General features: G+C 42.7%; 1 protein-coding gene across 1 annotated transcript; it reads left to right on the top strand.

The window, feature by feature from the left end:
• Window positions 1-8,927: 8,927 nt before the first annotated feature.
• Window positions 8,928-51,112, top strand: TRPM8 (transient receptor potential cation channel subfamily M member 8). Its single transcript, XM_008495010.2, has 25 exons — window positions 8,928-9,017; window positions 10,540-10,613; window positions 12,188-12,344; window positions 17,677-17,854; window positions 18,201-18,373; window positions 19,518-19,692; window positions 20,696-20,763; window positions 23,627-23,824; window positions 26,145-26,247; window positions 27,159-27,277; window positions 27,622-27,912; window positions 29,012-29,107; window positions 29,970-30,099; window positions 32,529-32,674; window positions 33,667-33,779; window positions 34,237-34,453; window positions 37,457-37,548; window positions 38,545-38,686; window positions 40,220-40,391; window positions 40,631-40,808; window positions 43,360-43,550; window positions 45,874-45,973; window positions 47,008-47,041; window positions 48,936-49,022; window positions 51,030-51,112. The coding sequence occupies exons 1-24, from the start codon at window positions 8,928-8,930 to the stop codon at window positions 48,984-48,986; spliced, it is 3,288 nt and encodes a 1,095-aa protein (XP_008493232.2). The 3' UTR covers window positions 48,987-49,022; window positions 51,030-51,112.
• Window positions 51,113-60,948: the final 9,836 nt, after the last annotated feature.

The following is a 60,948-nucleotide window of genomic DNA, read 5'->3' as shown; positions in this document are numbered from 1 at the left end:
TTAATAATCCCTTTTTGAATAGTTCAAATATCTGTAATTGCCAAAATATTGCCATTTTACACGGCTATCTTCTCTTCAGTGTGACATCTTTTGTGTCATTATAGTCTTTTAGAATATTCTGTTACATACTTGGCAAGGCAAATGGCTGAAATTAACAAAATTGCTTTCAGTAATTAATATTAAAACCTTGTTACTTGAGCAGCCACCTGGAAAAGTGCCATTCTACGGGGTTTTCCATTCAAAATTAGTAAGAATCACTGGATCTGGCTGTCATTTACAAAACTTTTACCTCCAGCAGTACACCTGCCTTTTTGAATACAGGAAGAAATGAGCAACCAGAAAAATGTTGCTTGTTCATCTGAACCATGACTCTTGAACAATTAACTCCACAGAGACATTTATGCTTTTTCAAGATGCATAAAGACCCACACTCTAAAGAAGCTCTGCTATTTGTGGTTTTGCTGCCAAAGCTGTAATGGGACTTATCAAACCTGTGCTTCAGGCAGGACATTGGTATAGGTTGAATGTTTTATTGACCTTTTTTGGAATGAAGAATACTTTCCACAGATGTTACTAATCCAAGCACCAGTGCAGGTTTGGAGCAGTGAAGGGAGAGGGACCTGGGGGTGCTGGTGGATGGGAGGATGCCCATGAGCCAGCAATGGGTCCTTGTGGCTGAGAAGGCCAATGGCATCCTGGGGTGCATTAGGAGGGAGGTGGCTTGTAGGTCAAGAGAGGTTCTGCTCCACCTCTACTCTGCCCTGGTGAGGCTGCATCTGGAATATTGTGTCCAGTTGTGGGGCCTTCAGTTCCAGATGGACAGGGAACTGCTTGAGAGAGTCCAGCGCAGAACCACAAAGATGATGGAGTGGAACATCTCCCTTATGAGGAAAGGCTGAGAGAATTGGGGCTCTTTAGCTTGGAGAAGGGGAGACTGAGGGGTGACCTCATTCATGTTTATAAATATGTAAAGGGAGAGAGCCAGGAGGACGGAGCCAGGCACTTCTCAGTTATGACCAACGATAGGACAAGAGGCAATGGATATAAACTTGAGCATAGGCAGTTCTGTGTAAATAAAAGGCAAAGTTTTTCACTGTGAGGGTGGCAGAGCACTGGCACAGGCTGCCCAGGGAGGCTGTGGAGTCTCCTTCTCTGGAGACATTCAAAACTTGTCTGGATGTGTTCCTGTGTGACCTCCTATAGGTGACCCTGCTCTGGCAGGGGGGTTGGACTCGATCTTTTGAGGTCCCTTCCAACCCCTAATTTTCTGTGAGCTTTAATACCATTCAGAAGGGAAGCCAACAAGCTGCCTGAAAGGGAAGAGACCACAGTGCCTGGTAGGTGCATCCCAATGGTCCACACACAGAAATAAGAGTCAGAGCTCTCTTTGCTAAAAAAGTGGGAGGAAAAAAAATCTGTGCTTGTCCTTTTGGTTGATTTGAAGAGGTTCCTCTGCTTTATCCCAACACTTCTGAGGCATGGGTTTTTGCTAGAGTATTGACCTTCTCACATTTGCTGAGAACAGCTGGGCATTTTAGGAGCCAGCTGAGGCAGAGAGGCATGGAGATGAAATGGTATATAATTATCTTTATTTCTCCCCAGGTTTGTCATGCTCATGCTAATTACATTCAAGGTGCTTAAGAGGGTAAGAAGTGTTGTATTATCTCACAGTTCACATTTCATAATTTGCATTGCTTTCTACCCCTCTTAACACTGTTGAGAAATGCAGTATCTGAGCTGAAAAGAGGATGAAACAGTTTTGTTCTTCCTAGTGGCTGTGAACCCAAAATCACAACATAAAATGGGTAAGGAGCCCCACTTGCTGTTAAACGTGCTCAGGGTGAGTTTCTGAAGTATGAATAAAAAGGGGAAAGAAAAGTAGGTTGTTATAGCAAGCAATAAAGAGGTCCAGAAGGCAGGTGATACACAATAAACAAGCTTCTGTGTGCAACTGCATCAGCTTCAGTTTCCTACTTGGAAAGAGGAACAGTGTTAAGAGCCTGTAGCCAAAGCAAAACAAATCCAGAAGGTTTTCTGTGATAGAAATGTTCTTTGTCAGTCTCTGTGTAACACTTTGTTTTGGCCTCTGTAATTAGTAAGTGCCCTGGCTGTTCCACAGTAATATTTGGCATTGTGTTCCATGGGGAGAATGTAGGCTATGGAAGGATGATGATTAGCACTCAACAGAGTAAGGGTTTCACCTTTTTGCCTGTTTGGTTCATCATGCTTTGATAGAGCTGCAAAACCCATCTGTATTTTTGCTCAGGCTCTTCTCTGAGTTTCAGGTGGGAAGAGCTGACCCAGGAATACCTTCAGCCACTGAATTCTGTGGCTGTTGTGATGTCCCAGATACAAACCTCCAGTAAGATGTCTGTAAACAGCATGCTAATAATGTGTTGTTCAAAGCTTAGCCAAAACATCCTTGCACCTAAAAATGATGTAATAAGCAGCAGTTGGTGATTTTAATGCTGTCAGCCTGTGATAGTCAAAGTGGCATTAAAAATTTCACTCGAGGTGGTGAGTGAGACTTAGTTGGAATAACAAAGAAAAATTTGACACAGGAGAATTAGTATATTGGTTCACTTAACTTCTGCCTTCATCAATAAAAAGCCCCTCTTGAGCTCTCCTAAGGCCTGGGTTAGAAAGTGATTTACTGCCAGCCACTGAGATGAACCCTGTAGGAACTGACCTTCTGCATAGTGGAGGCTGCAGGGTTGAGAAATCCCACTAACTCCTTAGAAGTACTTTTGCTGAGATTTTTTGGTGATTAACTTACATGCCCTAGCCCACTGAATGCATGCTGAGAACAAATTCCTGGGTGCATTGCTCAATCTGGTTTCCAAGAGAAGAAAAAGCCTGGAGCAAGGTGGGTGGAGAGAGTCCAGTGCATGGCAGCAGGTCCTTTGGTCTGGATGTTCTGGGGTCATGGTTTCAAAATGTACTTTTGCACAGTTTGGAGACACCTCTGATTACCAGGAAGCAGCACTTTGAGCTTCTGATCATCAACACAAACCCAAAACATTTCAGTTGTTTTTAATATATGTGTTCTCAACAGCTCTGGGGTTGCTTATGAATTAGAAACTTCAGCCTTCAAGAGCTGGGTATGTTTTCTCCTTCCATGATCATTCACTGCAGTGCAAAGTAAAATAGGATTGAGGGGGGACAGTGCTTGAGCTAGTGGGGTGGTGACATCTGTCCAAAGTGGGTGATTAAAAGGATGTAGAGGGACACTGGGTATTCACTGCCTGGAGAGGGGATTCCAGTCCAAGGAGTCACTGTGAGTATCACAGCACTAGAAATGCTTCCCAAAGTAAACAGCTTGCAGCTAATGGCAGAAGGAAGCCAGATTACTTTAGACCAATAAGTGTCAGATGAAAGAATTTAAGGAACTGAGAGCAAATTTCTTGTTAGGTGAAAATATCAGTTGTTTTGAAATGCTCTGTTGTACTCACTAGTGTTTCAACAACCTTGTAGTAAATTAGATTAATAGGTGTTGATTTTAGCATGGTTTCATTATCTTCTGATCCAATTATTTATTCCAACAAACATTTTATTGTACTTCTGTTTTTAAAAGTGCTATCAAGTGCATAAATTTTGGTGCAGTGTTGTTCTCAGTGTCTGCAGTCAGGTAGAACAGGAGCATCACTGTTCTCCTGCAAATAACCTGCAACTTTTATTCCCTGCCCCCTGCTGCAATTATGCCTGCTTTCATTATTAATTGGGAAATTATCCTGCCATCACTTGCTCCTGTGCATTATCTCTTCTTCTGTGCCCTCCCTTAAAAGGAAAGCATGACATGGATTAAAAAAGGTGGGGCTTTGCAAGCTGAAGTATATCAAAACCTTCCTCTTTGTGTAATGATTTCAGTAGGACTGCTGAGGCATATTCTGGAGACTTTGGTAAGTGCTCCACACTGATATGTGATTAGGAAGTGTTTTTTCTCTACTGAAAATTATGTAGTTTTAATAGGCTGAAATTTAGGTAGCTTGTGCATCTGAAGTTTGGCAACATCTTTTTTTTGGGGGGGGAGTTTTCACGTAAAGTGAGTTGGTAAAATTATGTTAATGCAAAAAGTGGTTAGATTTATCTGAAACCTTTCTGAGAATAGAATTAATAATAATTTTTTATTAGTCACTTCTAGGCTGAAGATTTCCTTGGAATATGCTCCTTCAAATGCTATGGAAGTCATAGTAGTAGTCTTATGTTTACAAGATTGTTCTGGTGTTTATCTAATGGTTATTACTCCCAATGTTTAAAAAGGTTATGATTTAATGTGCTAATTGGTGCTTTAAAAATGTCCTCCTATACAGTGGATGGGCTGGAGATGTGATGGGAAATGAACTGCATTTGCCTGTTACATTGACTGCAGCTGTGTCACCTCTTTTAAAGCATGTGTGATTGCTGTGTTAGTTATAGCAATTATGGATTTTATAAGCTTTGCTCACAAATATCTGCTAAACACTGTGGTATCAATGCACCTTTTCAAAACTGAAATTTATAAATAAGTCCAAGGTTTTCAGGGTTCTTTTGATAACTTTTTTCAGCTTGCAGCTTGTTTATTCTTATTAATTATTTATAAATGCAGTGAGACAAACCTGAAATCCTGTAGTGTTTTGAATGAATAATTTAATGCCCTTGTTTCCTTTTATCTTCTCTCTGTACAGTTATGCTTGTAATCACTTTTCTGATGTTAACTTATTAAACAAATCAACAAGTAAAGTAAAACTCTGCCAATTAGCATGTTGCATTGATACAGACCAAAATGTATTTCTCCCTGTGGAACTTTTATCTTGAATTACAGCTTTAAAAACACCTTTACACCAAACATCAATCACATGATGCAGTAAGAACTGCATACCTACAATGCCTGCAATGGCAGGGTCTTTGTAGAAGAGAAACTCTTAGAGCTTTGATAGTTGCTTCTCTAGCTCATGACTGGAAAGTATCCATGCACTAGGGGAGATGTGCAAAGCTCATGTGCTGCTCAGGGAGGGAAATGTTTGGAGTGCTGAGGGAAACCTGTCAAAACCCCAACACCAAAGTCTTGTTGCTTGCTCTGTTTGGAAACAGAATGTGAGAACTATCAATCTTTTGTTGGTGGTCTTCATGGGTTGTTCAGCCTGGAGAGCAGAAGGCTCTGGGGAGACCTTAAAATGGCCTTCCAGTATCTTGTGGATACTGGAAGGCCTTTTCACAAGGGGATGTAGTGATAGGACAAGGGGTAATGGTTTTAAACTGGAAGAGGGGAGATGTAGGTTATACATTAGGAAGCAATTCTTCACTGTGATGGTGGTGAGACACTGGCTCAGGTTGCCCAGAGCAGCTGTGGCCCAGTGTTCAAAGCCAGGTCGGATGGGGTTTGGAACAAACTGGTCTAGTGGGAAGTGTCCCTGCTATGGCAGGGGACTTGGAACTAAATGATCTTTAAGGTCCCTTCCTACCCAAACCAGCCAGGGATTACATGGTTCTGATTCTTGTTTACCAGGCCCTTCTTGATCTAATCATGTAGATCTAAGATCTCAGTTAGGGCCATGGTCATCCTTGGAAGGGGATGTTGCCTGCAGGACCCTGGACTTGCCTGGTGTTTGGAGAAAAGCCAGGCAGTCCTATAGACGAACAATTGTCCCATATTTCTGGAAGGTAAAGCTAGACTTTATTTTACCAGACTGTATAGCCAGACAATAAATTCAGAACCACTGTGTTTAGGCTTGCATCTGTCAATGGAGTCATGCAAACCAAGTCCCTGAGTGATTCTCAAGTGGCTTCTTCATGGGTGCCCAGCAAGAGGCTCCAGTGGCCTTGAAATGGCAGCTGAAATGGTCTTGGGAAAGTAATGGTAGTTTGACTGCTCTTGGCAAGCTTCTAGTGCTTCATCTGCATTTAATGGGGTTCTGGGTCAGGGTAATCTGGTGATTCTTCACCAGCCCTTTCCTCTGAGCCAGCAGAGACAGGAGGTCACTGGTACAGGCACAAACTCAACACTATGGGCTCACAAGGACACACACATTTGCAGATCACTTGAGCACAAGTACAACCCCTCTGTCTGCCCAGCACCCCTTCCCAGATCATTAAGTTATTAAGAAGATACGAGAGACAGCAGTGATAACATGCAGGGTGCAGCAAGATGGGTATCTGACTGACCCCATTTCACATGCAAAGGGCCTGCTATATACCCCGTTCTGCCTGTTCCTCCTCTGTTCCTTTTCCTCCTCAGTTGGCAGAGTCCCACAAGCCCCTCTCCAACATCCCCCAAACTCAGGTTTCACCCTTGTCACCTGCGCAGTCCCAGTTCCCAAGCAGGTTCTTGATAACCCATTGATTAGTGTGGCTGGCAAAGTGGTTTTTTTTAATCATCTTTGTTTCCACAATATTTGCTACATGGTTTAAACCTCTATATATTTTTTGTATGGCTTCCTCTTTCCTTGGTATCCCATTGAACAAGGCTACCCCATCAGAAAGCCTCCATGGGATCAGACAAACACTCCCACATTCCACATATCCTTATCAATAAGTGTGACTGACCACATTTGAGTGGTTTCTCTAATTGTCTTTTGATCAGGTTTTCTTCTCTGTATGTTCTTATGGTTTCACTATTTTTTATTTTTTTTTTAATGGAAAAGGCCCTTGAGCAAATACCTTTAAAAGAAGAGATGCTCTGACCTTCCATGGATCCTTGCTGTTCTTGGGCAAACCAAGCCATGCTCCTTGCTGAAGATCTGAACAGGGCATGACCAGACTGCTGGCCTCTTTGGAGGTTATTTTGTTCTAGTGATATGTTTTAGTATGCAACAAAGTCTTTTTCTGAATCTGGCACAAAGCTTGACACACTTCTGTTCTTAATCTGAAGGCTGACGAAGGTGGTGTAGTGCTCAAGTGCCTGTGGAGTTGGTGTGAAACTTAGCCAAACATCCCAACCACGTCCCAGGCTTTCACATCTGTCCCTGAATTGCAGTATTATATGAATCTCATGTGGCATCCAACCTACCCCAGTGTTGCCTTGAGAGGCCTTAGATGGAATTTTTAGCATTTTATTCTGTTTTTATGCTTTGCAGAGTCTATATAGCCTTCTGTTATTCTTTTTTCTGCAGAGAGCCATGCCTTTGGAGTGGGCTCTTCTCTCTGTAGAACAATAATGCCAGCCTGGTTTGACATACTCTGCTGTTGGCCATTCCTGAGAGACAGCATTGCTGTTCCCATGTAACACCCATTTGTCCTTCCAGCTTTTGGTGAACACTGGCTTTCCATAAGTGATGGTTACAGGTGGCCAACTTTTGAGTGCAGGTGCCTTTTTAAGCATTCATGTGACACTAAATCAGTGCAGAATAAATGGGATTTATTTCTAAAAGTTAGGGACAGCTCTACCATGCCAATAACTCAGGTTGCACCATGATGAAATGCTCTTTCCAACAAAACTCTTCTGTTCCATGCAGAAGGTAGGAAGGAGGTAGAGGACTTTTTTGTGTTCTTCCCTTACCTAAAAGTGATAAAAGAGCAACTAAGATTCCAGGCTTGCCCAAGAAGTTGGAGGGAGTCACTGTGGACTGACTTCTACCTTGCACAGTAAATAATGCTGAATGAATCAATTGTGCTCCCCCTCATATTTTTGAATTTTCAAAATTTCTTTTTAATAACTGGCAATATAAATACATAGGGGGAGGTTGTGCAAATTCACTTTCTCTTTTTGCTTTGGGTGTTACTTGCCATCACACTCTATCATTCTCTTTATGACTACTGCTTCCTGCTACTGGTACCATTTCTGTTTTCTCTGGAACACCCTAAATAAATTGTCTTTTCCATTTGCTACTTCTTGGACTCCAGAATTTATATATTCTTACACAGGAATGCTTCAATCCTGTGTCTGGGAGGGATGCTTTTCAGTAGCAGTATCACCAGACAGGCAAGCTCAGCGCACACAGTTGAGAGCAGATCTGAAATGTGAGCTCACCAGGCTGCTAACCTTGCTTTCAGGAAAATATACTATTATTTTGCAAAGTAATGTAAAGGGAATTGAAGTATTTGCTGTTAGAATAAATAAAATTTTGTTCTGTGCTTTGGTGCAAACTAAGCAATGTTCTGTCACAGACAGGGAGATCTGTCACAGACAGGGCTGCTGTAGAGGGCAGCTGAAGGGCATTACCTTCCAAGGGTGACTTATTTACTTTTGGATCTAACAAACTTTAAATCCATTTATTGTCTGGATTGCATATATAGACTGTCCTTGTCACAGGACAGTGGACAGAAACCTGAGGGATTGGTGCTCAGGTGCTGCATCTACTCAAAGCTTCTGGCATACTGCTGGATTGAGTTCTTTTTACACCCCAGTTAGTGTTCTCTGGGATTGAAATGTTTCTTTTTAATGTCCTGCTGAATTTGTAAATTCACTGATTAGACTCTCTTCATTGTACATAAACACTGAATAGCACAAGTTCCTCAGCACACCCATCAGAGATGGGAAGGGAAAGAGTTAAAACAAGGCAATGAATTGCATGGGAAAGAGTTGAAACAAGACAATGAATTGCATAGAATGGTGTATAAGGCATGTTCCTTCCTCAAAGCTTTTTGACTTGGAGTTCTTTTTGTTGTATGAAATAAGAGACTATACTTTCACACTGAGTCAGTACACTTCCTAATACTCTATGCTGGAATCAGGCATTGGAATGAGCTGCCCAGAGAGGTGATAGATTCTCCATCCCTGGAAGAGGCTGAATGTGGCACTCAGCCTCTGGGAACCACAGTGGCAGTGGATCAAGGGTTGGACTTGATCTCGGAGGTCCTTTCCAACCCGGATGATTCTGTGATTTGAACAACCTCTGCCTTGCATTATAGAGGTGCACTGAGTGCCCTTGCCATTTTTATCTAGTGAAAGAAATGAACATTTCTCCTTTGTTTCCCCCTCCATTATGTTCCTTCAGGTTTCTATGGGCACCATGAGACACCGAAGAAATGGGAATTTTGAGAGTTCCAGGCTCCTCTATTCCAGTATGTCACGCAGCATAGATGTGTCCTGCAGTGATGGCGTGAGTATCTGCTCAGCCCCAGAGGATATGAACCAGATGATGTCAGGAGAATGAGGAATCATTTGTCAGTTTGCCCTTTATGGAGAAGTTTTCCTAGCTAGTGACCCTTCAGGAGGTAGTAGTGCTTTGTTGACAAGGTAAATGTCTAAGGATGCATTGCATTCCTATTGATCCCTGTGCCTCTTTATTGTAGGTTCTTAGTCACTTCTGATTTTAAATCCCTTTTCACATTTCAGTTACAAACAAATTCTCTTCTTCATGCAACTTGATTGCAAAGGCAAACAATGTATAAGGAAGTTAAACATCCTTTGAAAAGCCTCAGTTGTTTGCTCATCACAGGTATTGTCTGGCAGAAGTCTTGCTTCTGATGGGCTTGCAAGAGGCCTAATGACCAACTCTTAGGGCTTGAGCAAGTGGGTCCCCCCTGCCTTTTCTTTTTTTCATCTTGCATCATTGTGGCTTTTACTTGTTATTTATATTCTCTTCCTTTGTTTTGGACATTACAGTCCTTTTCAAAGAATATGCTTCCACTTTGAATAACTTCCTCTAACTGCTGTTTGACTACAAGTGTTCTCTCCAAATGGTAAACCCAACCATAGCTGTGTGTTTTCCCTGTTTGTTCCAAGCTAAATCTTTGCTTGCAAATCCATGTGTGCTTAAAAACAAACAAAACCCCCAAAACCTTTATCAGCAAGTGGGAACTTCTTTTGTTTCCTAGCGTACAGATGTAAATTAGGAGTGAATTTGCATCTCCCAAGTTTGAAAGCTTCTCCTGCACTTGTGGAGATCCAAGGTTAATATGAGAGTTAATGGCTAAATAAGTTGGAGAGACTTTATATTCCACTGAGCTCACATAAAGTATGGTTTCAGCTGGTCAGGTCTCAGGTGTCCTGCTGGGATCTTTTTGTACTGGATTAAAATAGCCTCCACACATGAGGACGCTATTATCTTTTTTATTTTTTTCTTTTTTCCTTAGGAAAAGAACTGGGTTTACTGTAGTCTTTTAAGCAGTAATTAGACCAGAATTAACCACTGCTTTAAAAATACTGCCAGTGCTGCAAGTTCTTTGAAAATGTGGCAGCTCATGCAAATAGAAATGCTGCATAGTCTACAGGTAACCATCTTGTGCCACTGAGTTCAAGTAAGGTGTTTTCTATGTAGGTCTTCTGGGTTATAAACTGGATGTAAAATAGGCTGTCTAGTAACAGGACATCAAATCTGCTCAATATTTGGTTTTAGGGGAAAGCCAAACTTTTTGCCTCTTTATATGTATCAAGCACAATATATCCTAAAAATATTGATTAAACATGTTTTTGGGCATGCCTGTCTGTGGATTTTAGCTGTCTTTTGTGTCCTGCCAACTCTCATCAGTACTTTCTAGTTTCCTCCCACCCCTTCTCCCCCTTTGAGAAAGGAAACTTGAAATTTTGCACCAGTTTTACTCGTGTCCAAACTGACTGTGCTGTTTCTGTCATCTCTTCTGTTTCATGAGATATTTGAAGTTATTTTTTTCTTTTCCAAGGATTTGGTCAACTTCATCCAAGAAAACTTCAAGAAGAGAGAATGTGTCTTTTTCACAAAAGACACCAAGTCAATGTAAGCAGACATTTTTCTCTTGTTTAACAGGCATGGGAGGCTGGGAGCTGAGAGTATCTCTGCTATGTGACAGGGGTTGGGCAGGGAGCAGTATTTTTGGATTTTTGTTAAGGGTCTGAATCTAGCACTGCAATCTCATCTTGCAGTGGTCTTGCTTGTACAACTCCTTTCCTTGTCATTGCTTCTTTGCATATGTCTGGGGTATTCTCCAGTCATGGTCAAAAAAGCTGGAAGTCTGATGGTCAGACAGGCACCCTGGAGTGCTTCTTCCAGCTCTAGACAAATGATCTCCAAATTATTCTGAATATATATCCAGTCAGTAAAAAAAATTTTGAACATACAGACTATGTACACCATCTACTGTACTAACATTTCATACATTATAAAACATTAAAAATAACTTGTAAAAGGATGATATAAAGATGAAATAAACATTATTTTTAATTCTTTTAAAGTTTATTTAATGCATCCCCCACTATGGAGTGCACTGCTCTTGGCTATCAGGAGTCTGTGTGAAAACTGGAAATGCATCAGTTTGAGTTACTCCACAACTAACTTGGTTTTGGCATATAGGAATGTATGTATGTATGTAGCAGAGCTTTGCATAACTTAAATTTTCCTTTTAAACTCAAATCACACATTCCATGCAACAACAGAGATGCAGACATCAGTTCTCTTAAGACAGGATATTATAGTTGCTCTGTATTCAGGCACAAGTTATTAAACTCTTATGCAATGTAAATAATTTGAGGACCACAACATTCCTTTTCGGGTTTTGGTTGGTTTGGCTTTTTTTGTGGTTTTTTTTCTTTGTTTTTGGGTTTTTTGTGGGTTTTTTGGTGCCTTTTGGGGGGGCTGTTTTTAAGGTTTTTTTGTAACCTCAGGAGAAAAGTAGTCAGACTAGTGTAACTGCAGAAGCCCTCATACAGAGCCCTCAGGCCTCTCTGTAGCTCCTGCTCTGAAGCTGGGAGGATCAGACACTTCTGGGGGTGTCTGATGCTGAGTTCTGGTTCATTATTTCTGTGCACATGTGCAGGGTTTCAAATTAAGCTGCTGGTCAACTTACCTTGGTTTGTGATAATGAAAGAGGTCCATCCAAGGGTGTCAGCTCTGTGTCTGGTTCCTGAGATGGACTCCACTCCATTGCCCAGTGCCAGACAGAAATGGCTGATAGGAGGAGGAAGCATGATCAGATACTTGTCTCAGCTGAGAGTTGGTTCCTTCTAACTGCTCATTTATCAGGTCCTAAATTCAGTGTCCTGTGCACAGCCAAGTCCGTAGCTCCACCTACTGCTTGGCTTTGAGTTGTGTTTGTACAACCCTGCCCCTGGACTTTGGCCTTTGATGTGAGTGCTATAGTAGGCACCTTGCATTTCTGCTGGCTTCAGGTTTGCTGCAGAAGAACTTCTTGGAGAATTTCCACTTCTTGGAAATGTCCCAGTTGAGCAGAGGTTTTAAAGGTGCTGTCAGATGTGGAAAAAAAAATCTGTCTCTTTTTAATAATATCCCAGCTTACTTTTCTGTGCTCAGGATGGTGACTGTGGGGTTTCATATCCATTCATTCTCTTTTTCAGGGATAACTTATGTAAATGTGGATACCCTGAAAATCAGCACATAGAGGGCACTCAGATTAATACCGATGAAAAATGGAACTACAAGAAGCACACTAAGGAACTTCCTACTGATGCCTTTGGGGATGTTCAGTTTGAAAGCATGGGAAAAAGAGGAAAGGTAAGTTATTGTATTTAGGATATTCATCAGATCCCTGCTGGGTGTTCTTTGCTTGAACGCAATGCCAGGGGAAGCCCCTGAAAAGCTTAGAAAGTGAAGCTAAAATTTATTTTATTCTGATAGGAATGGAAGGAGTTAGGCAAGATGGTTTGTCAGGCCCTGAAAATAGGTAACAAAGAATATTTTTGTTTGTGTTTTGTTTTGTAGGCTGGTGTCATGGTTTAGGCCCAGCCGGTACCAACCGAGCCTCTCCTCCCTCACTCCCACTGTGAAACAGGGAGGAGAAAATCTACCCGAAGGCTCCTTAATGGAGACAAGGACAGGGAGGTTTGCATTCCCCAGTTATGGGCACAGGCAAAAAAAAGACAGGTTCAACTTGGGGAAAAAAAACCCAAACCAACCTAATTTAATCTACAAGGAGAAAGAGAAAACAAAGCAAGATCTTAATATCTTCCCAGTCCCACATCCCTTCACTGCTGCCTCCCCCTCAGGGCACAGGGAGGGACCGGGGGGGGTTCAGGGTCAGTTCCCCACACGCTGTTTCTGCCGCTCCTTCCTCCTCAGGGGGAGGACTCCTCACATCCTTCCCCTGTTCCATCACGGGGTCCCTCTCATGTGAGAGCCCTTCACAAACCCCTCCGAGATGAGTCCCTCTCAGGAGGTGCAGTCCCTCAGGAACTGCTCCAGCTTGGGCTGCCCACAGAGTCACGGCTGCTTTGGGAACAGTCACCTCCTCTGACACGGGGTCCTCCACAGCTGCAGATCCACATCTGCCCCTCTCTGCAATCCCCCACAGGCTGCTGCTTCACATCTGCCATCTGTGACACTTCAGGGGCTACAAATTCACATTTACCTCACTGTGGTCCACTGTGCTTCTTCAGGGTCTGCTCCTCCATGGGCTGCAGGACACAGCTGCCATCTCACCGTGGGCTGTGGGGAAATCTCTGCTCGGGCACCTTTCCCTCTCTTTCTTCACTGACCTTGGGATCTTTTCTCTGGCACTACTCTCTCACTTGATCCTCTACTCAGCTCTGCGGGTCCTTTTCTTTTAATTTTGAAGTTTCTTTTTCCCCTACTTGGATATGTTATTTGTTGGGGTGCATCCAGCTTCCTATATCTATTTACCAATATGTGATATCAAGAATGTTTATCAATATGGTGATAGGTTCTTTATAAATATAAATATTTTAAAATATATAAATTATTATTTAAATAATAATGAATTATTTATTTAGCCACCCCTGTCCCGTCTGCCCCCCAGCCCCTTCCAAAACACCACTGCACTAACCCAGGATGATGTGAGTTATCTGAAAAGAGGTTATCTGTTTCCAGGCATGGCAGTAGAACTGTTGAATATGGGTGATGTTCAATTACTGTTTTTCCATGTATCTAGTTTTATTTTAATTGCTTTGTAATAAAATTCTGAAGGTCTGGAGCTAGGAGGAAATAATACTGAAGATAGCTCTGTGATGTCTCTCACCGGGGCTCTGTACCCTGACTGTATCAGTGTGCAGCTACAGAGGCTTTTTTGTGGTCCTTGTTTATACAGAAATGTCATGGTGCTGAGGAGCTACTTTGAGGAGCTGCTTGGTATCCTTTACCCACCTTTGGTGGTGAACCCAACATGATAAGCTTAAATGCCTGAACGATCAAGCTCTGGATAAAGATGTTTTACTCCTGAATGTCTGACTTTAACACCAATAAGAGACTTCCAATGTTTTTTTTGAACACTGCATCTTTCCATTGTGAACTTATTTGTGCTTTAGAAAGAAGATGGTGAGCAGCAGTGCAATTCCTGGAACAAGAGGATGTATAACATGCTTTGCTCTTGAAGGTGCAGCAGGGTCTATGAGGTGATAAGGGATTTCATATCTGTAGGGGTGTAACACCTTTCTTCTGAGGATCTGTATTCTTCAGTGCAGAAGGTGCACATGCCTACCTGCTATATTCCATAAAATCATCACTCATGCTTTGTAATGGTTTTACCATTGCCATTACATTGCCAGCCTGCAGAGCACGCTGGCCTCCATTCCCTCTTCCCTAGCTGTTCTAGTGCAGAACCTCACTGTTTGCTCATGGATGGTCTTCCTTTTCCATGCAGTTGTGTCTTAAGCCTTGGACTGGTCAGTGGAGGATGCTGTGCATTGTTGGAATGGGTCTTGGGCTTCCCATACCCTCATAGAGTGATTTAGTTTGTAAGGGCTCTCTGGAGTTTTCTTGCCAAAACTTCTTGCTCAAAGCATATCCATATCAGCCAGGTTGCTCAGGCCCATAAACATTTCAATACTGAGTATGTCCCAGACTGGAGATCCTATAGTGATGGTAAATTCAACGAGGATGTAATTCCATATCAGTGGAACTTGAGATTTTTTTATTGTTACGTTTGGGTTTTTTTCCAGGCTTTTTCCTTGGTGTGGGGACAGTGGAGGGCTGGAAAGAAGAAAATGGCTGGTGCCTCTGTTCTGATGATTTATGCTGATACTGTGTGAGGAGACACATGTGGCTAAGCTCATCTGTGTCTTCTTGCCCAGGTTGCCAAGGCAGCCAACAGCATCCTGTCTGCTGTCAGGAATAGTGTGGCCAGCAGTGATTGGGCTCATGTAGTGTGCACCGGTGAGGCCACAGCTTGTGTACTGTGTTCTGTTCTGGGTCCCTCTCGACAAGAAAGAGGTGGCAGAGTGAGTCCAGAGAAGAGCAATGAGGCTGGTGGAGGGTCTGGAGAAGAAATCCTCTGAGGAACGGCTGAGGGAACTGGGATTGTTTAGCTTGGAGAGGAGAGGAGGCTGAGGGGGAGACCTTACTGCTCTCTACAACTACCTGACAGAAGGTTGTAGTGAGGTGGGTGCTGGCCTCCCAAGTAAATAGCAATAGGACTAAAGGAAATGGCCTGGAGTTGCACCAGGAGAGGTTTAAAGTATTACAAAGAAATTTTTTTTCTGGGAGAGTAGGTACTCTACTATTTTAGTAGGTGCTAATATGGAGGGAGCAGAGTCACCATTTCTGAAGGTTTTTTAAAACTGTGTCAACTTCAGGACATGCTCTAGTGGGCATGGTGGTTTTTTTTTTTTTTTGTTTTCTTTAGTGTTTGTTTGTTTTAGGCTTGACAGTTGGGCACAGTTACGGTCCAATCATGATGATTCTGTGATTCTAAATGACTGAGATTTACCACCAGTCCTATGAGGCAATCAAAATTAATGAGGCAAATCAGAACATGTTATGTTAATAAATTATCTTTTTAATGCAAAGTGGCAGAAACAAGGTATTTTAGTTGGGAGAAGGCTGAAGGTTTTGAGTGGTGCTTGAACAGACCCAGGTACTTCACATATTTCTTGATATGAATATTTTAGCCTGACACTACTGTAAGCTTTTGTGTCCCTTCACTGAAAGAAGAAATGGCTCATTCAGTTGCATAATTTCTGAATTCTCAAACCTTGTATGATCTTTCCTTAGGCTGTGTCACCCTTCCTGCCTTGCAGATCGATTTGTGTGCTCAAAGTTGTTTTAAGAGGACTCTCAAGGCCACTGTGCCTATCTCAGAGCATACTTTGTTCAAATACTGCAGATAAGTGTCCTAATCCATCCCCTCAGCATGTAGGCTGGAGTTACACCTCTATTCCACCTTCTTATTCCCTTAACTGCAAGGCACCTGCTGGGCTTAAGCATTGCAGTATATTTTGTTTTGGTCTCATATGATGTGGGGAGAACTTCAAACCCAAGGTAACCAAAGCCAACTATTATCAGCGAGGGGTGGGAATTTTTATATCCTTCATTGCTCTTTTTAGGAAAGATGAGTCCAAAAAGGTTCTGAGCAGAAATATTAGATGTAAACAGACTGGTGTGAACAAACTCTAGCTTCTCTAAGTCCTGCTTGCACACTCGGTTTTTTACTGCGGTGTTTCTCAGCTCCTGTGACAGCCAAGGACATTGCAGTTGCTTTATTTTATGTTCTGTCGGCTTCTCTGGGCTCCCTCCCTGATTTCGGGTGCTGGCGTGGCCTGGGTGGGAGGGGGGGATGGTGGTGGGTGGGCTGTACCAGCCGGTTGTACCACCAGATGGCACCGGTGTACCTCGGAGAAAAAGTGTCTGAACCCGGGGGTTCACCTGCTTGAGCAGAGCCTGCAAAGGACTCTGGAGCTGCCAGAGGTGTAGTTGCTGGTAGGTAGAATGTATAGATGAAAATAACAAGTCACTTGAACTGGAAACAGCCGCTGATGGAACAGAGGTGGTCATATAGCTACAAGGTGTATCGGGTGCCTTTAGCAGTAATGTCTTCTTACTACTGAGCTGATGAGATTTGCTGTGGGTTTACCAACTCTGTGAAGCAGTGAATGCTTCTAGCAGGTTTCCTTCTCCTATGGGGGACCCTCTCCTGAAGAACACCTCAGGCTTCATGTTGTTCATGCTTCGAAGAGCAGAAACTATGGGGGTCCCTTGGCTCTCTGGTGTGGGTGCTGGAGCCTGCTTGGCTTTTCCTGTGATGTGCTGGTTTCAGCCAGGTGCAAGAACTCCTCCTGGGAACCTCTCCTGGAACGCATGAGTATGTTCTTTCGTTCAAGTGAAATGGCTCTCACAATAGGATGTTTCTTCCTGAAACTAATCCCTTGGTTTTGCTCTCCTGCAAACACTGGGCATTCTATAAAAAATCCACTTGGGTTCAGGTCCAAGTTGCTGCTTTTCATCTCCTAGTGCAGATGATATAACCATGACTGTCTTCCAAAAGTCCATCATGCTGAACTACCAACAGTGATGAAATTGTATGGGGTCTTTTGAGCAGCATAGCTAGAAAAAGCCAGAGTGCCTTTTACATAAATAGAGACACAGCAGGTCTGTCTGAAGCCAGTTTATCTGGTGTGCTTTATGGCATCCTCACACAGTGTTCTAGCTTTAAGACATATTTGATAAAGTTGTTGTGTGTATATGCTGTGATAGGGACACCATATGCATGGAGCCTGGAATTTATAATTCATTGAATTAAGGCTTGAGTAGTGTAATCAAAATAGAACTGTAATTATTATTAGTTCACTTGTTACCACTATAGTGGAAGCTATCAATTGAATTCTTACAGTTAAAATCATTATTTCATAAACTTCCTTGGTGGTGTGTTCATTGTTGCAGTATTACTTGGAATCCCAAGGTCTATGCTATTGCTTTCCTCAGGAGGATAAAGATGCTTTAGAGGAAGAAACAAAGACTTCATTGTCACTTCATGTGTTGTCAACTGGCTGTTGGAGAAAGAGTGTTCATTAGAGAAAAAAATGTAATTCCTGGTCTGTTCCCAGCTGTCAGTATTTATTCCTTTCTGTACTTGTTCTCTTGTTTTCTCTCACCCAAGTACATCCGCTTGTCCTGTGACACAGACTCTGAAACTCTCTATGATCTCATGACCCAGCACTGGCACCTGAAAACCCCCAACCTCGTCATCTCTGTCACCGGGGGTGCAAAGAACTTTGCACTCAAGCCCCGAATGCGCAAGATATTCAGCAGGCTGATCTACATTGCCCAGTCCAAAGGTAAAGACCTGGATATGTGTCTGTATTATTTTATAGCTGCATAAACCTGTTGGAGAGGCAGCAGCTCAGAAGGGAAGCAGGACATTTGGTTTGTTCTTGCTTGGCTGGTGCACTCGGGGCAAATGTGACCGAGCAGTTTGGAGGTTCCAGTGTTGAGAGCTCAACATCGGGATGCCCATGGTAACGTGGGTAAGGTGTGTAGCACATCTTGTGTTATTTGAAGAATAAATGCCTCTTCTGAGGGTAAGGTCTTGAGCGGGGCTTGGGTTGTGGTATCTTAAAGGTGCTGTATTAGGAGGGTGGGTAGTCCACTACACTGTCCCAGGTTGTGGCATGTTGTCCCCAGGGGCCTGGATTTTCACCGGCGGCACGCATTATGGGCTGATGAAGTACATCGGGGAGGTGGTCAGAGACAACACCATCAGTCGGAGCTCAGAGGAAAACGTGGTGGCTATTGGCATAGCAGCCTGGGGCATGATTTCCAATCGAGAGTGTCTGATTCGCAGTAGTGATCATGATGTAAGAAACGTGTGGTTGGTGGGGAAACAAAGAGGAGGGTTTGGCTGGCTCTGCCCCACTGCTCCCAGCAGTGTCTCTGCTGATGCTGTCGGCCGTGTGACGACTGACTTTAGTGGGTCAGTCAAGCTCTGCTTGTGTGTTCTGGTAAAGCAGAGCTCAGCAGCATGCTTCCCAGTGCAGTATTTGTGTAGAAGCACATCTGCCTACTTACCCTGATCTACTGTGTCCCAAACAATGCAGCCTGGGGCCAGCTTTTCCTTAGTGTACATAGCAGTGAGATGAAACATCAGGTGCTCTCCTCAGAGCAGGAGGAGATGGAAGTGTTTTTATGTTTGAGATGGCTGTGCACATCAGGTTGGGAGCGCAAGGGACTGGGGATTTCAGCTGTGGGCTTAGGATATCTGTGTGGAAGTTCAGCTGCTCTAACTCCATGTCTGAGGGAGCATTAGGGAATAAACTTTTCCATGGTTATTTTAGCTGCTGTGAAATCCCCACAGTAGCCTGGAGTGGGCATTTCCATTAGCTAAGACATGTTGCAATTTTTGCTGCTGTTTCAGATCTTGCTCATCAATACTGTTATCCTATCTGTAAGATACCCTTGTCTTTTGTCCAGTAGATGGTGTAGAACACAGCTAAAAAACATCTTGCTAGGTAAATAAAAGCAGTTTAGTTTACTGAGGGCTGTAAGGAAGTTTGAGTGTTGAACTAATCATCTCAAGAGGTCCCTTCCAAACTAAAAAATCTCTAATGCTATGAGGTGTTGAAAGTAACTTTGCCACAGATCTAATGTTTCTGGTGGCTGCAGGAAGCAGTCATTGCTTAAAAGGATCTCTAAGATAATTTCAAATAACTTGCACTGTTCCATTAACTGAGTTGATTTTGAGTGGATCATTGTAAATCAGACTGCTCTTTTAAAGAGAAAAACTTCCTCTGCAAATGTTTATGCTGTGAATTTGAGGTTTCTCTCACTGTCTTCTGCTGCTCTGAGACTGTCAATGAGCAGTGTCTTGAGTCAGGTAATCCAGACTTCTAACTAACATGGAGTAGTCGATGGCTAGGGATTCAGCTGTTATTGGCTTGTCTTTGAAGGCTTGTGCATTACCTACCTCTGGATCTCTGTTAAATGATGCTCTTGTGCTTCTAGGGATACTACTTGGCTCACTACATCATGGATGATCTCAAGAAGGACCCCCTCTATTGCCTGGATAATAATCACACACATCTCTTACTGGTTGATAATGGCACCCATGGGCACCCTGCAATTGAGGCAAAAGTACGAACTCAGTTAGAAAAGTACATTTCAGAGAGGATTATCCCAGGTAGGTGGGGGGGCCAGGGGTCAGACCTCCTTCTCCTCAGTTTCTGCATCCTTTGGGGGTGATGCACAATGATTTAACAAAAGAGTAGCTTTAGTTTCCCTTGGGTGCTGAGTTGGAAGGATGTCTTATCTCCACTGCATCTTGGGCACTTTCAGGAACAACCAGGCCTCTTCAGAAAAATAATCCTCATCTTTCTGTATGTGATGATAGTCCTTTGTGGGTCACAGCAAGTGACCCATTTCTGCCACATAGCCCTGCCCTCTCTTTCTTCTGGGCTTTCTGTTGGAAGCTGATTCCACTGCACACTTCCACGTGGCACTGAATTCCACGTAGCTGATGCATAATTACAGGGGGGCTGAAATTAGGCTTTTTCCAACATATTAATTTGTGAGGGGATTGATCCATCTGAAACCTGTTCCTAAAGAATTCCTCTTCCAGCTCCTTCTTTGCCAAAAAGGCAAAAAAAGATTTTTCAGGAAATTAGTTAAAGACTTGGGGTGTGGTTTTTTTATGGTGTACCTTAGCAGAAGTGTATTTGCTGTTATGGCTTCATAACAAAAACCCAGATCATAATGAAACTTACTATTTCACTAGTTCCCAAATTTATGGACTTGAAAATGTGAAGTTAGTGGTTTGGAATCTTCAACTTGTGATAAAAACCTTGTATCTAGACTCAAAATGGTCAAAGCATTAGATAAATAGAAAGAACCCACATGTTTTAGGGACGTCAGAGTTAGTAAAAATTGTGATTATGAGGAAGAAAAAAAACATCTGGTGAAGAGGGGGTCTGAAGCCAGCTATGCAGAATATTAGGCAAAACTTGAGTTTTCATTAAAAACAGGAAAAGCTTTTAATAGATTTGGCAAAATCAACAGTAAATTAGCATTGTAGTGTCTGCATGGGCTGCTTGTAAATTCTTTGATTGTAGTCAGGAAAAATAAGTTGTTCAAAGTGCATTAATGGATTGCTTTTTTTTTTCTTTTTCTCTTGGCATGTTTCAAAGAATCTAATTATGGTGGAAAGATTCCAATCGTGTGTTTTGCCCAAGGTGGAGGGAAAGAGACTTTGAAAGTAAGTTTATTCCTTTTACTTATTTTCAGGAGTGACAGTGGGGACATTGCTCTAATATTTAAGATGGATTGCTTCGTAAGCAACATGATAAAGTAGACATTCCTATTGTGTACTGCACCTTGCCCAGCACTTGCTATAGAAAGACCTTGCTTGTAGTTGAGTTTAAACTTAGGAAGTTTGTTCCAGTAAAATTTTCTGTGCAGAAGTTCTGCATCAGGCTGATATTCTAGAGAATTTTGGCTGGAACAGTTCAGTTGTTCCAGTTCTTCCATAACAAATCCAGCACAAAAATGTTGTTCTTGTGTTTATTTGAGCAGTAATCAGGAGAGCCTTTGTCAACCATGTAGCTCTTGGTCCTTTCTATACAAATTTGCCTAAACTTTGATTTGAGAAGTCTTGGCTTGCCCATGCTCAGTGGAGATGTGTACTTGTAATATACAGGTAACAACACTTTGTGCTGCAGATACTCCAGCTCAGAGTTTCTTTGAGCTGCCTTGTGATGTCTGCTCCTGAGAACTGTGGATTGCACCTAGTTTAAATCTGGGCAACTGAGCAAGGCAGGAAGGCTCTGTCTGCTGACTCTGACCTTTTGAAGCCTTGAAGGGAAGGGAGGAGAGATCATCTTCAAATAGATGACACTTAGGAAGAGGATAAACAGAACAGGGAGGCAGAAAGAAATTTCTTGGAAAAAGGTGTCCAAGTGACACTTAGGGAAGGGAAAAAAGAGCTGAGTTCTACCTCTCTCTCAATGTTAGGTGACAGGATTTTTTCTTATCCCTACCTTGCAAGAGTGATGATGAGTGGCCTGGGCAAGGGGGGGTGGGACTGAAAAAGCAAAGGGACCTGGGACCAGGAAATGTGAGCTCAGACTGTGTGGGAAGGGAACAGCCACAGTGGGTGAGGATGAGATGGTTGGGAGCAAGAAGAGAAACTGCCATAGCCTGGGCTGAAGGACCTTGAGAAAGAACTGGGGAAGGGGCTGGATTTTGCAATGGGGTAGGATACAATGATGAGAGTAGATCAGTGTTTGAGTTGGTGAACTAGAAGCAGGGTGAGATTTATAATAATTTATTTTGAAGAGGTGATCTTGGGGCTACAACCTTTTCTGACCAGAGCTTTGCTGTTAATATTGAGGCTAATCAAACTGGATGACAACAGTCAGCATTCAAAGCACAGTCCCTCTTATCACTCTATTGGTAACATTAATTAGTCTACAGCACTCTGAAATTTCAGATCACTATCCCAGCCTCCCTGTATGTTTCCTGAGTGTTTTGATCCCATTCACATGATTAGTTGTAGCTTTGCTCACAGGTAGATTGCAGATGAGTGCGGATGCAAAGCTCAATGTGTTAATTAGGGCTCCTAAGATGAAATGAAAACATCAGTTCAGGTTTCAGAGCAAAGCTTTGCTGGAAATGACACGTTGAATGTGCCCATCTCCTTTTAGATCCAAATTGCCAACATTTAAAAGAGGATTTGGCCATCACTGAGGGAACTGTTCCTATGTGCCATGCAGTGTAGTTCCTGGGGCAGCCTTTTGGTTACACGTGTATTATGGATAAGCCTCAAATCCAGTGTTAAGAAATGATGCATAACACAGACTTTCTGGCTAGCTAATCAGAATGAATAAATGCCACCTTAAATCAAATGCATAACTCCCACCAAGAGGTTCCACTGAGGAGTTATTGGATGATACTTCAGTAAGGGTTTATGCCTCTCTCTTGGCTATTCATTGGTGTTACTAGTACACAGAGACACTCGATCTGCTTTCTCACTCATTTGTAGGTGCAACCATCTTCTTAAGGAGTAAATAGTCTCTGACCAGCCCAAAGTGACACAGAAGGTTCTGTGCTGTAGATGTCTGTCCTTGCTATGCCTTGATTATAGTGGTGTTGGCCAGGAAAGACTTCCTCTTTCTCAGCTTCTGACTGGTACCTGAAGACAGGAATAAGCTTTAGTAGAGGAGAAGTAAAACTCTTGCAAATTTCAGTTTTAAGCTTCCTGTGATATAAAACATACACTTTATCAGGACTCTTCTTAAGCAAACCACTTCAGTCTGGTTGGTAAGGAAAAACATCTTGCTTTTATCATGGACTCACTAACCAAGTCACAGAATGTGCTCATAGTTTTGTTGACTTCGTGTTTATTTTTTCGTTCTCACGAAACTGTCCCTTTGGATAGCCAATGGGTGTTCTGTCTTTCCAGTGACTGTTGATAACTTACTCTGACTCCTTTTATTCAGCTTACATTCCGGTGACTGTGCTCTCAATAGCAGTGATACAAATGAAATTACTTTTGTTGTGGTGGCCTTTGCAACAGGAGGGAGATAATGGCCCTTCCATCATCATTTCAGCACCTTTTTTTTTTTTCCTTTTTTTTACGTGCTGATGAGCTGTCACATAAGTAGCTCTCTGGGGACATTCAGTAACCCTGGAGTTTGGTGTTCTCATGATGCTACAGGGGTGATCTCTGTATAAAAGACACTGCTTGCATCTCCAGCAACTAAAGGCAGAACCCTTGTACTCAGCTAAGGTGTTACTTGAGTGTCATAATGTCTCCTGAATGCTATTTCTAACTGCCTGTTTTCCTGATCTGCTGAGCAACTCTAAAACTGGGCAGATGGTGATTTCTGTCCCTCAGTTTCTTTGGGGCTCTTCACAGCTCTCTGTGATTAGGTGAATGCTATGTTAAAAGATTTGCTATTGGTCAAGTGTCAGTGGGTAGGAATAAACATTCTGGATCTTGGGCTTCTGTTTTACTTCCCTAAGTCAAACCTCAAACCTTCAGACTTTCTTATGTAATAGTAGCCTCTAATAACACAACCGTGCTTTAGGTGATCACCTCTCCTTCTCTTGCTCTTTAGTCTATCAACGTGGCTATTAAGAGTAAGATTCCCTGTGTTGTGGTGGAAGGCTCTGGCCGGATTGCTGATGTTATTGCTAGCTTGGTGGAGGCAGAAGGCACTCTTGCTTCTTCATGTGTCAAGGAGAGCCTGCTGAGGTACCTGCCTCGCACCATTTCAAGGCTTTCAGAAGAGGAGACTGAAAGCTGGATCAAGTGGGTAAGTGTGTGCTGCTGCAGGGAATTAGCAGGAGTGATTTCTCTCTTTTTAAATCCTGTTAAACACACAGCTCAGGGATGTGTAGTGGGAAGAAGCCCTGCACATCCTATATGCATCACCAGGTAGCAACATCCCTGATTATGGAGGTCAGTGACTGCTCTTGACCTATTTTCTCCCCTCTCCTTCCTTACCCTAACCCTTAAACCAGAAATGCCTGTTTTATAGGGATTGGAACAAAAAGGGTGGGGAATTGCATTATTTTTGTAAAGGCAGCATATGTCTGGGTTAAGGTCTGGGCACAGGAGAGCCAAGGCCAGATGGTATGTAACAGTCTGCTCCCTGGATACTTGCAGTTCCTGGTGGATGTGCCTCTTGGCTGATGTGCTGGTTGGTGTCTCAGTTCCCTTGCATGCTTTGTGAAGGTGAAGAAATTGGGTATTTGCTGAATCAAGCCTCGCACAGTTAAATGCTGCTGAATTGCTCGGGGCCAAAGAGTTATCACTGCTACCCCGTGGACTTTCAAATTTTAGCACATCTACTTTAGGATTCTCTCACTTATTCTAAAAGTTTTTGTCATCCCTTAAATATCAAGAATTCCCTTGCAGACTAGGAGCAGGGGCTTTGGGATGAGCAGCTTACTTGGTGACTATTTTGTCACAGTGGCATCCCTACATCATCTCCACTGGGACACTTGCTAAATAAAGCATTGACTTGTACTGTGGTACAACTGCCCTGTTGAGAGTACAACACTGTATGTACACCAGCAAATTCTTCTTTGCCTCTATGACCACAAGTAGAACCTTCAGGATGCAGTCACCATTTTGATCCCATTGTTTATCTGTTTGTTACAGCAGTGTTGTTTGGAGACAGGGGAAACTGGAGAACTGAGGAGAGAATCTGCTCTCTTGGGTTCCCTGGGCCAGAAGCAGGAAATAGGTGTAAGCCTCTGGTTACTTGACCTTCAGATGGGGTTGGGTTTAATATGCTTCTGCCCTCTTCAATAGGAACAGAAGAAAACGGAAAAAAGAGAATTTCTCAGAAGCCTTAGTTCCAGCAACACTTCAGCTCACTGAACAAGCCATTAAATTGAGCTAAATGACTTTCTTTGCTTTATCCTGGGATCTGACTCTGCTTTCCTCTCTTGATTTGTTATCTCCTGCCCATGCTTACAGTGGGGAGAGGTTGCACACTCAGACCTCAGTCCAAGTTCATACTAGGTCTTGGAAAATGTTATGGGGCTTCTTATACACTTAAGACCCTTTTCTCAGCTCTGCACCTCTCCTCTGACTTTTTTTATTTCTTTATTTATCTTAATTTTAAGTTGTTTGCAGACCCCAGAGAGGAGTTTAGAGACTCAAGCTCCTGTTTTCTTTGCTATGAACCAGACAAAGATGCTGCTATGGAAGCTTAAGGAGCTGTTGTTTCTGGTAAAGCCTGAATCAAAAAAACTCTTGATCAGAGCTTGGCAGAGTGAGTCCATGGGACAACCTGCAAGTTCCACTGGGTAACCTGTTCCACTTGTGATTGTTCTGAGCAGTGAGATCTCCAGAGCTATCTATAACCTCAACAATTTTCTGCTTCTGTATTAGGAAGCTCACTGGAAAAAAAGTCAGGAACAGGCATGGCCTTGTGCAGAGACAGTCCTGCAGCCTGGGGGCTGTGCTGTCCAAACCTGAAGAGGAGAAGCAGCCCTCTGAGCATACTGTAAGCCTCTGGTCACCAGAAGGAGCTCCTTATTGGGGAGTGTGGAGCTGCTGAAGGCAATTTTCCCTGTTTGGGAAACAGGGCCACAATCCTCAGAGCTTCTCCTGAGCTGCCTAGTCCTGCAATCAAGAATGGCTAAGATTTATATGTTCCTGTTTATATGTTTCCTGTGCCCTAGAATGAAAGTAACATTATAAGGCTTGGTTATGTGAGAATTGATCTCTGTTTTTGAGAAAGCTCAAGGAGGTAGAAGCTTTTCTCTAATGACCTGCTAGATATTTGTTGGAACTTGCACTGTCACAATCTGCTTTTTCTTTTGAGTGGTTCCCTATTACTGAGATTATATCTTTCTGGTTATGTTGTTTTCTGCATAGAGGGAATCACAGCTATTTGCTTTATTATCAGAGGATAATTAATCTTCTATTTGGTGACTTTAAAATAAATTTTATTATCTACTTCTATCTGGATTTGATTAAATTTTAACTATGTGGAAATAGGACTGATGAGAAAGCGGCTTTGTTGCAAAGAGAGGAGAAATTGCCTTTAAAGATGCCACAGGAGATCAACTGCTAAACAGCCTAGATTGCTTTGAAATGGAACTTTTTTCTTTTTGTAGATCAAAGAAGTCCTTGAAAGCCCTCATTTATTGACAGTTATCAAAATAGAAGAAGCTGGAGATGAAATTGTGAGCAATGCCATTTCTTTTGCTCTGTACAAAGGCAAGTGTTGCTTTTGTGTTTTGGTTTTGTAGTTGTTTTCTTTTTTACAGAGATAGAAAAATACAGCTGTTTATTTCTAGAACAGTCTTTCCTGTTAAACTCCTGTTAAAGTTAAACTCCTGCCATCTGAAGTGGTGTGGACAGCCTGCAGCACCATTATGGACCCTGTTAGTGTGAATGAGATCAAAACACAGTCTGGTTAATGGGGAAGACATTCAGCAGAGCTTTGGAGATGCTGGGATAGCATCTCTGAGAGTAGTACTCATGTATGCAACACAACAGGGAATCAGGAAGCCAAGCAAAGGGATTTTTCTGCTTACACTGCAGAAGTGGATTACTCAGCATCCAGCAATGCAGAATCAAGTATTTAAGGTTGTTTTTTTGGTTTTGTTTTTTTTTTTTTAATGGCATTCAGTGGGGAGAGAAGTCTCCAGGTCATTGACAGTCAGTGTGCAGTGACTTGCTACTGTGAATAGTTCAGAGTTGGGCTCTCTCTGCTAGTCTGGCAGAGCAGAACTGGTGCTCAGTGAAGGGTGCTGGGCTGACTTCTATTTTCTGTCTGTGCATAGACATAGGCTATGAACATTACAGCTTCTCATAGCATGCACTGTGTGGGGCCCCACTGGGAATCCTGCTAAATTTCTTTTGTGTAGAGGATGCAGGACACAGAGGAGGCTGAAGGAAATGTGCTGACTTTGGTTGATGAGGTGCTCCTAGCAGCATGTTTGGTGGCCTATGTTAGATCATAAAAATAATCTCTCAGCCTCCAGCATCCTCTGAAACACAGTCAGGAAAATGCACTTGGGCCTGGGGAAAGACATTTGAAAGGGGTCTTGTCAAAAGCAGAGATGAGTAGGTATGCCAGGAAACTCTTCTGTCTCTTGTCTTAGATGTTTGTTCCTCCTCTGCAGCTTTCACCACCAATGAAAATGACAGAGACAACTGGAATGGGCAGCTGAAGCTGCTGCTGGAGTGGAACCAGTTGGACCTGGCCAGTGATGAGATCTTCACCAATGACCGGAACTGGGAGGTACAGACCACTTCTGTAGGAGTGCAGTGGCACAGGACAGGGGAGCAATGGCAAGAGAGACATCATGACAGTAGCCACTATCTCAGCACCCCAACCTCTGTGATGATAAGAAAGAGTGTCTGTTCCTTCTTGAACTGGTATTTTTTGATAGCAAAGCTTATCTGCCTCTGCCACGGGTACGCTTGGCCATCTAACAAAGACACGTACATAGGAAAAAACCTGATTGTGCTGAAAATGTGGCAGCATGAAAGAAAATGCAGAAGTAAGGCACCTGTGTCAGGCCCTTAGGTAAGTTTTACGAGTCTTATGTGCTCCCTAATATTTCTTTTTCTGTTTCTTCCCAGTCTGCTGACCTGCAGGATGTCATGTTCACAGCCCTAGTGAAAGACAGGCCCAAATTTGTCCGTCTCTTCCTGGAAAATGGCTTGAATCTGAGAAAGTTCCTTACCACAGAGGTCCTTAGAGAGCTGTACACAAACAACTTCAGCAGCCTGGTGTTCAGGAACCTGCAGATTGCAAAGAATTCCTATAATGATGCACTCCTGACATTTGTGTGGAAGATGGTTGAAGACTTCCGAAGAGGTCTCAAAAGAGATGACAAAACCAGCAAGGATGAGATGGAGATAAATCTTTCAGTAAGTGATGAACAATATATCTCTTTGACCATGTCCAGAGGAGAACTACTGAAATGATCAGAGGGCTGGAGCACTTCCCCTGTGAAGACAGTCTGAGCAAGTTGGGGTTATTCAGCCTGGAGAAGAGGAGGCTTCATAATGACTTTCCAATATCTGAAGGGGGCCACAAGAAAGCTGGGGTAGGGATTTTTCCATGGGTGTGTAGTGAGAGGGCAAGGGGAAATGGCTTAAAGCTTGAAGAGGGGAGATTTGGGTTGGGCATTAGGAAGAAATTCTTCAATTTGAGGTCACACTCATCTATTGGTACAGACACTTGTATCTTAAACCTTTCTTGTTGCAAGGTTGTCACACACCTCCTGGACTTTGTTTTGACAAGTAAAACCAGATTTCTTAGTTAGTGCAGCACAGTAGGTCCAAACATCTGAGTTTTAAAATTAGAGCTCAGGCATTGGACCAGAAACTTCTGAAGTCAGATGCTGACTTCATACATTTGCATGAAATAAAATACATTTACAGAAAGCTTGGCTTGAAAAGGATGCTTAGCTTTGAGGATTTCCACCACAGTTTGTGGTCTTCAGAAGTTGTGTTGTTAAGGAGCCATTTTGTGATGGCTTTGTCATCCCCAGGTACTAACTGCTCTAATGCAAAGAAGATGGTGATGTAGCAATTCTTCTTTATTTAGGTTTTTGTGAAGTTCAGGGTATTGCTTAAAGACAAAAGGCGTATGAATGTTAGTATTCCTTTTAGAGGATATTGATCTGTGTTGTTTGAACACAAAATCAAGCTGTGAATGAGGCTATCTGAACTGCATGGGTTAAAGCAGAAAGGGACCCAAATGTCCTTAAATTAGTCCAACTTTAGGAAAAATAGGTAGGCTGATTCTTCCACACCAAATAGGAGAATACACAGCTTTAATGTAAATATAAAATGCAAAATAAATTAGTGTGTGACAAGTGCCAGATAGCAGAGAGAAGGGTTTGGTGGGCTGCCTGTAAAAGTAAGAAAATATGGAAACAGAAAAGTGGCAGTCTAAAGGTTTCTTCCACTTGAAAACAGTTTAGTGATCATAGGTCTGAGGAGTTGCTGCTCTTTCTTTCAGGATGAGTGTCCTATCACAAGACATCCATTGCAAGCTCTGTTTATTTGGTCAGTTCTTCAGAACAAGAAAGAGTTGTCTAAAGTCATTTGGGAGCAAGTAAGTTGAATTTTTCTTTATTCCTCTTGGCAAACAGCACAGTGGTGCCCTTGTTTTGGTTGGCCTTTGAAGGCTCTGGATCTATCTCCTAACACAAAGCCACAATAGATAATTGCTAGATGGGTCTGCAAGTAGGTTTGATGTTACCCATTTTGTGTTTGGATTTCATGCTTTCCTACTGTCATGTGTGGGTTAGCAGTCCAGCTAGCATTTACCTACATACATAGTTGTATGTTCTCATCTGGGTTCAAACTTGGATGTGTTTTGATCCCAGGCATTTCATTGCAACCCATTTCTAATTTTGATTAGGAACTACATTTAGAGATGTTTGTATCAGTAATTCACAGGCTGTAAGTAGGACTAAATGCAAGCAAAGCTAAGGGTGATCCAGCTAATGTTGGTCTTTGTGTGTGAAACAGAGGGCTTCTTCCTTGTATGTGTGGATGTACCTTGGTCTGCACATCCAAAACAGGGAGCTGCTTCCTTGCACATGTGGATGAATTGAATGGAATGGGCTAACACAGTCAGGATAGTTCTGGTTCCACTCAACTGGTCTTGGCTGGTGGGCAGTAAAATGGTATTGTAGCTCTTGGCAGAATAGACCCTCCTTGTGCATCTTCAGCCAGAGATGCAAAGATTATATATAACTACTAAACACAAAAGCTTTTCAGATTGGTCACAGTGCTGTTATCTCACCAATACACTGATGGTTACCAGTCATTTTGAAGAGCTGGATCTTCATTTGCTGGATCTTCTCAGTCTTGACTGAGAACTGAGCAGCTATTTAAAAGGGGGATAATTTTTCAAGACCATCACACTTCTTTAGCAGAAAGCTTTGCATGACTTAACTCTCTCTCCATAGACCAGAGGCTGCACTTTGGCAGCCCTTGGAGCCAGTAAGCTCCTGAAAAGCATGGCAAAGGTGAAGAATGATATAAATGCTGCTGGGGAGTCTGAGGAACTTGCTAATGAGTATGAGACGAGGGCAGTAGGTAAGTGCATCTTTAAATCCTTTCAAAAATTAATGGAAAGGGTTGGGAAATGGTTTTCTTTCTTGGAACACTACTTGTTTTAATGGTATCTAGGTCTGATATATATTAGTGGTTGCACACTGATACTTTTATTTTGTGCAGAAAACCAAATTGATAACCTTGCTGGGTTTATTCTGCAAAATGCAAGGCAAGATAATTAATTTGGTTTGTCTGAAATACTGCCCAGAAATTCACCCTGTTTATAAAGAGGAGAAATGGCATCTCAAAAGGAAGTAGAAAGAGAGCTTTATTTAGAAAACTAGATACCCAACATTAAATGCTTCCCTTTAATGCCAAAATGTGTTTCTGCTGCTAGGAAATCACTTCCACACCATCTGTTCCCAGTAGAAAGCATTTGTCCTGTCTGAACAGTTTGCCTCCAAAAGTGGTGGTGGTCAGGGGGGGTTGGTAGGGAATTTTTTCACTGGCAAGAAAAGCTATCTCACTCTAAAGGCAAGGCTAGGAAGGATTCCTATAAATAGCAAGGAGAAAAGAGTCTCAGAGAAGCTTTCTGTGTGAGTGCTGGTAGTATTCTGGTTGAGAAAAGCCTGAACTGAGAAAAGTTGAATTTGCAGAAGTTCTTTTGGAGACTGAGAATAAATTGCAGGTAAAAAGTAGATTGAATTGCTAGATTCTGAACTGATAACAAACAATATCAATTTGACAAACAATACCATTACTTGTTGGGGAATGGAGGTCTAGCTCAGGTGTTTTTCTTTTGTATAACCTTCAAATTCTCCATTTGCAAGGATTGTTTTTTTTTTTAAAGAGTTCCATTTCATAAGCAACAGTGCTAATGTTTCCTAATTATCTAGTTATCCTGAAAATTATTCAGGGAAACATGCAAATGAAAGACAGCACAGTTGGCAGATACCAGGGCAGGGGGATTAGTTTGTGGCACCCACAACTTACAAATTGAAGCTTACCTGTGGTGCACTCTGTGGAGCAGGACCTTGGTTTCTAAACTCAGAAGGAAATAGACTACAGTGCTGTCTCGGGGGGGGTGTATTGCAGGTTGTGACCTTTTTCAATGTATCTGCAACTGCATTGCTGCCCAGCAATTTGCTGTCATCACTGTAGGACAGGTTCAGTGACAGGTAAGGTTCAATAGTCCTGCAGGTTGGATGGGGAACCATAGAAATGGTGCTGAAAAGGGCTTCTGGAGGCTTCTAGTGCACTCCTCTCATCGAGGTAATGTTATCATCAGGACTAGATCAGATCTATCACAGCTTCATTTAGCTACATCTTGAAAATCTTGTCAGATGGCTATTGTTTTATTGCTCCTAAAAGCAGGCCATGTTTGTTCCTTTTCTGGGGCTCACGGGGACTAGGTTGACCTGCTGAACTTGAGCTTTATTTTTATTTGTGTGTATATCAGCAGAGCTATTTCACTATCCACTGTGGCATAAGGCCACACTGAAAATATTTTGCTTGTTATCCAGAAGTACTTGTACCCAGAAGTACTTCACAAGGTGAAAGCTGCTTAAATAGACTTTCTTAAAGGTATCTATACCCCTCAGGCCTGATTATTTAGCAAGACACAGAGAAGTGAGCAGGTCTCACTGAAGGCTGTCTGTCAAGATCTATCTGCATGTCACTGTCTATGTGGTAATATCTTCCAAAAGTATTGCTGTGTGTGTGCATCCTCACAGTTATGGTGACAGCTGGTGGTGAAATGCCTGGGGGAAATGTGCTGTTGAAGAGGAGAGCTTCTGGAGGAGGCTGGTGTGCTTTGTAACAGCCTGGGTCACACTTCAGGGCAGTTGGGCTCTGTGGGTTTATCTGTAGATATACCATGAGAACTGCCTTAGAGTGAAAAATCTCCAGAGCTGGAAAGAGAAAAGATTTTTCACACTACAAATGTTGTTAGTGGCAAAAATCTCCAGACAGAATAAGATACTTTCAGCTCTTCTAAAACAACTATATTTGCAATTAGTTTATTGGTGAAAAAGCATCTGGTTCTGTTCTTGTTCCTCTCTGCTGTTAACATGGGACTACCATGACCAAGTCATTAGAGCAGTGCTGTATGAATGAAAAGAAGATGAAACAAGCTGATGTACTTAGTCATTTGAGTGGGAGAAGGTAATATTTTTTACCTGTTTTTTTAATGCAGAGCTCAGCTCAGTGCTCTCTTTCTGTGAGCTAATTTAATATTGCAGTTTTCCATCCAGACATTGATTTTGTATGGAAGCTTAGTATGTGCAAGTGGGGTTGTAAAGCAATGTACACGTTGTTTTAAGATGCTGAAAGTGTGGATAGAGTTCTTGTATCTTCATGCTTTAATATTGCAAATGTTATACTAAGGACATCACTGAAGACAATTGCACACAAGTTGGTGGGAAATTGAGCTTGAGGGTGGAGCTCAGTATGGAACTACCTCTTTCCTCCAGAGCTGTTCACTGAGTGCTACAGCAGTGATGAAGATCTAGCTGAGCAGCTGCTGACCTATTCCTGTGAAGCCTGGGGGGGGAGCAATTGCCTGGAACTCGCAGTGGAAGCTAAAGACCAGCAGTTCATCGCACAGCCCGGGGTGCAGGTAATGTCAGCAAAAAGAAGGTGGACACATCACTGTAACTCCTGTGCTCTGGGTAGTTTAAAAGCCTCCTCACTGTTCTTGCTATGAAAATGCTACATTCTCATGAACAATCCATGAGACTCCAATGATCAGACACTGTCCTTTCAGAAGTGAGAACTTCCAGGTGAGGTTTCATAGCTCTGTGAACTCAGAGCTGTGCATGGCAGCAGCAAAGCTGTGTCCTGCAGCATGCTCACAGAACTGGAGTGCATCCCAGGGAGCACTGGCTGTGCCTAGCAGGACACAGGGATGTGTGGTTTTTCTTCTTCAAATAAAAACTGGCTTGTTTGCCTACAAATGCTAAGTCACAGATTCACAGAATCTTGGGTGTTGGAAGGGAACTCTGGACATCATCTAGTTCACCCCCCTGCCAGAGCAGGTTCACCTAGAGCAGGTTGCACAAGCTGGCATCCAGGTGGGGTTTGAATGTGTCCAGCGACTCCACCTGTCTGAGGAGCCTGTTGCAGCACTCTGCCACCCTCAAAGTAAAGGAATTCCTCTTCATGTTTAGATGGAGCTTCCTGTGTTCAAATTGGTGTCCTTTACCTTTTGTCCTGCCTGTCAAGTCTTACTTATCGAGTCAGGAGGGGAAGACTTGATTTAGAGCTGTAAATTATAATGGGCTGGATTATGAAGGCTACCTGAAGTGACTGCTGCCTTTGGCATGACTTCCATGTGTGCACAGTGTCAGGTGCCTTCTAAAGCAGGTCAGGTCCTGCAGAACCTCAATTTGAGCTCCTTGTCATGTAGACTGGAAGATGTTTGAGCTCACAAACCAGCACACTCTTACTGATGCAGAAAGCTTTCTGTATTGCTGAGACAGGAATCCTAGTTATGTTTATGGAAATATCAAAGTTTTGGTTTATTAAACTAAATCAAACGTTATCTAATATGTTTCCTAGATTATTTTGCTGTTGTTAGAATTTAAAAAGATATTTTCTTCTTCCCTGTAGAATTTCCTTTCCAAGCAGTGGTATGGAGAGATTTCAAGAGATACTAAGAACTGGAAGATCATACTGTGCCTGTTCTTTTTCCCTTTAATAGGCTGTGGTTTCATCTCATTCAGGTAATCAATTGACTTCTCATTAGCAGAAGCAAAGGAAATCAATTAATTATAGAATTATAGGGCAAGGCAAGCTGGGAGGGACCTTGAAGATCATCCAGTCCAACCCTGTGCTCAAAGCAGGGTCATCCAGGTTACCCAGAACTGTGTGCAGTTTGAGTATCTCCAAGGTTGGAGATTCCACAGCCACCTTGGGGAATCTATTCCAGTGATCAGTCCCTCTCAGAGTTATTCAATGGCTGAATGAGCTTTTGACAGATTGTGTCCTCACTCTGATCTGGAGCTAAGATGTGCCAATTTACTTGTGTGCCTCAAGTCAGTGGATGCAGGATGACATTACCTTTAAAGAAACGTGCTGTGAGAGACTGCACCTTTCTCATTTTCATGATGATGAAGAGCATGAATGTTTCCAGGCATAAAAGCTATGCTTTGAGACCTTTTCCCTTTTTTATTTCCTCAGGAAAAAGCCTGTAGAGAAGACTAAGAAACTCTTCTTGTATTATGTGTCTTTCTTCACCTCCCCCTTTGTGGTCTTCTCCTGGAATGTCATCTTTTACATCGCTTTCCTGTTGCTCTTTGCTTACGTGTTGCTGATGGATTTTCAGAAGGAACCAACTGCCCTGGAGACGACCCTCTACGTGCTGGTCTTCATTCTGCTTTGTGATGAAGTGAGACAAGTAGGCAGCGCTTGCAAACCAAGAATGTGTAGGGCTAGGATAAAAGCCTTGTGGTTTTCCCCTTCTTAGTAGTGTAAGGCAGTGTAGAGTTACAGGGGAACCACTTCTTGGGGGATACTTTCAGGCAAATCAAAGCACAACACTTTTTTTTTTTTTTTTTTTTTTTCTTTCCCAATGTTTAATTTCTACTTGTGCTCCAAAAGCTGCAGTGTCCATGAATCAAGAAGAATGTGTACTGGCTTTGGGGCTGTGTGGATAAGCTGATGCCAGTGGAGGTATTTCTCAAGAGTGCTTGGCTTGAATTGCCAAAAGAGTTAAGAATAGGAAGTTAGATTTAACACATTGATCTGGGTGCATACCTCTGGAGCAAGTGATTCCTGCTTCTCTTCTGCACTTCCCCCCCAGCTTTTTAAATTTTCTTCTTTGGTTTTTTTTGTTTTGTTTTGTTTTGTTTTGTTTTGTTTTTTTTTGTTTTTTTTTTTTTGTTTGTTTTTGTTTTTTAATTTTTTTTTAATTTTTCATTTTTTGTTTCTTTTGTTTGTTTTGTTTTTTCACTGATGAGCAACATGTCCTTATGTATTTCTGTTTATATTTTAAACATAGACACAGTTTTTGCTAGTTTTACATAGTCCCAAGGAACAGTTTTGAAGTGCCTGCATTGCTTTTGCTGGTGTTGGAATGGCATGCAGGACTGCCTTTATAGCCAGCCACTTAGTTGATATTATTCTCACTTCATTTATAAGAGGACACATGAAATATATTGGTCTCTAGGCCAGTGGGTCTCTACCAGTCAATATTCAGAACAGTATGGAGATGCTGGGGAAACTGGAAAAGAGATGAGTGTGTGGTTTCAGTGCAATGCTGTCCTGTAAGGCATTAGTTAGTTAGCACCAGGGTGTTTGTGGGTGCTCTGCTAAATCAGAACACCCTGCAATAATAATATTTCTTACATGAACTGAAATGACATTGCTTAGTGTTGATGCTACTGTTCTTAACTTGCTGTGTGGTCTTTTTCCTTTGTATGACTCAAGGTGATGCCCTGTTTAACGCAACTTGCTGAGGAAAATGGGGGAAAAGTAAAAGGCTCTGTTGCAATGAGAACACTAATGGAGTGTTTGTTTCTGCTGATTTAGGTTCTCTGGACCTGTCCTTGCACTTCCTGTGTGTACCCAGCAAAATTCTTGGGGAAAGCCTTAGGGATAGGAAAGTTCTTTTCCTGACAGTGTCCCTCTTTCTCACTACCTTGAGTGGGTAGAACCAGCCTCAGATCTCAGTAATCCCATTCAGAGCTGGTGGCCAGACTGTACCAGTTCTGATTGTGGAAGTGGAGGCAGCTAAAACCAGAGACTTAATTGAAGATTTAAAGTTAACTTAAGCCATCATCCTGGCTTCAGACTGACTTTGCTAAGGCACGAGATGCAGACCCAGTATACCAGTTCTCAGCTTCTCAGGAAACTTTCTCCCTGGCTTCCTCTGAAATAGATTGGCCCAAACCAGGACACTGTGCATTGGGCTAACTCTACAGTCAAAATGGTATCTGTATCCTTAATATTTTATAAAAGAGGATTGTCTCAGATTTTATTTTTTCCCATCGAAGGAAAAATAAGAGTAATGTTGCCTGGGGTCCCACTGTAGCTACTGCAGTCAGATAACTAATTCTGGGGAGAAATCATCCCTCTGATTAGATCAATGTGTCTGTGGAGGTGAAAGCTCCTAGATGCCATTCCAAATTTAAAGCAGATTGCTTCATTGTTCAGGAAAACTGAGCTGTATCTGAACTGTAAGCTACTGACTCAGGCTTGTTTTCACTTCTGATGATCTTAGAGGTTTTTTAACTAGCCAGAGCTACTTTCTGATGTCCCATTTAGAGCTGTCATGGCAATAGTGAAATCGGAGATGCCTTTTTCCTGCTATCTGCTTAGCCACATGGATGTAGCCTCCAGCCAGGTGAGTGGGTAAACTTGTGGGCTGTGCAGGAAAGCCTCGTTTTCTCAGGGAAGGAACACGAACAGAAGCCTCATGCACATTAATTCTTATCTATGGGAACTACTTGATATTTGAAGGACTGAACTGCATTGCAATCTCAGTTTTTGTTACATGTTTGCATGCATCTACCTGTTGTTTTCTTCCTTTTTGCTCAAGAGGTTTCGACCAAAGGATTTCTTTTCTCCTGTAAAAGAAGAGGCATCAAGCTTAAACCTGCTGCATTTAATACAGCTTAGTGCAATGATATGCTTAGTGCTTTGTGGAAGACCTCTGAGGCTTGTGAATATAGGTGTTCCCATAAAACACCAATTCATTGTCATGTATAGCAAGACAACTTGTTTGATTTAGAGACTTACTAGACAGAAACACAATAATGTTACAGGTGTCAGACATGCTGTCCTCACTGACTCCTTAAGTAGGAAGCAAGCTTTTTATCTGTCCCAGGATGCTGAAATACCTGTTTGGTAATATCTGGAGGCTGTCACCCTGATAGCTGCCACACCTGTCTATCTTGAGCACTGTCTCCCAACATGTGAAGAAAATGCAACAAATGTGCAACTGGAATAGCAAAGCAGGGCTCTACTTAGACCTTCTGCATTTAGAAGAAAACTCCCCTCAATCTCTGTCTCCCATAAAAATACAGAGAGCAGAACTGCCTACCTTGGACATACAAGTTATGGGAGAAATTCACTGATCAGAATTCTACTAAGCTATTGTTATTTCAGTGAAAATTAAAAATAACTATGACCCAGGACTATTTCTTCAGACATGATGGATGTTTCTCCTGGTTTAGTTACTTGTCCTAATAAGTCCTGTCTGACTTGTATCCAGAAGTTGGTTCTTGAGCACACTCTGGATCCAGGGTGCAGTACCCCAGTCACTTTGGGAGGGGGGAGAGATGCTCATTGGAATTGTAATTCAGAAATAGAGAGCCAGGTGATTAAAAGAATAAGTTAAATCTGCATGTTTGATTAAAATCATATGTGGTAGTTACTTTCTCCTCTTTTTGCTTTCCAGTGGTACCTGAATGGCAGTAAGTATTTCTTAGATCTGTGGAATGTTATGGATACGCTAGCAATCTTCTACTTCATAGCAGGGATTGTGTTTAGGTGAGTTAATATCTTTTCTTGTGGCCATGTTATGGTTTTGCTTCTTTTCTGGGTTTTGACTGTACAGTGTAATGAGATTTTGGGAAGCAACATGTTCACAAAATTCCTTGTTCTTTATGAAGGCCCTAGTATTGCCAGGTCTTGACAGTAAATCTTGAAAAGCAAATTAAGAGATAAAGTGATAGGGGGAACATCTGTGTGCAATATTTTCTCTTTTTTTGTTGAATGGAAAATGAGTCTATCCCTGAAATGAAAGCTAGATTTCCTAAACTCCTGCTCTTCCTGGGCCAGCAGGAAAGCCCTTCTTAAATCTTAGGTTTGCCTGAGCATGTTTAGGAGATGGTGACTGAAATAGGCTTAGGGTTCGTGACAGTGCCTTCAAGACTGGCTGTGTAGTGCATCTCAAATGAAGCTGCAGGGTGAGGTGTCTGATATCTCAGGAGTCAGAAGTCCATTGGGATTTTCCCTGGCTCATATTATTGGCTATTGGTGTGGTAATCTGGAGCCTTTGGTCTGTAATGTGTTGCATTTAATTGTACCTACAAGAGTCCAACAGAATGTCATTAGCTCCCATAAGCTGTTTTGGATGAATGGGGGGGTTAACAACCATGGCAGAGAACTGACTGAAACATTTTACAGTGTAATTGTTCAGTCAAACATAACTTCATTCTTGTGGCCTCAGAGCAGTCCTTACACTGGGATGTTTTTAGAGGGCTGTGGGTGTAGCAAAAGGCACAAGATTCCTTTGCTGTTTGTAGTTTCAGAGGGTAGATGGAAGCATGGATACAGTGTACCTAAAATTGGAAGGGTGTACACAGTGTGCACTAACCACTTCTGCCACCTCTCACCAGGTGAGAGGGGGCATGGGACCCTGTGTAGCTGTGCTGTTTCCCAGTTACTTTCCATTCCCCATTTCAGTGTTTCAGTGTATTTTTATCTGAGTCCCACATGCTTTGCACAACTCTTCTCCTAATTTTCTTTTACTTTCTCCATCAGGCTTCACTCATCTGATGAAAGCTTTTGGTATTCTGGGAGAGTCATTTTCTGTTTGGACTACATAGTTTTTACTCTGAGGCTGATCCATATTTTCACAGTTAGCAGGAATCTAGGACCCAAAATTATTATGCTGCAGAGGATGGTAAGATGCTGGCAGCTTTTCAAGAGTTTAAATAAATGATGTGATGCCTTGTTTTTTCCCAAGAGTGAAAATCACCCCTGTTCTGATGATGGCAGCAAGTTATCTTCTCTTAAATCTGGTTAACAGGATTAATTAACATTTTAATAGGACCCAGTTGAGAGCAGGGCCTTTTCATCTCCCTATATATAGGGAGAGTTTGAAATTAGATTCAACCTAAAGATTAAGTTGAAGAACAGAAAAGGAAATTTGGTTTCTGATAGCTTTTGTCCTGCATGTCTCCACTGTTTCAGTGGTATATTCCCTCACTCATTGTTCACATGGGTGTTCCCCAAAAAAGATGATGATGATAAAAGGCAGAGGAGGAAGATTTCTTTCTTCAGCTGCATCCATCACACAAGGAACTGGGTAACTGGGTGGTAAGGAGCATCTCCTGGAGTGGCCTGGCTGATTCTGTCCTTTGTAGCTGGTGGGTGTTTCATAGGATGTTTCATAGCAGTGCAAAGTAATAGGAGAAGAGTGGAATTCCATTTAATAGTGATATGGCCTGCTGTAGCTGTTATGAATGAGGAGTGTTGGAGAGATGGAATATATCTGCTCGAATCTTTGCAAGGCCCCTGGAGCTGCTCTTCCCTACAGGGATTCCTCTGTAAGAACACACACACGTGCCAAAGAAAGACACTTGAAGTGTGCTCAACATGGGAGTGTCTGGGGAATGACATTCAAAGGGCAGGTGGGGTGTTGTTAGATGGCATTAGAAGAGGTCTTCCCTATCTTTCTGCATTTCTACAGTGGCTGGGATGTCTCCTGCCATAGCAAAGGATTGGCATATATGGAATTTAAAAACCAGCTCTCTAAACATTACCTGGTCTAGACATTACCTGTTCCCAGAGAGCCCTAGGGTATGGAAACAACCACACAGGATTGTTTCCTGTACATCTTACTCTTCTTTGGGCTTTATAAAAAGAACAAGGTTTTGAGTAAGTCTAGTGGTCTTGGGGCACCTGCTTGAAAAGGCAAATCTTTGTGGATGTGGGTCTGCAACAAATGGGAAAGCTCAGCTGGGCTATTACCAGTCCTCAGTTATCTGTATATTGTAAGAGCCAGAAATTAATGAATCTGTTACCCAGTGTCTGGACTGTAAACACTGGTTTGAAGCCACCCAGAGTGGCATTTTCAGAAGTGGTGGCTGCTTCCATGCAACACTCAGCTGCAGGATTTACAAGTAGAGTTGGTGCATAAATAATCTTTTTACTTGGACTTGGCTTTTGTGGGTGGAGTCTGTCTGATGCCAGGGGGATATTTTATATTCTGAAATGTGCCTTTGTTTTATGGTTGTGTAAACATTTTTGAAGCACCCTGAGTGGGAATGGTAAACTACTTGTGTGTGTGTGTTTGTTGGTGACTGTAAATTTACAGAACAGTGAACTGTAAACTTGCAGTAAAATGGTGCTGTGCAGGTTTTTCTGATGTTTGTTATCAAACACTATCAAATCAGAGAGAGAGAAAAAAAATCACTTACTGTCCTTTTTTCAGATGATAGATGTCTTCTTCTTCCTTTTCCTGTTTGCGGTGTGGATGGTGGCCTTTGGTGTGGCCAGACAAGGCATCCTGAGGAAGAATGAGCACCGCTGGGAGTGGATATTTCGATCAGTCATCTATGAGCCATACCTGGCTATGTTTGGCCATTACCCTGATGATGTTGATGGTAGCTGTCTTCTGTGGGAAGCTCTCCTGGGCGGGTGGAAGTCTCTGCCCTTTCAGTGCTTGTCCAGTCCTGTATTGACCCCTTTCCTCCAAGCAGTAACAAGGCGAGGTTTTGTGTCTGGTGGGGAGGTGGGGAAGGAGCAGACCACACGTATGGTGCTCAGTGGCAGGAACTGGGGCTGGGCCCAACAGAAAGATGGGAGAGGTCTCACTGTTTGCTCTCCATTCTCACCCTCTGAGGTACCACCTACAACTTTGACCGCTGCACCTTTTCTGGGAATGAGTCCAAGCCTTTGTGTGTGGAGCTGGATTCCAACAACCAACCCCGCTTTCCGGAGTGGATCACCATTCCCCTTGTCTGCATTTACATGCTCTCAACTAACATCCTCCTTGTAAACCTACTTGTGGCCATGTTTGGGTACGTAATAAAGGAATGATCACTTGCTTGTGATCTCTGTATCAGTATCCCTCTGAGAAAGGGAATAAAGTCCTGGAAAAGAGCAGGAAGACAGTTGTGGGACGCTGCCTGTGTCTTCCACAGAGGAATTGCTGGGGGTGGACAGAGCTGTGTAGTCTGGACAGAGCTCCCAGCTTGAAACAGCCCCCTCAAGTTAAGTGTGTGGTGTGGAAAGGTTAACAAAGGCAAGGTTATCCAGCATTTCTCACAGCAATCTGATAAAAAGGGGTACAACGTCCTGGGGATGAATTGTCCCTGTCCTGTCATTATTTCCCTAAGCATTCTTTGTACAGTGGGCTTAGTACAAAGCCCTGTGGTTCACACAGCAGGTCAGTGCTTTACCAAGTATGAGTTGCTGCACAGCTGACCTTGCTAGACTGGATAAATGAGTTATTGTTATAACAGCCAATTTATGACACTGTGATTTTATTAACCAGAACTGTGTGGTGATAATGGGTCTCTTACTGCTCCAGTGGACCTGCTATTTATTGCTCTGACATATACTGCAGTCAATGGGCCGCATCTTGGGACATACAAAAGGACTTGGAAATGTCATCACCTCTGTTTTTATATGGTAATTTATCTGTCTGCTGGTCTATCAGTCAGGAGGGCTATTCTGCCATCTTTGAGGTGTTACACCATGTAATAGGGTCAGATGCATGAAATGCTGGTAGCTGCTACCCTTGTCATGTAGCCAGCACTGAATTGCCAAATGAAAATGGAGTCTGTTGTGCACATTATAAAATATCTATTGACTGTATTGGGACCAGCATGAGCAGGGAAAAGTTTCCTCAGCTGCTTCTGGAAATCTTTGCTATTGACAGAACAAGTTGAGTGAAAAACATTAAGTCCTTTGTATCAGACTTGGGGAGTGTATGGGCTTCCCTTCTCAACTCTGACTTGCTACTACAGTTGGGTTGGAGCTGTGGCTCTGTTCTCCTTCCCATCCCTGATGCTGTTTTGCTTTACACTCCCTTGCAGCCTGGGCATCCTTCTTGAATGTCCACTATGTTTGTTTTTGTGTTTTGATGGTATATTGGCCATGCCAGGCTTGGCAGGAATTTGCTTTGGCAACAAGATCATTACTGGAACTGCTAAGGATTTCTGATTTGTGTCAAGAGGAGTTCCCTTCTGAAGGAGAGTGCAAAATCTTCCTGGCCTGAGAGGAGTGTATTAGTGTGATGAGTTGTGAACAACTCAGCTTTTGCATCTGCTCTCCCTTCTTCTCTTCTTCTACTCTAGAAGCTCTACCCTAGAAGCTTTTGACATTTGTTAGAACACTTATTTTAACAACACCTATTGATAAATTCTCTGGTTTATTTCAGTTAGACCAGTAAATACCTTGCTTTAGCCAGTTAAGCTTATTTTGTGAACCCAGCATCAATACTCTAATGGCACTCTCAGAGCTGTGTGTGGTTCATTTTAACAACAGAGTGAATGATTTGATCAAGCAGTAGTGCTGCAATGTACTGAGCTTGGTGGCCAAACTGCAGTCACAGATGTTTTTCTCTTGTTCTAGTTAGAAATGTGTGAATCTTTGATGGCTTCTCCTCAGACCATTGTGTACATATTATTTGTCAATCTTTAATAATGCTGATGTCTGTCAGACACCAGTCCCATAAGTGGCTCTTCAGGTTGTGATTACAATTATATAGTCATGTTAAGAAGTGAGAATATAACTTCTTCTTTGCATCTAGTATGCATTAGCTGAAAAAGATGAATATTACATTTTAGATATATTTGAAATTGTATTTATCTTCTCAAACAAAAGATAATTTCAACCAGGTGAAAGTTTTAGTTTATCTCTTGCAAGGGTCCCTTAGGACCTCAACATAGACACATAGACATTTGGAAACATCCATCTGCCATTTAATGTCAGCAAAGAAAGGTCAGGCAGTCTGTGAGTTGTTTGCTCTTGTGGTTGTTGCTTTGCAGGATTTGTACAGTGCTTAGGTTTGATCCGTGTCTGGAGCATTCTTAATGCCTCCACTAAAAATCTCAGGAGCTTTAAATTTTTTGTGTATTTTCTATTTTTAGGAGGGTGGGTGGGTTTTTTTGGGGGGTTTTGTTTGGTTGGTTAGTTGATTTTTTTCTTTTTGGGGCTTTTTGTTTGTTTGATTGTTTTTTCTTAGAAATAAATTATCTAATGAATTAATGAGACACGATATCTTGCAAAGAAGTTCTCACGTGGCTAGACTGGAAGAAAAATGTCTGTAGAGCTAAGGCAGTGAAAGTATGTGGAGTGTTTTCTCCCTGATTCTATTAGTTTAAATTTATTTGTTACTTCAGGTTGTTTTTTTTTCCTGTGGCCTTTATTTCCTCCCATTTCCAAATTCCTAAGAAGGATGACAAACTCAGTCACCTCCTAATCAGTAAAAATTACCGACTCCGGGATGACTCGATGTAAACAAGCCTGGACATAACAAAGAGAAACCCTTTGTTACTTGGCTCTGGTGGAGGTATTTGGTGAGTAACTAAGGCTGTGTGTATTTTCTCTTTCTTCACCTGCCAGTTACACTGTTGGATCAGTACAAGAGAACAATGATCAGGTGTGGAAGTTCCAGCGTTACTTCTTGGTCCAAGAATACTGCAGCCGCTTGACCATCCCCTTCCCATTTGTCATCTTTGCCTACATATACATGGTAATGAGGAAATGTTTCAAATGCTGCTGCAGGAATGAAAGTAAAGAGCCATCTATTTGTTGTGAGTAGGATTATTCCTTCTTGCCTAGAAGTCAGCTGGGTGGGAGGTGCATTGCAACTCTTCCATGGAGTGGTGTGCTTAAACTGTGAAGTGTCTGGGGGCACTTTCAAGGGCAATACAGACCCTGGAGGAGGTGGTTGTACTGGAAATGAGGAGCAGCTCATTCATGCTCTCCATCAAATGCAAAACCACTGTGTTCCTAGAAATCTCTTTGAGATTCAAGTCAAAACCCTTGTCTGCTACTCAGCTATAATCTTCCTCTGGTACTCAAAGTGCACAGGCGGATTTTCTCTGGAATATGGGGAGTTACACTCCAAACTCCTTATGCTGAAACTCCAATTGATGGGCATTGTTGAGATCCCTGCCCTCCAAATGGCTTTGGATTTGGTCTGGTTAGAATTCTGTTGTGCTCTACCATGAGAACTGCTCCATTCGAATACTGGGCAATGATCTAGTACATTCTTGTCCAAGGCATTTTGAAGCAGAATTATGTCATATATATGTAAATGAATAAGGTTGCCCAATTAATCCTATCAGATTTGGGCTACCTAAGTTGCTCCCTAGCTTTGGAAGTTGTTGTTTTTTGTTTTGTGGATTTTTTTGTTGTTGTTGTTGGTTGGTTTTTTGGTTTGGTTTGGTTTGGTTTTTTTTTGTATTAAAGCTAAGTGTCATCTTCATGGTCTGAACAAAAAATGGAAACCATCCCATTTGTCTTTACCACCATGCAGTGCATCCCTTCTACACTATTCTCAAGGGGCAGAGATCTCACATGCTCTGAATGTTTAGGTAACTTGTGCAAGACATAGTCCTAGCCACTTCTTACCACTCAGGAACCTCATTTCTTTTTGTCCTTCCATTACCATCTGCCAGCTAAGAGCTGGTAGCTGCTAGGACAGCTTTGTAGAGCTGAAACTGCTTCAGAGGCTCCTCTCCCTAGTGGAGAGTGATTGAAGGAGAATTCAGAGTCTTCTGGCCCTCCAGACATGGCCAAATGGGCAACTTTCCTCAGAAATATGCAGAAGTGAGGCTGAGTCAGTCCTCTAGCTATTTCCCCCTTATTTACTCTGTCAGAGGGAACAGATAGAAATTGTTTTAACAAGTTTTTTTTCTTTCCCCAACAAATGGTGTATTTTTTCATTTTTATAAGTGCCATTCAGAAGCAGATGAGAGAGGATAAGTAGAGTTAATTGACAGACTTATTCCCATCCATCAGCAACCTGGTTTTTGCCCTGCAGCACCGGCTGGATTTGTTATTAGTCTAGAAGAAAGACTCCTGCTTTGGGCTATAAAATTCCTTAGCACTGAGTTATCATTTTGGTTGGCCAAATCTCTGGTTTTCTTGCTGGGGAGGTTGTTTAAAAGCAGATATTTCTGCCCAAGTGATGCACAGTTGATGTTGACTTTCTAAAAGCAAATGAGAAAGACAAATGAAAAATGAAAACAGAAAAATTAGAGACAATATCATTCGGGTTGAGCTGGTGACAGGAACTGAGAAGTGCATGAGAAAAGAACACTACTGTATTCATCATCACAAAGCCCTTGCTTTCTCACTGAACTCTTACAGAAATGGATGAGTTTTGAGTGCTGAAATCCTTGTTGGCACCTGGGAGAACAATTGAAGCTTTGTGAAGTCAGAGGAGCACTGGGTGGGGAAAATGGGACTTCAGCCATTTGCCAACTGTGGGCTTTTTTTTGTGTTGGCTGATTTTTAATTTTTTTTTATTTTTAATTAAAACCTACGTGGTTTGTGCTTTCCTGTGGGAACAGGATAAAATGCACAAGTATTTTCCTGAAGGACTTTGCCTCAAAGTTGTTTGCTCTGTGTCACTTCTTAATTTACAGCATGAAGAGGAGATGCATTTAAGAGAAGATAATGTTTCAACATTTTGAAATGTTCAGTCATCCGATATACAATATGTCTCTTGAAGTGTTACTCCTAATGGTCCAATATGGGTTAATATGGAAGCTTAAACCCAGACAGGAACTTTCTGGAATGCCTTGTGCCTGTTGAAGTGGCTGATATTTCCCACAGCACTTGCCTTACCCAGTACTCAGAAAATTCCAGAGTTTGTTGGGGCTTTCTTTTGATACTTTCATTTTTTCAATCAACTCTGGTTGACAAGACCATATAGTAAAAGGTATTAATATCTGTTAATCAGAGCTGTGTCACAGGTGGGAAATAGGGCTGCGAGTGCTCTGGTGGAGAGAAGGAAATCAGAAGCTTCTGAATGCAAGCACTAACCCAGTCTTTTTGCATCTTAGCATTGGAAAGGCAAATTAACTGGATCTCGTGTTGTTGTTTTTCTTTAAATACATTTTCAAGGCTCAAAAAATGAGGATGATGAAATTCTGGCCTGGGAAGCTGTCATGAAGGAAAATTACCTCGTCAAAATCAATACCAAAGCAAATGATTCATCAGAAGAGTAAGTCTGTCCTTTGTCTTCACTCCCTTTACTTTCTGTTGAGTATTTTTAGTGAAATTGTTTTCAGCAGCTCTAAATGTTTACAGACTAATGAGTAGATAAACAGTACCTTTTTATTTTTTGCATAAAATGATGGCTTTTTTTTTTTTGTTAGCTGCTGCAGACAATATTGCAAGGTTTATAATGGCATATTATGCACACAGTAGCTAGGTAGATTGTATTAAATACCCCTGTTCCAATTGTCTGTCACAGTATCTGTCAAATTATCTCACCTGTCTGTACTTGAGTCTTTCTGTTTGGTGTGGAGGTTGGTACTAAATGATCTTCAAGATCCCTTCCAACCCAAACCATTGCATGATTCATTCTATGATGATCATGCTTTACCACTGGAGGAGAAAACATTGCTTTCCAATAATGTTTTCAGGTCTCATGGTGGAAAGCAGAGCTGTAGCCATCTACTTTTGTATCATTGTACAGTTAGCATGTAATATTTATTGTTAGGCCTGGAATGTCAAGCATGCCCAAGGTATCACACTGTATGGAGGTCTGTGTGTAATAGCAGTAAGAAAGACCTCTGGAGAGGAGAAGATGCTCTTCAAAATGGTGCTGTGGGAAGGTTGGTGACACTTCTTTGACTGACAGATCATGACATTTTACCTTTGGGATCAGTCTCTGTTTTCAGAGTAACAGTTTATAAGGAAAAAGGAATATAAAGAAAGCTTGAAAGCAGTAACCTGCTGTGCTTGATGGTGTCATTATGCAGCTAGCTTCCAGCATCTTGAGTATTTCCCTAAATCAAATACAAGGGAAGAGCTGATAAGAATGGATTGGAAAGACCAGACTCTTCCATTCCCCTCTGCCCCTGCTGCGCACGCACATTGCTGTCCATGAGTTAGTGATTAGGTTAAGACTATCCAGAGGCACAAAGCACTGGGTAAGAAGCCAAACAAATACACACAAAAAACCCCTCTTTTATACTGGGAGCATAAGGATATTGAAAAGTCCTCTCTTCAGTGTCCTCTCTCTGTTTTCAGGATGATTCATCGATTTAGACAGCTGGATGCAAAGGTACTTGTGTTTCGGGGATGTGCTGCTGTCTGGTAAAGCAGGGAGTAGTACACAAGGGGAAAAAACATCACTAAGAGCCATGGGCAGTTGTTGTTACTATCACCAGACCCTATTTTAATTGGGATTTTTTAATGTGCTCCTTTGCACCTTTTCTTTTTTTTTTTTTGTGTATGTAGCTTCATATTGTGCTGTAGAATGACGTAGCAAGGTACTTGCTGAGCATTGAAGTGTTTCCCAGTATTCCTTATTGGATGGGATAAAAGTAAAAGTGACTTCTGTTTTATAAAACTGCAATATTCTGCTGTGTGACAGACCCGTGCTACGCTGATGGGCAGAAGAGGCAATGCACACCTAGAGTGTACCTTTCTCAAACACATCCTGTCCAGCTTAATTCCCTTCTGCCTTCATTGGTAGAAGTTAATCCTTTTTTGTTTGGGTTTTTTTTGTTTTGGTTAAGTTCTGCTTAAGTTCAGGTATATTGTGGCAAGCCTTCGGGTAGCACAGGCAACACCTCCTGGGTAAACAAAGGATGCTTCATGCATGTTTGCAGGGTAGGAAGACCTTTAATTACAATTAAAATGACCAGTTCTCATCTGATTTGCAGAAACATGCTGTGTTGAAGCATTATAAAGTTACCAATCTGCTAGAGAGCACATAATTATCAGAAATGTTGTACAAATGTACTTTGAGTGACTTAGAGACTGAAAAGACCTTCACAATGGGTATTTTTTTGAGGCTTGATTAAATTACACATTTTGTCTCTGATGTGGGAATTGCTGTGTTATGAAAGATTTTTTAGAAGTCCAAGAGTTTAAAGACCCACAGGTACTTCAAAATGATTCTTTTTATTGCTGTCATATAATTTAGATTATGAAATAATAGCTTGCTTTCAAGATGAAAATGGAAATGGTAAACAACCAAGCATGTGTCTAGTGATACTCCTCTTGAAACAGAAAGGAAATACCATAACCTTAATTCTCTACTGGAAAATAGTACCCAAGTCGTGCCTGTTATTCTGTGAGGGAATACCTTAAAGCAAGCTGGTTTGTCTGTTCCTGCCTTCTGTTTTAATGACAAAATGTCCTGAGGCTGGTGGTGAGAAGTAGTGCCCTGGAGAACAAAGCACTCCAGGGATACCTCAGTGGCTCTCAATTGGAATGATGTCTTAAAAACAAGTCTGAGGATGTAACCAAGTCCTAGGCGTGAGCCTTGATCATTAGGTAAACTTTTCTTTAAACCTGATGCAGATGTTCTGAGGAATAATGGACTTCAATTATGGCACAGGGAAGGTTTGAAGGTTTCTCTGTGTGTCAGAATGGATGCTCCACAAAACTCCACTGATCTGCAGTCTCTGCTTGGAAGAGCAGAAGGAGATGGACTATAGATGGGAGCCTGTAACTGTCATGATGCCTGCTTTTTAAATGCATATACATTAGTGCTTGCTGCATTAATTGCATTGCCGAAAACTCTAATTAGGAGCATTCTTTCAAGCACTGTTGCATTTGGTGTAATATTTGGAGAGGCCATTACTCACTACTCGTCTTACTTACTAGCACTGCTTTCCTGTGAAAAGCAAAATTAATGCTGCTTCATTTGCCACCACACAGTGACTACTGAATACAAAAAGCAGTCAGTTATTCTTTTTAAAGTAGTGGCTGTCATCCACAGGGTAGTCATGGAGGCAGGAGTTCAGATAAGAGCTTTTATGCCTGTTGATGCTGATGCTGTAGTGTGTTTTTTTAGGGTATGAATGTTACGGGGTATTTTAAGGCACTTTCCACTACTTGCTTGTTTAGTCTTTTCCTTTCCCATGATTATCTGCAATCATCTGTTGGTATGAGTTAGATTGACTTAATATAAACAAAGTTTCTTTTTCGTTTTTAAAATTCTTAAGCTCTCTGATTTGAAAGGCCTTCTGAAAGAGATTTCCAGCAAAATCAAATGAATGCATCTGAAATTCAAGCACAGTTACCTGAGCAGGGTAAGCCCTCTTTAGATGTATTCACTGAGTTGAATAAGTTGTCAGCATCTGTTATATTATGTTGGTATGTCTCTGGAAGAGGAGATAGTGTTAATTATTGATGCTGGTACTGATCTTGTCTAATATTTGAAAAGAAATAATAGCTAAATTCTCTTCTCCATTTTTTTATTCTCTTCTCCATTTATTTTTTCCTGAAAGCTGGAATTTTCCATCAGGTGTTTCTAACAATTTTTCACATAGTATAAAATGTGTTGTTTGCTCCCTTGCCTTTAAAAAGCTGTGAACAACCCAAGCTTATTTGATCTTTGTGCTTGAGGCCTTCTGGAAAATTAGGAGCTGCTATGCTGGATCCTTGGCAGTTGGTTCATTTTAACCCTGAAGAACATAAAAACCAAATAGAAAACACAAAATTCTGAGTAGCAATAAGGTTTCTTTTTCACACCATCAAAGGAGGGCATCATGACAGATAACTATATCCTTAGTGTTTTGCTCTCTGATAAACTGCAAAGTGAAGAGTTTACCCAAAGTCTCCAGAGCTGCAGTTCAGTGTCTGGTCATGAGCTTTGTGTCCTTTTTTATCAAATTCTGCAGAAGAACTGGGTTGGTGCCAGAAGTTCCAGTGGGCTATGAAAGGCAGGCAGAACATCAACGGATGCAGAGAACTCCACTTTCAGTAAAGACAGCAGGTTAAGTAGTGCAGATGTTGACAAGAAAACTGTAACAACTTAATCAATCTGACCACTAGAGCCCATCTCTTTCTAAATAGTTTTTTTTTTTTTCCTGCAAGACAGCTTGTATTTATGCCAAACATTCCTGAATCAGTTGTCTCACCATTATTCCAGGAATAACTTCGTATTCACTTGACCTGAAATTCAGTGTAGTTGTGAATGACTTGAAACCACTTACAGATCCATACAGATTTTAAGTTACTGGGCATTTTCCTGGATGCAGTAAACTCCAAGAAAAATAACCAAGTAAACACCAAGTAAACAACCAAGTAAACACCAAGAAAATGGGCTGTAGAATAATGGAACTCTGGAGTTCATCTAATCCAACCATGCTCAGAACAGCGTTGCATTAGATCAGAGGTAGCTGCATATTTGCTGAAAATAGACTGAAATCTATCAAAAATAGATCAATTCCATAAGAACAAATGCAAATTTTAGTTACCTGGGAATTACTGGCTAGACAGGCACAAAATGGGGGAAAATCTGATGAGACAGCATTCTGCAGAAAAGTGTCTGAAGTAGAATATTAAATAGCTGTTTTTTTTGTTGTCTGTGAGATGTATGATGTAATCTTCCTGCTGCTTGTAGTGCAGTGAATCCTCTGCTGGGTACAGCACCTTCCTTCAAGGAAGATGATAGAAGAACTGGAGAGTATTCAGAACAGTGACGAGAGAAGCTTGAAGTCCTGACAGTCTGTAGAGAGGAGTGAATGGTTAGATAGCTTGGGAAAGAAGATACTTGTTCATGCTGGGGCTTGTGGAGATGACTTCTTGTTATAGATAATAAGTGCCCCCAAAAGATAAAGTCCCTTCCACTCTACATCTGCTAAACTCCACAGATGGCATTCTAAGTTGTGATGAAACTGTTTAATGTGTGAACTGTCCTGCCTCTGAAACTGAGCCTTGGCAATCCACAGTACTAACATTATGGTGAGAACAGAGAAGTTAAGTTTCTCAGAGGAAGCAGATGTGTGCATTATGCTGTCTCATCTGAAAGGGAGTGCTTGTATCTCCACTGACCATCCTCAATATGAAATGCTAGACTGGCCATTCCAGCTGCTTTGCAAGCAGGTGTTTCCTTTTCTTCCACTTCCTGACAAGTATCTTTGCTATGCTACTAAAATACCATATTCTGGATGGGCATTGCATAGAGCTCCTTGATCCTAATTGCTGCACAAGACATCCAGTTTTCCAAGCTGGTGTCACAAGGATGACAGCAATACACTGAGGTGAGCAATCTTTGAGCTCTACTCTAATTTTCTTTTCTTTTGCTCACACAGGTACTGATCAAGAATAATTTCTCTGAGCTGGCAGTAACTACCAAGCAAATGGTAACTGAAGCACCAGAGTGTTAATGTCTTGGCAGGATTTAGTAGGATTTTCTTTGTTTTTAATTTTTACGATAAAACAGCCTTTTCTGCTTAATGCAAGATGATGGTAAAACATCAAGATGACTGTTCATCTCCTGGCAGGACTTCCAGGTTACTCAAGCTCCCTTTTTTCCTTATCTCCCCCCATGTTCAATGGCAGCAATTAGTCCTTATCAGCTGCTGTTAAAAAGCACTCCTAATTCCTAATTCTCTTGCTGCCAGAATCACTTTGCTTTTCAATTTCACTCAAAGGTGCCTGTTCATGGGTTTCCTTTAGCCACTAATTGCTTGTCTTAATGAATCAATCTCCCTTCCCTCTCCTTCATGTAGCAGCCAGATCTAGCTTGATAGTTGCATGGTCTGTCTGTCAGCCAGCTGACATCTGTAATGCTCCCCTGCCAGAGTACAGTATATTTCAGCATCATCCCCTGGAGGAAATGCTGCCTTTGGTCCAACTATACACCTGCATCTCAGACTACAGAAACACTGTGGACTCTTCTGGAACAGTGCAGCAATGCCAAAGCTCCACTGCTACAACCCTGCATGGAAGACTTAAATCAACTGGGAAGTGTTTCCACAGGCCTCGTGTGAAATCCTTCCTTGTTCCTTGAGTGATAATTTGTATACTTGGAGCACTGCAATTTATTTAACTCTTTCAAACATCTGTTTGCAGATGCTTGCAGTTTGAAATGGAGAAGAGATTTTTGGTCAGCTTCCAATATTGTGATGCTTGCTGTGGTGAGGTTGGACTTTCTGCTCTCTGTCTAAAACGGCAGCTGAATTCTGTGGCATTTTGTGTGGTACAACTGGATGCATTACCGACTGAAGGGAAAGCACTACAAGTGGCATTTGTTTATCTTGCAAAGAATTGTATCTCTCTTCATGCCCAGTGTCTGGGAACGATTTCCCAAGGTGTTTCGTTTTGAAGATTTAGGTTAATTAATTACTTTTTGCTGGCAATGGCTATCATAGTGCATACACTTTACCATGACTTGCAGCTTCTCTGAGGGCTGTCAGGCAGAATATGTGGGTGCCACATGAGGTCTCTGAAGGAATAGTTTGTGAGATGGAGTGGGATGGGAATTTCTGCTGAAGCAGAACACTCCCCAGGTGAGTTACCGTGACCAGTGCAAATACAGCCATCTGCTGCAGTGCTAGAAACCAAAGCCTGTATGCAGGCTTGCCCTGTGCACAAGAGCATGTTCCAGTCCATGTCTGCTGTGAAAAGAGGTTGGTCCAAGAGGGTGAATAAAAGATCATTTTCTGTGTTTTGGTGTTTGGTTCAGTACAGGGACATGTGCTGCTGTATGGGGGGAATGTTTCTGCTGTAGGTTGCAGCTCACTGACTGAGGAGGCCAGCAGAGGCACGAATTGGCTACTGGAGCTGCTGCTTGGTTTGGCTCTGTAGCTGAAAATGGAATAGTTTACAGAAAGTATTGTGGTGAGGTATTTTCAGAAAGGTTACTACTCTTTTCTTGCTGCTTCCCATTACCTGTCTTTCTTGTATGCCATGCATTACACAGTCCTGGGGGATATAGAACTACCAATAGCAGTATCACTTGTTTGTATGTGGAAATATTTGTGTTTACCTGTTAAAAAAGTTTATAAAGGATTTAGGCTTTCATTGACTTCAGTGTCAGTTAGCTTGCTTCATGAATTATTAAGTTTCCTTTCTGGAAATTATTTTTCCTGTGTCATTTGTATGCTTTGAATATGAAAACTGTGCTTTTAGTCCATTTCTTCCATATATAAAGCCTACAGTGTACTCACCAGCAGTTCTAGTGATTTGTTCTCATGTCAGAGGGTGAATATAACTTTTAATCACGTTCGGAAAACGCAAAAATCCAAAGTCTGTCCCTCCCTGCTGCTGCCAGCCTGCACCCCACGCCTGCTCCCTGCCCTTGCTTCTGTAGCCCAGGGTGGTCTTTTCCAGGCTGCTCTCCCTCCCTGAGTCTGGGGGCCCAACAGAGCCCTGTCCCAGCTGGGCTGTGGCAGCAGGGTGACACTGCATCTCTGGGGGGCTCCCTCCGAAGCCTGGCACCAACTGGCTGCCGGCCAGGGGTGTCCAGGAGTGTCTGGGCAGGGAGTCTGTCCTGGGTGTCAGGGAGAGTCTGTGCCAACCCCTCCCTCCGTCCCCTCTCCAGGGGAGGAGTGCCCGGGCCGGTGCCTGTGGTACCCACTGAGCACCCGGAGTCCATGTCAGAGGTGCCCATCGGGTTCAGTGACAGCCATGACTCCCCCGGGGCTCCTCCGTGCCCTGCTGCTGTTTGGCCGCAGCCTTGGCCGCTGCAGAGCCCCCGCTGCCGGGTGCGGGGCCGGGGCACCCTCAGGGGCTCCCCGCTGCCCTCGCACACTCCTGCCCTTGGGTGTCCTGCCTGGGGAAGGCCCCAGGCTTGGCCCTGCCCGGGTGAGAGCAACGTGTGGCCAGGCTGCTGTGGGGAAGCTGCTGGGGCTGGCGGGGGTGTTAAAAACGCTGACTCTATGTTTAAAACTTTTTATTGAGAGAGATATAAGTAAAGTAGCACGCTGCAGCACGCTGGGCGGCCGGGTAGCCGTAGCCCCACCACCGGCTCGCAAGTTTGATAAGGTAAAACTGGTTCTTTTATGCTTTTCATAAACCCCTTCCTCTTAGTCTCTTATCAGTTTATCATTGGTTTTTGTAGTGAAATGAGGCAACCAGGTGCCACTAATTGCCAGGCAGTGGGCATGAGCTTGTGTTAAGCCCACCTGTGCCTGATCAGGGCAGGCCCCCACTGCACATGAGCAGGATTAGGGGGCCAATAAAAGGTGAGGCTTGAAGCACAGGCTCAGCTCAGTCCTGAGCAAGCCAGCAGAGAGATCAGTCACTTTAGGAGCAATAGCACCGATCCAGGCTAGTCAGCCCTGAGGGCAATAGGCTCAGAGCACTACTCGTGAGTTTCCACTGGAACATGTGGTTGGACCTTGAAGCACTGTGCCCTAAAAGAGGTTTGTCTTGCTACAGGTTTTTGTTTTGTGGGCTCTCCCAGCACTGGTTCTTGCTTCACGGGCTTCGTTCTGCTGCTGAGGGGAATGGTCACGTGACGTCCCTGTTTGGCGGGCCCCTGCGGTCGGCGCCTCCTCCTGTTTTTCTGTCTTTTCTTCCTTATAAGTGCGCTTACACATACACCCCAAAACAACAGGATACAACATGCTATCTCAACAAACTGACCAAACAAACATTATTTAACTGAAAGATACACTCAACAAAACAATAAACTACAATTTTAAACCCTTATTTTTCACAGGGGGTGAGGGGCTGCGCGTGCCTGGGGCGGGCTGAGTGGGGAGCTGAGGGGACAGCGGGAGCAGCTCCAGCACAGCCATGAGAGTGAGGGCAGTGGGGGCAGCTGGGAGGAGGAAGGACCCTGAGCAGGGGGCTGCGATCCCTGCCCCGGCTGGTCTCATTGACCCCTGCTCCTTCGTGGCCCTGGGAAGAGCTGGGTGGGGTGGCCCTGGCAGGAGGGGTGCGGGGGCTCCCTGCAGGTCCAGTTGTCACCTTTGCTCTGTTCCTCTCTGTTCAATGGCAAATGGCATCGGCCCCTAATGCCTCACACCTGACAGCTCAAACCCTATCCCTGTCAGAGCTGTGGAGGGACCCTGCCTCTGGGTTTGGGCTGCAGGTGCTGCCAGACCCGCTCCACAGGGCATGGGGCCTGCTCTGCAGGGCAATGGCTGCAGAGCTGGCACATGAGCTCTGTCTGCTGGGGACACCCTGAGCCTGTGGGGAAGGTTGGGTGACTGATGGGCTCTCCCCACCCTTGGGACACCCTCCTCTTGCCACCCACCATGAGAGGGTGAAATCCATGTTGGTAAGTGTCAAAAAGGCTGACTCTGTGTTTAAAACTTTTTATTGAGAGAGATATAAGTAAAGTAGCACGCTGCAGCACGCTGGGTGGCTGGGGAGCCATAGCCCCACCACTGGCTTGCATGTTCGATAAAGTAAAACCGGTTCTTTTATACTTTTCATAAACCCCTTCCCCTTAGTCTCTTATCAGTTTATCATTGGTTTTCATTTTGCGGGCTCTCCCAGCATTGGTTCTTGCTTCATGGGCTTCGTTCTGCTGCTGAGGGGAATGGTCAGGTGACGTCCCTGTTTGGCGGGCCCCTGCGGTCGGCGCCTCCTCCTGTTTTTCTGCCTTTTCTTCCTTATAAGTACGCTTAAACATACACCCCAAAACAACAGGATACAACATGCTATCTCAACAAACTGACCAAACAAACGTTATTAAATTGGAAGATGTACTCAACAAAACAATAAACTACAATTTTAAACCCTTATTTTTCACAGTAAGTACAGAGCCCCAGGAGCATGAAAGGGAGAGAACAGTTTATTTCTTCAGACCTGGATAACTTAATCCTTTCTAAGGTGAGCTGAACCCAACAGCTGTAGCTTCCAACACTGTGTACAAATGCCAAAAAATGAAATGCTTGAGGAATGACAGAATCACAGAACGTTTAGGTTGGAAGAGACCTCCAGGATCATCCAGTCCAACCTCTGACCAACACCATTATCTAACTACTAAACCATGTCTTTAAGGACCAGGCCCAAATGCCTTTTAAATCCACCAGGAATGGTGACTCCACCACTGTCCTGGGCCATTCCAGTGCCTGACAGCCCTCTCAGTGAAAAAATATTTTATAACATCCAGCCTAAACCTGCCTTGGTGCAGCTTCCATCCATTTCCTCTGGTCATAAAATGAAAAAAAAAAGGAAGGAAGGAAGAAAGAAAGGAAGGAAGGAAGAAAGAAAGGAAGAAAGGAAGAAAGAAAGAAAGAAGAAAAATGAAAGAGAGAATAAAAGAAAAAAAAGACGAAAGAAAGGAATAAAGAAGGCAAGAAAGAAAGAGGATGAAAGAAAAAAGAAAGGACGAAAGGAAGAATGAAAGAAAGGATGAAAGAAAAAAGAAAGGACGAAAGGAAGAATGAAAGGATGAAAGAAAAAAAGGACGAAAGAAAGGATGAAAAAAATGGAAGAAAGAAGGAAAGGAAGAAAGAGAGGAAGAAAGAAAAAAGAAAGGACTAAAGAAAGGAAGAAAGAAGGAAAGGAAGAAAGAGAGGAAGAAAGAAAAAAGAAAGGACTAAAGAAAGGAAGAAAGAAAGAAGGAAAGGAAGAAAGAGAGGAAGAAAGAAGGAAAGGAAGAAAGAGAGGAAGAAAGAAAAGAAAGGATGAGAGAAAGAAAGAGAAGGAAAGAAAGAGAGGACGTAAGAAAAAAAGGACGAAAGAAAGAGATAACGAAAGAAAGGAAGCAAAGGACAGAAGAAAAAAAGAAAGAACGAAACAAGAAAGAGAATGAAAGAAAGAAAGGATGAATGAAAAAAAGAAGGGACGAAAGAAATAGAGGACAAAAGAAAGGATGAAAGAAAGAAAGGAAGGACGAAAGGTAAGAAAAAGAGGGCGAAAGAAAGAAAGAGGACAAAATAAAAAAAGAATGGATGAAAGGTAAGAAAGAGACGACTAAAGAAAGAAAGAGAGGATGAAAGAAAAAAAAGTACAAAAGAAAGGAAGAAAGAAGGAAAGAGAGAGAGGATGAAAGAAAAAAAGAAAGTACAAAAGAAAAGAAGAAAGAAGGAAAGAAAGAGAGGAAGAAAGAAAAAAAGGAAAGAAAGAAAGGACAAAAGAAAGGACAAAAGAAAGAAAGAAAGAAATGGCGAAAGAAAATGGCTGTATCTGCAACTCTTGAGCAACTTTGCTTCTGCCCATTTTTTTTCTCTAATGCCTCTTGCTTTGGGTTACTACTTTCCCCAGGCCCCTGGGGAGGAGGAGAAAAATGGGACGTGCTCAACAGCAATTGCCCAGTTGTGCTGCATGGTATGAAAATGGCCTGAAACCCCTTTGCCAACTGATTTTTCTGCCTTAGAGCTTCCACCAAATCTCATGGGCTGTGGGAATCCCTGAAAAACTTGTCCTTGGAGATGTCCAAAATTACTGTCCCAGCCATGAACTACCGTTTGTTTCCTGCCTGTGTGTTGCTGGCTGGCTTGTTGAGGGGTGCAAGGTTCCTTTAGCTGGCATCCATGGAGGTCCTTCAGTGCTGGGCCAGTGTGCAGGGTGTTTGATGGGCACATTGCTGTGTGTCACAGGGCCCTGGTGGCCTGTCCAGGAGGGGTTCCTGGTGTCCCTGAAGATGCTGGCCATGGAAGAGGGGTTGATATGTTCTCTGGTGACCTGGAGGACTGGCACATCACTGTTCTTCCTCATAAGTACCAAGCAGCAATAGATACAGAGCCTTGGCAGCAGAAAAAAACAATGGACAAGATTCACAGGGAGGAACTGCACCAGCAGCACATACTAAAAACTGCAAATGGAAGTAACCTGTCACAAGTAAGGTCCATGAGGATGGATGCTGAGCCCTCCTGGCTGGTGGGACTGAAAGCACCATCACCAAACTGGATCTTGAGGTGAACCTGTCAGAAGGGAATGCCAACCCAGAGGCCGTGGCAGGCTGAAAGAATGGAGGGGCAATTACACCATCATGCTGAGCAAAGACTAGTGTGGAGTCTGATACCTGGGACTGAATAACCAAAGAGCCCAGTCCAGGCTGGGATCTGTGTGGCTAGGGAGCAGCCTGGCTAGGAGGAACCTGATGGACAACAGGCTGAACGTGAGTCAGCAGTGCCCCACTACAGCAGCAAAGGCAAACTGGCCCCTGGGCTGCATCCACAGCATTATTAGCTGTGAGATATGTCTGTTCATCCCACTGTACTCAGCACTTGTCAGGCAGAACCTGGAGTACTGGATCCAATTCCGGTCCTCACAATTCAGGAATCCCAGCCCCTTCATAAGCCACAGTCAGAAATCAAACAGAATGAGACCAGTAGCAGATTTTTCTTGTCTGTTTATTACATTACTGCAAAAAAGCAGTAAGGTGCAGCTACTGGATCTTCCTCCATCAGTATTTGGTGGTTTTTGAAACTGGATCTGAGCCAGGTTGTGCCCCATTGTCCAAAGACTTTTCAAAGAAAGTGTGAAAAATGCTGTATGAACAGCAGAGTCCTGGATATTGTGTAAAAGAGCATCCCACTGGAATAGGGATCTGGTCTCTTACTGAGAACAAACTGGGTTTGCTCCCACCACTGGAGGCAGCAGTTCAGACCTGTGATGAAGACAGCAGCCCTCTTGTATTTGCAGTGGGCCTGGTGCTTTAATTCTGAACCTACACCTGGAAACACACTTGAGGAAGTAAGAGCTGAAATGCCTGTTCTGAAAGGACTGTAAGTAATTCAGTCTTGCCAGGATTTCTTAAGTGCTTGTTTTTCCCTAGAAACCCACAAATTTGGGTGGTTTCCTTTGGAGGCGAGGGAGTTGTTTTCCCAAGGAAAGTCCTTCCCAAAATGTTCCTAGTGAGTTAGTACAAATGTCCCTCTTTGATCTTGGCTGTGGTCCTTCCACTTCTCCTGGCCCATTGCACTCCAGGGGGGCAGGGGAAGGGAGAAGGCTTTTCCCAGCTGTTAATTACCAGGGTGGGATTCTCCCTGCAGCTGCAGTGACCCACTCTAAACATGACCCATCCTTCACACCTGAGAGCAGGGCCTGTGAGCTACCTTGCAGCTAAGGTCTGAGCAGAAGCATCTCTGCCCAGCTGAGAACCCCAAAATAAGGGTTCTGAGCACAGACCCTGGCACAAAGAAATCCCACTGGATGAAACAACAAGGAATTTTTCAACATTAAATATATTGTCATGGTGGCTGCTTGGCTTCTGTCAGTTCAGTACAGCAGTGAGGACTATGAATTAAAAAGCTTTTACACGCACACTTACCCACATTTTATCTATTTAGGGTTTTTAATCCATGACAACATGCATTTGCCTGGCTTTTGCTGCAGTGCCCTGAGGTGGAGTGGATGTACCCTGCTTTTTACTTCTTTTATGCACTCATCTAAGCTGGGGATGCGTAAGTTTAGTGTGACAATACTTTAGTGCTTATCCCTCCAGGCCTGTACTGCCTCTTCTGTGTAGATGGACGTGGTTGTAGACAGATGGAGAGTTAATCATGGACATTTCCTTAGTGGAATTGCTCTGGCCCAAAGCAGACACAGAGAAGCATGGGCCATGCACCTTGCAGAGTCCTTCTCTGTATGACACGAACTCATCTTCACTGTTACCCTGGGTCCCAGGAAAACCTGCTAGCAGTGGCCTTATCCTAACTTTGGGGTTTCATTTGGTTAGTTGTAAAACATGAGCTGAGGCAGACCTGCATCAGCATATCAGTGCTGGTCAAGACTGGGCAGTCCTGGAAATGGAGGCCACTGGTTTTAAGCTTGTGTGGGTACCTACACTTCAAGCACAATCATGTTCTTTCAGGTTGCTGTCCTGCCAGGTCCCCTCTGTTTTGGCAGTGGCTTTCTGTGTCTTTTGGAACAAGGTGCTTCCCTGTGGACGTGTTCTGCATCTGCCCCCACCTGTGTGAGCCCTGGGATGGGATAGTCTTATGGTTTCAGTGGGCCAGGATGATTTAATTGTATTAATATGAGGGTCTAGAGAAAGGATTTTAAAGGGACCTTGAAGGATCTGGGAGGGGAGGAAGAGAAAAGGGGTCAGTGTTCCTTCCCATTTCCTGCCATGCTGTATAAAGGCAAGCTGGGAGGTGTTGTTAACAAGCCAGTCTGTATTCCCTCACAGAGGAGATGCCTTACATGTTTTTGCCTCTGGCTGTCTTCTGCTTTTCCATTATTAATTTGATTTAAAGCATTGATGCGATACTACCTCAAGGCAATTTTGTGCCCAGTTTTTTTCCTGCATCCCTGGTCTGACAGGGTGGTAGCTCTTGCTTTATAGCATTCCAGTTGTGGTTTGTTTTTTTTTTTCTGTAGGATGTTAATTTATTTCCAATGACAACGCTGTAAAACTGTCACCTAAGAAACATAAATCTAATAATCTACCTGATAATTTATGATTTTTCTGCTATCAGGAAATCTTTGTTGTGAAAAGGAATATTAACAAGATCATATAATTTTTTCTTTTTTTATGAGGTATTTACTTTGCTTAAAAGATACTGATTTGCTCTCCATTGTAAAAAGCTGAAAAACATTGTGGTTTATCTGCACTGTGGGCTTGGTCTGGGAGACACTAAAATGACAAACACTTAAAAACAGTTTCTCAAGTATGTTTGTATGTGTAAAGTGAAGGTTAAAAGTATTCTGCTTGCCTAGGCTGGTGGCTGGTATGCAGGTATTGTGAAGAAAGATTTATGTGCTTTAGAAATTAATCGTGGGTGATAATTAAACCTTGATTGCAATAAATTTGCCTTCTATGAAATCTTGAATTGATTAGTACAGGATGGTTTCAGCAGGAGCAAAAATGCAGAATGAGGCTGTAATCATGTGGCTGCATGGACTGCAGCAGACCTGCTAGAGGTGAAGTGTTTCTTGGTTTCTACAACATGCCCTATTTTGGCTGAGGTACTGAAAGAAAGGTATAATTTGTAGTGAATAATTTATGCACCAACGTTTTCTTTCTTTCCTCTTCTGTTCACAAAACAGTGAGCAAAAGGGCATTATTTCTAAGGTTTTGTTTGGATGTTAGAAATGTTTTCTCTTTTGTGACTGGAATCAATATAGAATGTGAGCTGCAAGACATTCAGGATGTTTGTGTACTGTTTTGTACTTAGCTTGAATTTGTGCTAATGGGGTCCTAGTGCTTATGCAGCAGTACAACTTAAATCTCTAAATTCTGGCTGATGGGCTTAGATTGGGAAAAGCTGACTCCCACAGATTTCTTCTTCAGAGGAATGAACACACAAAATGTTCCTGCCCTGCTGCAGCTGAACATGAGTAGAATGAGTTGCTTTGGATGACTGGTGCTCTAAACCC

The sequence above is a fragment of the Calypte anna genome, chromosome 7 (genome assembly GCF_003957555.1).
Source record: "Calypte anna isolate BGI_N300 chromosome 7, bCalAnn1_v1.p, whole genome shotgun sequence".
In the NCBI taxonomy this organism is placed as follows: Eukaryota; Metazoa; Chordata; class Aves; order Apodiformes; family Trochilidae; genus Calypte; species Calypte anna.
This window is presented reverse-complemented; position numbering and strand designations above follow the sequence as displayed.

Bases quoted from the DNA above. Each gene is read 5' to 3' on its own strand.
- TRPM8 (XM_008495010.2), top strand. From the start codon at position 8,928: ATGAGACACCGAAGAAATGGGAATTTTGAGAGTTCCAGGCTCCTCTAT. The intron at 23,825-26,144 runs GTAAGTGTGTGC...TTCTTTTTGTAG, and splicing joins CTGAAAGCTGGATCAAGTGG to ATCAAAGAAGTCCTTGAAAG. The intron at 40,392-40,630 runs GTAGCTGTCTTC...TCACCCTCTGAG, and splicing joins TTACCCTGATGATGTTGATG to GTACCACCTACAACTTTGAC.